Genomic DNA, 72,089 nt, shown 5'->3' on the forward strand with positions numbered 1-72,089 from the left:
TCAATGAATAGGTAAATTTTGATAGTATAAATTATGATGGCAACTGATAGTATAAAGTAAAAAAGAGGCTTCTATAAGCAATTTACCAAGCGTAATCTCGCTTCTGGAAAGGTGGTGCCTCCTGCAGTGTGAAGGGAGGTACCTCGAGTCGATTTCCTGGCAGCTGTATTTCTCGCCTGTAATTGTCTATAGACATCAGTGTCCCAACGTCTCATCAATTCACCAAGTATTTCTGGTGGGATCTAATATGGACGGACACCTTTTTTGCGAATGGCATGGAGCATACCTCGCAAGCGCTTGGCAGCCCTTAACCTCCAAGCTTAATAGATATCATCCTCTTCCGTATCAAGAATGTCAAAGCATTTCTATTTTAATAAAAAGAAATTTTATTAAAATGCTGTTCAATAGATTGCATAATATAAATGACATTATTTTGGGGGGAAAAACATGGAAGTGGAACCCAACACCCAGGTGGCTTAAACTGAATCTTCGTGCAGTCCACCTCTCTTTTTTTTGACCAATCACATCAACTATGTTAGCTAATTTTTAGGTGCAATGATTTAGTTAAGAATGATGGTGAGGGCTAAACAAAAAATTATATATAAATCTCTCATACATGTTAAATAAAGTAGCCAGTATATATATATCAGATGGTATAATATATAATATGGCATTGAAATTCTAAACAACAAGATTCGAGGTAAACATACAGTAATTAATGAGATATACTTTAGTAATTAATTAATGAGATTAGCATCACGTCTAAATTAAACAGATGATGACATATACTTTAGAAATTAATTAATGAGATTAGCATGTGCAGTGAAAACATGCAAGTCCTTATAAACTCAGCCATATAATTTTATTGAGTTAATTACTGTAATATAATAATTAAAATTTACCTTCCACTCTGTCCACCATATTTTTTGAGTATCATCATCTGTCTCATCAAAATTCAGCCAAGACTTGTTGTAGTTTTCCTTAAAAACCTGAGAAATACGCTTCAAGTCAAGTTTAAGTGGATGCCAACTACATCAAAAACCAAAAAAATGATAAAGACATTGTTCATACCCTGGGCCGAACTGTATTATCCTGGCTGGACGACGTCAAAGAAACCGTCTTCTTGTAAAGGTTGGTCGTCACTGACCTCTTCTTAAAGAAATCGGCCAAATTACCATAGAGGCCCAAAAGTAAGCCCAAACAAAAGGACGCAGCCCACTCTAAAGGCAGCTGGCCTAAAAGATAAGGTGACTTCGCTCAAAGATAAGATAAGATAACTAACTTATCTCAAGAACGGTCACCCCACGCTACTATAAATACACTAGAGCACCCAGATATAATTCATACTCTGATTATACACAAAAACCTGCCTAAAGCACGTGCTAACTTAAGCATCGGAGTCTCTTGCAGGTACCACCACCCTCCGGTGATCAAGGATCAGCAGCATCTCCAACCCTACCAGGTCGGCCGCAGCAGCACTGACCAGCACAAGAGATATCATCCGAGATCGACCTTCGGTTTCAGGTAACCCTTGGAACATTGGCGCCGTTGCTGGGGAACCTGAAAGTCATTCCATATCATCATGGCGGATAATCCTGACAATGATCATAACTCCCGTATGGAAGAAAGAATGCCCCTTAAAAACGCGAATGCCACATCAAAAGATACACTTCAACCCAACAGAGACAAGCATTCTCCGAACACAGAAATTTTAGATGTCCTCCGAGAACAGCAGGATTGTCTCAAAAAGCTCGAAAAAGAGGCCGAACATCAGCGGGAAGCCGAAAGAGACCTCCGAAGAGAAACATGATGGTGTCGAGAGCTAGAAGACAAGCTTCTAAAGCTCGAGGCCGATTACAAAACCAAAACCACTCGATCTAGTCATAAAGATAGCCTCCATAAGTACCAAGACCCATTCACTAAAGAGATCATGAAAGCTAAAGTCCCAAAGGAATTCAAAGCTCCTAACATGACCCCATACGATGATATATCTGATCCAAGCCATCACCTCAGCAATTTCAGAAGCAGGATGTATCTCACGGATGCCTCAGATGCAGTCCGTTGCAAAGCCTTCCCGACCACCTTGACCAAGACGTCAATAAAGTCATTTGACAGCTTGCCGCCAAGGTCGATTGCAAGCTTTGATGACCTTGCCAAAAAGTTTCTAGCCAGGTTCTCCATCCAAAAGGACAAATCCAAGCATGCTCCAAGCATACTAGAGATTAAGCAAGGAGATCGGGAAAACCTCCGTAGCTACATGGAAAGATTCAACAAAGCATGCCTTGACATACAAAGTCTTTCAACAGAAGCGGCCATCATGGGGCTCATCAACGGCCTAAGAGAAGGACCTTTCAGCCACTCAATATCCAAGAAGCACCCAACATCTCTGAACGAGGTTCAAGAAAGGGCAGAAAATATATCAATATGGAGGAGAACTCCCGATTAGGAGATAGCACAAAAACCGAATTCTCCTACCCACCATGAGACAATGATAAAGAATCCAGGAAGAAAGAAGACCAACCCAGTGAGAAACCTAGAAAATACCACAACTACACCCCTCTTCGGGTATCTCTTGTGGAGTCTACCGAGAAATATGCAACACTGAGAAGATCCCACCGCATCACCCGATTAAACACAAAAGAGGAGGAAGTCAGTCAGAGTATTGTGAATACCACCTAATCTACAGACATTCTACCAATGAATGCTTCAACCTAAAGAATGTCATAGAAAAATTGGCACGAGAAGGGCGACTAGATCGGCTCTTAGCCAATAAAACAGATGAACCGAGAAAGAGAAGAAGGGATGAAGAGGTCGGACGAGCTAAACGTCTACCTCACACCCCTGAGAGATACGTTCATATGATAAATAGAGGATTTGCAGGAGGAGGGATCTCTAAATCATCTCACAAAAGACACCTCAAAGAGGTATATCATGTCGGAGAAGGGGACAGGTCACCCGATGTTCATACCCTGGGTCGAGCTATCTGACCCAGGCTGATTGAAGACAAGTGACCGACCTCTTCAGGCTAGGTCTCTACCGACCTCTTCTCAAAGAGATCGGCCAAATCGCCATAAGAGGCCCAAGCAAACCCAAACAAAGGAACACAGCCCAAATCTAAAGGCAGCCAAAGCCTAGAAAGATAAAGGCGGTTTCCCTTAAAGATAAGATGACTTCACTCAAAGATAAGATAAGATAACTAACTTATCTCAAGAAAAGATCACTCCACACCATTATAAATACACTGGAGCACCCAAGTATAACTCATACTCTGATTCTATAAAAAACTTGCCTAAAGCATGTGCTAACTTAAGCATCGGAATCTCTTGCAGGTACCACCACCCTCCGGTGACGAAGGATCAGCAACACCTCCAGCTCCACTAGATCCAACAAGTCAGACACGACAGCTCTGACCACCACAGCAGATCTCATCCAAGATCGACTTTCAGTTTCAGGTAACCCTCGAAACATTGGTGCCGTTGCCGGGGACCTGGAAGTCATCCCATCATCATGGCAAAAAACCTTGTCAATGACCACAAATCTGATTTAGAAAACAGAACACCACATAAAAATGCAGACATCACATCAAAGGATACACATCAACCAAACAGAGACAAGCATTCTCCGAATACAGAAATCTTAGATGCCCTCCGAGAACAGCAGAATCGTCTCAAGCATCTCGAACAGGAGGCCAAACACCAGCGCGAAGTCGAAAGAAACCTCCGGAGAGAAACCAGACGGCACCGAGAGTTAGAGGATAAGCTCCTAAAACTTGAAGCTAACCTTAAAACGAAAACCATTCAGTCTGATCATGATGACAGCTCCCACAAGGATCAAGATCCTTTCACCAAGGAGATCATAAAAACTAAAGTTCCAAAGGATTTTAAAGCTCCCAACATGATCCCATATGACGATACCTCTGATCCAAGCCATCATCTCAGCAATTTCAGAAGCAGAATGTATCTCACTGATGCCTCAGACGCTATTCGATGCAAAGCCTTACCGACTACCCTAACAAAGACAACAATCAAGTGGTTTGACAGTTTGCCTCCTAGATACATCACAAGTTTTGACAACTTAGTCAAAAAATTTCTTGCCAGATTCTCCATCCAAAAGGACAAAGCCAAATACACCCCAAGCCTATTAGGGATCAAGCAGGGAGATCGGGAGAGTCTTCGAAACTACATGGAAAGATTCAACAAAGCATGCCTTGACATACAAAGTCTTCCAACAGAAGCGGCCATCATGGGACTCATCAATGGCCTAAGAGAAGGACCTTTCAGCCACTCAATATCCAAGAAGCACCCAACATCTCTAAACGAGGTTCAAGAAAGGGCAAAAAAATATATCAATATGGAGGAGAACTCCCGATTAGGAGACAGCTCAAAATCTGGATTCTCCTAACCCACCACGGGACGAGGATAAAGAATCCAGGAAGAAAGAAGACCAACCCACTGAGAAACCTATCTCTTGTGAATGTCTACCGAGAGACATGCAATACTGAGAAGATCCTGTCACCTCACCCGATTAAACACAAAAGAGAAGGAAGTCGGTTAGAGTATTGCGAATACCACCGAATCTACGGACATTTCACCAACGAGTGCTTCGACCTAAAGAATGTCATAGAAATATTGGCACGAGAAGGGCGACTAGATCGGTTCTTAGCCAATAAAGCGGATAAACTGAGAAAGAGAAGAAGGGATGAAGAGGTCGGACGAGTTGAACGTCCACCTCACACCCCTGAGAGACATGTCATATGATAAATAGAGGATTCACAGAAGGAGGGATCTCTAAATCATCTTGCAAAAGACACCTCAAAGAGGTTGTTCCGAGGGTTACCTGAAACTGTAGGTTGATCTCGGATGAGATCTTCTGTACTGGTCGGAGCTGTTGTGTCCGACTTGTTAATGGTGGCTGGAGCCGCCGTGTCTGACTTGTTGGACTTGGTGGTGGTGCTGATCCTTCGTCCCCGGAGGGTGGGGGGTACCTGCAAGGACTCCGATGCTTAAGTTAGCAAGGGTATTAAGCAGGTATTGAGTAGAATCAGAGTATGAGTTATACCTGGGTGCTCCAATGTATTTATAATGGTGAGATGTGGCCTCCTGTGGATAAGATAAGTTAGTTATCTTATCTTATCTTTATCTTTGAGTGAGGTCATCTTATCTTTAGGGGAACCGCCTTTATCTTTCTGGGCTTTGGCTGCCTTTAGATGGGCTGTGTTCCTTCGTTTTGGGCCTGCTTTGGGCTCCTTTGGCGATTTGGCCGAGCTCTTTGAGAAGAGGTCGGATAGTCTGACCTGAAGAGGTCGGTCAGCTTGTCGCTAAACATCCCGGGTCAGACAGCTTGACCCAGGGTATAAACAGAGGTATATTAAGGAAGGGAGAGAGGTTTGAAGGGATAATAGAGTGCGAACAAGCCTTTCGAAATTTCAAAAAATTCTTGGGGCAACCACCCATTCTTACCCGACCACGGAAAAGTGAAGAACTCATATTATACCTCGTAGTGGGAAGTCGGGCAATAGCCTCAGCACTAGTCAGAGAAGACAAAAGTGGGCAACTACACGTCAACTTCATCAGCAAGGTTCTACAAGGGGCCGAACTAAACTATCAAAAGATAGAAAAGTTTGCATACGCCCTCATACTCACTTCTCGATGACTCCACCCATACTTTCAAGCTCACACTATCAGAGTTCAGACCAACCAGCCCATAAAAGGCATTCTACAGAATACAGACTTAGCTGGAAGAATCCTACAGTGGACAATCGAGTTATCCGAATTTGATCTTCGATATGAAGCTCGGACAGCCATCAAATCACAATATCTGGCCGACTTCATCGCAGAGTACACTGACACCCCGGGAACTCCCACAAAATGGAATCTCTACGTAGACGACTCTTCAAACAAAATTGGGAGTGGCGTAGGTGTAATTATAAAAAGTGATCAGGGAACCCAAATCGAGCTCTCACTAAAGTTCGAATCCCCTGCCTCAAATAACCAAGCTGAATACGAGGCACTACTAGCTGGTTTGAGGCTGGCTAAGGAGGTAGGAGTACAAAAACTTACCATCTGTGATTTACAAGTAGTCACCTCACAAATAGAAAGGAGTTACTAAGCCAAGGATCCCACCATGAAAAAGTACCTGGACAAAACCAGAGAACAGCTTGGACAATTTGGGGAATATGAGGTCCAACATATACCTCGAGAACAGAATACTCGAGCTGATGCACTTTCAAAACTAGCCAGCACCAAACCAGGGGGCAATAATAGAAGCCTCATCCAAGAAACACTACAAAGTCCATCAATCTCGGAGGAAGAAAAGGTCCTAACCATAGCAGGTCAAGACCAGGGATGGATGGCTCCTATAATCAACTACATCCAGTCTGAAACACTACCTACAGATAAAAAGGAGGCAAAAAGGCTAGTATGAGAAGCACAGTACTACACCATAGTGCACGACGTCCTATATAGAAAAGAAATCTCTACACCTCTGCTAAAATGCGTTCCGACATCTGATACGAGGGACGTCCTAGAGGATGTCCATGGAGGCATGTGTAGCAACTACCTCGGGGTAAGAGCTCTTGCCAAAAAGGGTACTCCGAGCTGGTTTTTATTGGCCGACCTTACAAAAGGAAGCAACAGAGTTCGTCAAGACATGCCCACCATGCCAAAAACATGCCATCTTCCCTATAGCCCCACCAGAAGAGCTCCCACAAGTCCTATAGGCATATCGGATAACTCCACACTCCATCACAGGAGAATCACTCATCCAATTGGCCTACGGAATTGAGGCAATGATCCCAATAGAGATCGAAGAAGGATCCCTTAGAGTGATCCTCTACAATGAAAAGGCCAACTCCTGAATCCAAAGGGAAGAACTCGACCTACTTCCAGAAGTCCGAGAAAAAGCTCGAATCAGAGAGGAAGCATTGAAGCGTCGAGTGGCCTCAAAATATAATCAGAAAGTAGTCCAGCGAAGCCTCGCCAACGACGATCTCATCCTAATCTGAAATGACATCGAAGCAGGTCGATCAGGGAAAGGAAAGCTAGCAGCTAACTGGAAAGAACCTTACCAAATTGTAGAGCTACTGGAAAAAGGCTACTACAAGGTGTCCGACCTCGAGGGGCGAGAGCTACCAAGGTCATAGTACGCCTGCAACCTAAGAAGGTACTATAGTTAGGAGGTAATAAAGATCTTAGGTCATGGTGCACTCTTTTTCCTGAAAAAAGATTTTTTAATGAGGCGACAAGCCAGGATCTACAAAATTGCCCGATTTAGAAGGGTAAGCACCCACATGTATATATTCTTGTCTATATGCCTATTTTTCTATTTAAATAAAGTTTTTCAGATTCCCTACAAAGTTTTTCTACCAAGATGCATTAATCTGAACACAAGGATTCATTGCCCAATCACGACAAGGTCGGCAAGATGAAAACCAAATTCATTGTCCGATCACGACAAGGTCGGCAAGATGAAAACCAAATTCATCGCACGATCACGACAAGGTCGGCAAGGTGAAAAACTGAAAACCAAATTCATCACCCAATTACAATATGGTCGGCAAGATGAAAGCGATAAAAATAGATTGATGCAAGAAGTTATAAAAAGTAATCCATAGAAAGAGGCCTGACGAGGTCTGAATAAAATTGGATTACTAAAAATAACTTAAGAAGGACCAACAAGAAGAAGTCAGACCAAACTGATCAAAGCAACAAAGTTATAAAAAGTAAACCATAGAAAGAGGCCTGACGAGGTCTGAATAAAAATGGATTACTAAAAATAACTTAAGAAGGACCGACAAGAAGAAGTCGGACCGAACCGATCAAAATGACAAAGTTATAAAAAGTAAAACATAGAAAAAGGCCTGACGAGGTCTGAATAAAAATAGATTACTAAAAATAACTTAAGAATGACCGACAAGAAGAAGTCAGACCAAAACGATCAAAGCAACAAATTTATAAAAAGTAAACCATAGAAAGAGGCCTGACGAGGTCTGAATAAAAATGGATTACTAAAAATAACTTAAGAAGGATCGACAAGAGAAGTCAGACCAACAAATAATGTGCGCTAAAAGGGACATAGTTTCGCCCAAAAAACCACGGCTCTACGACAAGGCCATCAAAATTGTTCAGACTAACTAAAAAGGTTCTACGAGAACACTAAAAAGTTGTCGGACAAATTAGCCCCAAGGATCACCTCGACCAAGCAGAAAGTGGACAAAATAGGAAGCAATCAAAAAGAGGTCAGACAGCAAAGTGCCAACACTCTAAAAAGATTTGTGGAAATTGCAAAGTGCAAACAACATATCAGAAGAACAGCTACTATAATAAAGACATTAAAGACTCAGAAGGCCATCTGAAAGTCGGCCTCAAGAGTTCAAAGTGTTTGGTTTTTTCAAAATAAAGCAGCTAAAGAAAAGCAACTAAATGTCAACGGAGAACCAAAAATATAAAGGTTACAAAAACCAGAGTTCAAAAAAGCCCACAGACCAGGCTATACACATACACAAGAAAATCACAAAGGGTCTAAAGTCTCCTCAACATCGGCACCCTGAGTCGTAAAGGGAGGAATGGACTTCAAAAGGGGTCGCATCCACAGTCCCATCCTCCCGATTTAGAATCTGGACGTCAGGGTTGGACTCAGGATGGCCGACCTCAGCTGTAGGGGTTGAAGAAGTCGTGGCGGCAGAAGCCTTAACTGGCGGCACAGGGGGAGTACATTCTTCTTCATCATCATCTGGGGCAGGAATGATCTTACCGCCCTCCACAACGTTGTCCAGACTGAAAAGAGTAAGGTCGAGCTCGGGGGCAAGAACTCGGACCTGGGCTTTTAAGTTCTCATAGGCATCGGTCACACTACCCACAAGGTGGCCCTGGAGCTCATCATAATCAGCATGGGCAGACTCCAACCTCTCCCTGGTCTCCAGCAGCTCGCCATAAGTACGAATATAGCTCTCTTTATGCTTCTGCGCCGTCTCCTCGGCTAGATTCGCAGTAGCCTCAGTAGCGGTAGCCCGGGTCTTCTCATTTTCCACATCCAACTCCAATTTTGCCACCTTTGCATCAAGCTCATCCTTCAACCCTTTGATCCTATCAAATTCCGACTTGGCATCCTTCATAAAAGCCTTCGTCGCATGAATGGGAGAATCCTGGACCGTGTGAAACAAAGCCGCACCCATAATGCAGCAAAGTATCAAAGAAATTGGGTTTCATCATATATTAAAAGAACAAGTTAATCATAGTATCCCAATTCCCTTTTAATTTCGGACCAGCCACCTTGTTGGGCATCAAATATGTTTTACTGGCCCAATATAACATTCAAGCCATATATTGTATATCATATCACACAAGGCTGAATAAATTATTTTAACACAATTTGGGCTTTGTTTTGCTTTTGTGCCCAATTCCCATAACCTGTAGGTAACAAAAATTATTAATTAGCAAATATGAAATAGAATTTAAATTAATAATTTTTGTAATCAATTATATTAATAATGTTTGATCATCATCAATTCAATTAGGAGTTTTCCAAACTCATCAATCTCCCCCTTGATGACAAACATTATTTAGAAAAAAAATTGAAATGGAAAGAAATTAAAGATTAGAGTATTGAGTACTCCCTTTAAAAATTAGTATTTCTCCCCCTTTCTAATTGTCACATAGCTCCCCCTAAATGTATGCTATTTTACTAAGGGAAACTTTATACCTATAACAATTTTTATCAAGCCTAAGGCAACAATGTTATTCACCATATTATATGTAGGATGTTGAATGGCTTGATTTATGAGCAGAATTTGAATGACAAACAAAACTCCTTTGTTATCAATAATTTGACTTTCTGCTCAACCTTACATCAATTGAGTACATATCAACCAAAGATAATTTTGATGTTTCAAAAGGGGTTGTTGCTCAAAATGATTTTCAAATATTTTCCAGTCAACATATCAAAGCAAAGTAATTATGGTAAGGAAAATATTTTGAATCACACATGATTATCTCAAAGCATGGCAACTATTGGAATTTATTTACATATCACAGCTTAAAGAAACTGCCAAAAATAATTCTTAATCCAGAATACAACAAGCATATCCACAAAGTTAAAACAAATGCATCAAACAAATCACCACAACAAGTTATTAAAACAAGGGTGATCATGAATCTACAAATGATTTTATCCCCTGTTTTAATTTCAATTTTTCAGCCATTTATTCTCCCCCTTTTGTCATCAAAGGGGCACCTGCAAAAATTAGTGGAATGCAAAATATTCAAGATATAAGCAGCAGCAAAATAACCAAGTGTTCAATAGGTCTAAAGTATCGCAACAGTCTACAAAAGTTTCAAAAAGAACCAAATAAAATCCAGAATTTAGCAAGAAGAAAGTCAGTCATAAAAAATTAACCAAAGAGAAGTTTTAAAAGTAAACTGAGGTGTTAGCTCCTAGAATCAAGGGATGAGTGAAGGATAGATTTGATTTGACAATAACTTCTTCCAACAAGATTTGATTAGACAATCAAAGAGGATTATGATTAACACAAGGAAGAATTCAAAACTGGTCAAGGTGAAATCAAATAAATTTGGTGGGACCCAAAAATTTTAAAGTCAGTGCAGTCTCCCCCTTGATCATAGCCCTTTCAACACATTCTGATTTTTATCTCCTCTTTTTCTACGAGATAAAACTGAATAGAATTAGAAATTTCACAAGTTGTCAATAGAACTCAAATTCATCATTCCCAATTTTTTTTTCAAAGTGCAAAATCTGTCTTCACAGAGTGGTTTTGTAAAAATATCAGCAAGTTGATCTTCAGATTTAACAAATTGAATATCAATAGTACCCTTTTGCACATGTTCTCTAATAAAATGATATTTGATTTCAATGTGCTTGGTTCTTGAGTGCAAAACAGGATTTTTTGAAATATTTATGGCACTCATATTATCACAAAATAAGGGTATACTATTGATCTTTAATTTGTAATCTTCCAACTATGTTTTTAGCCAAATTAATTGTGAGCAACATGCAGATGCAGAAATGTATTTAGCTTCAGCTGTGGATAGAGCCACTGTGGCTTGTTTTTTGCTTGACCACATGTTGAGTGAGCTTCCAAGGAAGCAACACATGCCGGATGTGCTCCTTCTATCCACCCTATCTCCCGCATAATCTGTATCACAAAACCCTACTGCACAAAAATATTAGATTTTGGATACCACAAGCCATAATCACTAGTTCCCTTAATGTATCTAATGATGCGCTTAACTGCCAAAAGATGGGATTCCTTTGGGTGAGATTGAAATCTTGAACATACACCCACACTTTGTACAATGTCCGGTCTAGAGGACGTAAGATACATGAGTGATCCTATCATACTTCTATACCTTGTTTCATCCACATCTTTCCCATCATCATCCTTTTCAAGTTTAGTATTTGGATGCATTGGTGTACCCATTGGTTTGGAACTTTCTAGGCCAAATTTTTTGATAAGTTCTTTTGCATACTTTCCTTGGTGAATAAAGGTACCACTAGGAGTTTGTTTGATTTGGAGGCCAAGAAAGAAAGTTAGCTCTTCCATTAAACTCATCTCAACTCACTAGTCATGAGTTTTCCAAACTCTTCACACAAGGACACATTGGCCGATCCAAACACAATGTCATCTACATAAACTTGAACTAGGAGGATATCATCATTAGATGCTTTAATAAATAAAGTTGTGTCCGTGGTACCCCTTTAAAATTGATTTTCCAATAAGAAGGCACTAAGCCTTTCATACCAAGCTCTTAGAGCTTGCCTAAGACCATAAAGGGCCTTTGATAGTTTGAAAACATGATTTGGAAAATCTTTATGTTCAAAACCGGGGGGTTGTGCCACATACACTTCTCTATGGCTTAAGGAAAGCACATTTAACATCCATTTGAAACATTTTGAAACCCTTATGGGCAGCATAGGCAAGAAATAACCTAATTGCTTCCATTCTAGCTACTGGTGCAAAAGACTCATCAAAATCTATACCCTCTTCTTAATCGTAACCTTGGGCCACTAATCTAGCCTTGTTACGAACAACTTGTCCATCCTCACCAAGTTTATTTTTAAAGACCCACTTAGTACCCGTTACCTTCTTACCATCTGGATGAGGTACTAGTGTCCAAACCTCATTTTTGTCAAATTGAGCTAAATCCTCTTGCATAGTGATCGTAACTCGTGGACTATGTCGGAAGAGAGTTTCTCAATGAAGTTGCATTGCAAGTATAGCTCTACCAACAACAATCCTCGAGGATCAAATTTAGAAAGGAATTGGTTGTCACAAGTTCAACCCCAATAAAATAACTGAAGTATTCAAACCTCGGGTCATCTCACAAGGAATGGGCAAACATATGCTTCAACATTGGTTAGAAATCTGGGGTTGTAAGTCATGAGCAAGAAATTAAACTAGCAATCTTAGCAAACAAGTAATTTTAAAGTGCAAGGGACTAATTCAAATAACTAAGCAAGATGTGAGCAATTCCAACTAAGAAGACAACATTCAATATAATTCTACTCTCAACTCAACAATGACTACGACTAAGGCAAGACAATTAAGAATTTGGGTTTTCAAATATGAATAATAAAAATAACTCTTGGCTAGGTATGGGAATTGGGGTTACTATCCTTGTCCGATAACCATATTTTGACAATTATGAGGAACCAAACCCATTAAGTCTACTTCTATACTTGAAGTATGCTAAATGGTTTGGTCAACATCAACCCATTAGGTCTAACCTCACTACTAATTAACCTAGTAGTAGGCCAGTGTCAATGGCTATCAAATTGACCACTAAGGGTTCTCAAATCATCAAATCCTTTAGACCCAAGAACTCAAGTTTACCCAACTCCCTTAGCCTAAGCCAAGAGTAAAAAGAACTACTCTATAATCAAGGTAAACAATTCATCAAACACATGGTAAGCATTAACAAAAGACATGTTCAAAATGCAATTAGATTGAAATTAACAAATACCCACTAACAATTATCAACATATAATCACTCAAACAACACAATTAATCATAGAAATCATCAATGCAACATCAACAAATTAAGATCTATAACATTCATGCAATGGGTATAAAGTAACAATTGACAAGAATTCAGAAAACTAACACAAGATCTAAGCAAAATTATACTAGGAAATTCAAATTAAACAATCAAAACTAGTAATTAACAAGGGTTTCTCTCTCTAGGAGAACAAAGAACCAAAACTAGCTAAAAATTGTGTCTAGTCTCAAATGAATGATCCCCCCTTCTCTCTTGCATCCTTGGGTCTTTTTCATGCAGAGACAGCTTGAATTTGGGCCTAATGAGTCTCAGAAATCGCCAGGCACGATTTTCTTTAATGATGTCACGTTCAGCTTCCCGCGCGTGCGCGCCATATGTGCGCGCGCTAATTGCTTTTGTGATCCACGCGTGCGCGCCAAGTGCGCGAGCGCATCTGCTGAAATTCTTGATCCGCGTGGATGCGTCCATCCTAGCGCACCGCTTCCAGCTATCCTCATCCACGCATGTGCGCCAAGTGCGCAAGCGCGTCGGTGTTGAAGTTCCTAAAGTCCAAATCTTCATGTTCCTTCCTCTTGTACATGCTTCCTTCTCTCTTCTAGGCCATTCTTACCCTATTAATTTTGAAATCACTCAACAAATACATTACGGCATCGAACAGTGATAAAAGAGGATCAAAATATAGCAATTCTAAGGTAAAATAAGCATGTTTTCCACCATGGATCAATATTAGGAAGTGAACACAAAATCATGCATTTCTTTTGAATAAGTGCGAGAAATATTGACAAAAACCCCCAAATTAAGCACAAGATAAACCACAAAATTGGGGTTTATCACATAGCTTTGACCCAAGAAGGATCTTCAAGTGCTTGCTTAATATTGTTGGGCTCCAATTGTGACAAGAGAGCAAAGTTGCTTGGTTCGGATTGCTTCTTTGTTGAGGATCTTGTTGTTACGCCTTGAGAGGGATTACCAATGATAAAGTCATGAGGATAACCCCTCATGGACTTTCATTCTCTTAGTTTTCGAATTGAAGTTGAGCCTTGTTGAGCTTCATCATGCTGGACTGTTTCAGTTTCTCTTGCTGTTTCAGGAGACAAAACAAAAATGTCTCCTCCTTCCTGACGAGATAAAAATGGTCGGACAGATTCTTCATTTTGAGCAGTCTTGGGATTTTCACCACTAGTTTCCTTGATAATTTCTTCACAATCTGTATCATCATCTATCACAGTATTGGGAATTGAATTAAAATCACAAAAAGTCACATGTATGGATTCCTCTATAGTTCTATGATCTTTGAGGTAAATTCTATAAGCCTTGCTAGTGGTGGAGTATCCAACAAACATTCTCTCATAAGATTTTGGATCAAATTTACCAAGATTTTCTTTGTTGTTAAGCACAAAACATTTGCATCCAAATACATGGAAATATTGAAGATTTAGAGGGGTTCCTTTCCATAGCTCATAAGAAGTTTTTCTTTAGCTCTTTTTCTAATAATGGTCTTATTTAAAATGTAACATGTTGTATTCACAGCTTCAGCCCATAGAAATTTTGGAACCTCATTCTCACATAACATAGTCGTAGTCATCTCTTGAAGGCTTTTATTTCTTCTTTCAACAACCACATTTTGTTGAGGTGTTCTAGGGCATGAAAAATTATGAGCAATTCCAAAGTCATCACAGAAATTTTTCAAAGTCTTGGTTTTTAAATTTCTTTCCGTGATCACTTTTCAAATGAGCAACTTTTAAATCTTTTTCATTTTGAATTCTTTTGCAAAGGATTGAGAATTCATGAAAAGCATCATTTTTATGAGCAAGAAAAAGTACCCAACCAAATCTAGAGTAATCATCCACCACTAATAAACCATAGTGTTTACCTCCTAGACTTTGAGTTCTTGTTGGACCAACAAGATCAATATGCAACATCTCTAATGGCCTTTTGGTTGAGATTCCATCTTTTGGTTTAAAAGAGGATTTTACTTGTTTGCCTAATTGGCAAACATCACAAGTAAGATCCTTATCAAATTTAATATTTGGAATTTCTCTAACCAAATTTTTCTTAACTAGCTTAGAAATTTGGTACATGCTAGCATGACCCAATTTATTATGCCAAAGCCATTTTTCAGATTCAAGAGAAGTAAAACATGTCACTTTTTGATCTTTCAAATCTTCAAGAGTCAATCCATACACATTATTGCATCTTTTTGCTTCAAACAAAATATCTCCAGATTTTTCACATACAACTAAACACACAAACTTTCTAAAAATGACTTCAAAACCTAAATCACACAATTGGCTAATACTAAGTAAATTATGTTTCAAGCCATCAACAAGGAGAACATCATTTATACAAGAAGAGAAACTTTTATCCACTTTTCCAATGGCCACTGTCTTTCCTTTACCATCATCACCAAAAGTGACAAACCCTCCATTATACTCATCAATTTTTATGAAGAAGGTTGTCTTTTCGGTCATATGCCTAGAGCATCCGCTGTCCATATACCACATATTGTCCTTCCGCTTGGATGCTAGGCATACCTACAAAATAAGCTCAAGTGACCTTAGGTATCCAAATCTTCTTGGATCCTTTCACGTTAAACCATCTCCTATGTCCCAAACCATTGTAGTAAAAAACAAGTTTGTAAACCTTGTCACCAATCATTCTTTCACCAAAAAAATATTGAATGGGAAAGTGTCCATTTTGGTTACATAGTCTACAAAACCTTGGAGTTGCTGATTTGTTAAAGTAGGTGGGGTTTTGAAACCTTGTATTATTAGAAGATGAAGCTTTATTTTCAAAAGAAGGTTTCTCATCAGTTTTGAAATTTTTGTGAAACCCCAAGCCGGTTTATCAAAAAGAGATTTTTGACTAGCCAATATTTGATTTAAATTTTTGGAACTCTGAGTAAACTTGGCTAAGTCATTTTCAAGACTTTTAATCTTTTTCAGCAATTCCTCATTTTCCTTGAAACAGTTTACATATGCAACAACAGAATGATCACTTTCACAGCTTCTAAGTTGGGCTTTTAACTACTTATTTTCTTTAACAAGTTCACAAGCAGTTTCGGCCTCCTTTATCTTTTCTTTGAGAAAACCATTTTCAGCTTTAAGAATGGTGATTTGTTGTTCAAGATCTTGGTTATCAAGCAAGAAGCATCTAATTTTTTCAGAAAGGTGGTCAATCATAAGATGAAGATTTTCAGTTTCAGGGTTGTGAAAGACTACCTGTTCAATATGATCTGCCATGAGACATGGTTGGGACTTGGTTTCGAATTCTTCATCACTTTCTGAGTCATTTTCCAAGTCTTCCCAAGAAGCCATCAGACCTTTCTTCTTTCCCTTTTTTGGCTTCTCTTCTTTCTTCAACTTAGGGCAATCAGATTTGAAGTGCCCAGTTTCTTTGCAGTTGTAACATGTCACCTTGCTGAAATCTTTCTTTTGTCTTCTTGAGCTGCTTCCTTTGCCTCTTTCCTTGAGCTTCATCATTTTTCTGAATTTTTTGGCAAACAACACAAATTTATTTTCAGAGGAATTATCACTGGATTCATCATCCAGGGGGTTAGTCACAGATGTAAGAGCAATTCCTTTCTTTTTTGAATCTTTTTTCAAAAAAGTATTTTCAAAAGCAAGTAAATTTCCTCTCAAGTCATTATATGTCATGGAATCTAAACTACTGCTCTCAGAAATGATTAATGCTTTTGTTTCCCACTCTTTTGTGAGACATCTCAATACTCTTCTCACAAGCACAGATTCAGGATACTTGATTCCCATAGCATCCAAGCCAACAATGATGATGTTGAAACATTCGAACAGTTCATCAATAGATTATCCTTCCTTCATTGCAAACATTTCATACTCTTTGCTCAACATATCTATCCTGGTCTTCTTCACTATGGTGGTTCCTTCATGGGTGATTTGAAGTTTGTCCCAGATTTCCTTTGCCGTTGTGCATCTTGATACCCGTCAGTACTCCTCAAAGCTGATAGCACAGTTGAGCAGATTGATAGCCTTTGCATTGAGCTCCACTTTTTTTCTGTCTTCATCGGTCCAGGTAGCTTCAGGTTTGAGAGAGATTACTCCTTCTGCACTTGTGGTGGTTGGATATTGAGGACCCTCAAGAATAATCTTCCATAGTCTGTAGTTCACTGCTTGCACAAAGATCTTCATTCTCTCCTTCCAATAGATGTAGTTTTTCCCATTGAAAAGAGGAGGTCTATTGCTTGACTGTCCTTTGGTCAGATTGTAGGACACCAGATTTGAGCCACTATTTTTTGCTATCTGGATTTTTTCTCCAAGCTGCAAAGCTTGATCTCTTTGAGACCAAGCTCTGATACCAATTGATGGTTTTCAGTGGCTAAGAGAAGGGGGGTTGAATCTTAGCCCCTTTTTCACTTCTGAACACTTGCTGGTCTTTGAAATAACTTCTGGAGACTTTTTGATTTTTGTCTCGTCCCTAGCCATGAGACTTTTCCTTTTTGTCTCATCACTTGGCACGAGATATTTTTTGGTTTTATCTCTTGTCCAACAGAAACAGAAAAGGAGTAGAAGAGAGAAAAAATTATATCCAGATATATTCTGGTTCAGCTGCTAAGTGCAGTGCAGCCTACATCCAGTCTCCATCACAAAGATGATGAAATTTCACTATAATCATTCTTGATTACAAGCACCAATTCTCCCTAGGAACTACCCTTTCTATCTGGGACAAGTCCAGAATTCTAAACCCAATCCTGAACTTGACTTGGTCACTGTCAAGCTTTCAACTGTCAAGTGCTAACCCAACTTACAAGGGGATTCCCACAGAATCATGAAACACAACACAGATGTACAAAGGAACTTTAAAGACATCTATGGCTTTTTCTTTTAATTTTGCACTCTCTGTCTTTTTCCACTCTATGGCTTTTTCATACAAACCTCACTATTTACCTTTTTCTATGAGACTCAAGACATGAAAAAATTAAACAGAAAAATTACAGAACAGAATACATTGAAGGAGAAGAACTTCTATTAGCTTAGGTAGCTATAAGAACTCTGTGCCTTGCACTCTCACTCCTTGCTCCTTGCTTCAAGCCATGATTGTTCTCCCTTTTTATAGAAGGGGAAGCCTCCACAGTTAAACCAAAAATCAAGCCAACTTCTTCTTCTTCGAGAAACCGGTTCGGCCAGAGAGAAAGAAGAGATAACCCATGCAAAACCCAACATGCAATTACCTCTAGTTCTTCTTTGGTCATCAATCTTCATCAATCCGAGCCCTTCATCCTTGTCTTGCTCTCCGAGATGAATTCTTGGCCCTTGATGCTTCATGATGATGATAGCTTCATCTGCTCCAATCTCTGCCTCCTCCATCACTTAGCCACTGTAGCTACCTCCTGTGGTGGTTGAGCAGAATCAAAGACAAGCCATCTCTCTAAGGATCTTCTCCTTGCTGGCCGAATCTTCTTCAACCATTTTTGGTATGGAGAAGCCAAGATCTCATCACCAAATCTTACCATAAGTGATGAAAATCTCAGCCACAGCGTACTTTATGTTTCTTTTTCTTGCCATCATTGAGATGGTCTTTAGCTTGCTCCTAACTTCATCTTGATAGCTTGCAAAAGCTTCCATGATTGCTGTTATGGAAGTGACCGAAAGTGAGAAATAAGTAGAAAGAGAAGAGAGAAAATATTCAATGGATTTGAACAATAATCAATGAACAAAGAGAGAGAATAAAAGTGAATTCAAGTTTCTCACTTTCCTTTGTTGAGTAGCATGTAGTGTCATTAAAGCAATCAAATCGATTTCTCTCTTCTTTTTTTTTTATGTTTCCAATGCTAGCAAATTAAATTTTGAAATCCATTGAGAGAAAGGGCGGTGTCCGTGGAAGCATGCAGCAAAGTATCAAAGAAATTAGGTTTCATCATATATTAAAAGAGCAACTTAATCATAGTATCCCAATTCCCTTTTAATTTCGGACCAGCCACCTTGTTGGGCATCAAATCTGTTTTACTGGCCCAATATAACATTCAAGCCATATATTGTATATCATATCACACAAGGCTGAATAAATTATTTTGACACAATTTGGGCTTTGTTTTGCTTTTGTGCCCAATTCCCATAACATGTAGGTAACAAAAATTATTAATTAGCAAATATGAAATAGAATTCAAATTAATATTTTTTGTAATCAATTATATTAATAATGTTTGATCATCATCAATTCAATTAAGAGTTTTCTAAACTCATCAATGGGAAAGAAGGCGGTTGTGCTCGTTTATTTAGCCCCAAAATTACGTTAGATTTTCAATCGGAAAATTCAAATAGTAACTTAAATTTCATTTATTAATAAAATACTATGTTTAGATTACCGTGAGATCCAATTCAATACTAATAGTCATACCAAAAAAAGTGTTTGATTTTCAGTTTTCTTCTACCAATTCCGACAGTAATACCTACTGTAATACTCATGCCAAAACAAATGCTATTCTTGCGAAAAATTTTCATTTGATTTTACGGAAGATTTTAGAATGCGACAAAAAAATCTCACATTTCATTATTGGTGTTTCTCCCATGGAAATTCTTATGAAAAATCTAATAGAAATACCAACGAAAAAGTTCGACAACAAATCTGACTGAGAATTCTCGTGCTTTTCATTTTGTTTATATAAATATTTTGGGTTTAGCTTCACAAAATTGTGTGTTTTCTATTATTGAAATTTCTCTTTGTGTGTGTGTGTTTGTTTGGACATCAAGAGGAGTACAACCATTTAGAGAAGGAATTATTCTTTAACTTCGTTGATAATCCAGTCGAAGCTAGGTATGAATGACTACAACAACAACTACTATAAATGCATTGATAAATAAACCACTAAAATCCCTAAAAATCCATCTATCTTGACAACTTTATTGTGGTTTTTCTTTTTCAACAGTTTGTCCAACTGTTTCATTCATTCCATCTTTCATTCTCTTACTCATAACAGCACCAAATTATTTACTAACATGCATATCAGGAGCAACTGTGTTAACCTCTTCATCCATACATGCAAAAAAAATAGCACTCTTTTCAACTACACTATCTTCCATACCAAAAATCTCATCAAACCAAACAAAGAAATCATATTATGGTAACTTTATCTGCAAATGCAACAATATATATACACCAATATCAACTTAATACCATTGTCACAATCTAACTACATCAAAAAAAATATATCATTGCCTTACCTTGAAGGAAAGACAGCAAAAAATAAACTATTGAGATTTTTCAAAATGCAAGACTTGAAGATTATAATAGGTTTTGCACTTGCAATTAGGGTATTTTCTTTTCTTTTTTTATTTCACCTCTATTAAAACTAGCAGTATTGTCAACCTTTAAATTATCACCAATACATCTCACACCTTTTGATGGCTAGGAATTAAACATGTTGTCCTACTTGTTATTAGCAATGTTTATAAATAGCTCTCTCAAACACAAAAGCTTGGAGATTGAAGAAGATAATTTATTTTTGTAATACTCACATAGAAGAAATCACACCATTTCAATAATTTGGGAGGTATTTTCGGGATAATTATGTCTTGAAAAATATGTTATTTTGAGCTACGTGAAAAGAACGTCATTTTTACTGTATTGTAAAATGATCATTTGTCTTTTGAGCGACACGTGTTATCGTTATAACCAGATCACTTAGTCAACGACCACATAGAATTTCTCCATTAATTGTTAACAGGTCAAAACAATGAAGGGATCTATTTGTTTTAGAGAATGTCCAATGTGATAAAATGAAGCCCCAATCACTACTCCTCTCACAAAAAGTGGAGATTGAGTGTGGAAAGAAAATAAAGTTGAGTTTCTTTATATTTTTTGAGGCAAATGAAGCCCTTATCAGATAAACTAAGCTTCTTAAAAAAGAAGCCAACCAAAATTAAACATATGTGGCTAACAATTTATTAATAATTATATTTTTATTTAATAATTTATTAATATAAATAATTATATTCAATCAATATTGACTAATTATTTATACTATTATATTAAATTATAATTAATTAAATTTATTTATATAAAAAATGAATTTAATTTTTACACATTACAAAATAAATTTTTGTTGAATTATTTATTTTTATTTATAAATTTTAAAATGCTAATCACATTAAAAAATTAACTGTTGCAAAATTAGCTATTGCAAAGTTAGTCGTTGAAAACTAGCTGTTATTGTGTATTATTGTTATATATATATTTTTGAATATTAATATTTTTTAACAGTGAATTATTTTTAAATTTATAAATTTAAATAATATTATTATAAAAAAATAATTACATTAATTTTAATTACCTTAATTAATTAATTAAGTGAGACCACAATAGGGATTAAAGTTAGTTCTTCCTAATGGAGAAGAGAGAGATGCTTTAAGTTCTTGTTTATTGTTTATGACACAAAACTGATGTGGAGTTATTTTTATGACAGGTGGGTCATAAATAAAGATTGGGATGGATTTTCTATTGAAAATGGTCTTATGACAGAATCAGTTTAGGAATTGAGACCTAATTAAATTTTTAGGGATGTCTATGTCCAATATTAAATTTCTTGAGAATATCTTTAGAGTATTATTTTATTAAGAAATGCTATTTGTACACTAAAATTAGTCACTGAAATCAGTTATCAATGTATTTGTGTATGAATATATGTGTAGTTTAATTTATTTTTAATGTGTATTTGTATTTTAACATGTATTTTATACTTGTGGCTGACTTTAGAAGTTAATTTTGGTATACAAGTAGCATAACCTATATTATTTCTTATGTTGATCCTAAATTGTAGTGCTTCCTCTTTTATATTCTTATCTGTGACAAGTGTATTTTAATATTCACATGGAATTCAATATTAAAATTAGTGTTATCAAATCTGTCAGTCTAACAAAAAAATTTGGTCACGAGTGGCAAAACGGGTCGAACCAACTAAAAAAAAGCGGATTAGTCTAGATTTTGAAACCTGCCAAATTAAAAAAAAATCTGCCAAATTCACACTGCCAAATTTGCGGATTTTGACAGAGCGGGGCGGGTCGGCCTGTCTTGCCAAAGATTTTTTTTATTAAATAAAAGAGTGATTACTACTACAAAATTAATAATTATATAATTTTCAAACATTTTTTTTATTTTTTTATTTTTCTTTTAGTTATTAACTTTATTTATTTTGTAATACAATTTCGTATATATGCTTAAATTTTGTGACTTATTTTTTTTAGAAAAAAGATGATTCTATTGACAAATATTATTTTGAACAATTTGATTGAAGTTAAAAATTAAAAAAATAGTAAAAAAATTTATATTATAATTTGACTATTTTTTATTAGTATTAAATTTTTTAATTATTGTTTTTGATTAATTTTAATGAATTTTATTTTTCAAAAAAAAAAAGTCAAGCGGGCTAGCCCGCCAACGCGCCAATCCGCCATAAAGTGGGACGGAAAAGCATTTTGAACCCATTTTAATTGGCAGGGCGGGGTTTCCCGCCCCGTTTATGGTGCGGGCCTAGGCGGGTGGGGGGGAAGGGGGACGGGCCGGCCCGCTTTGCCACCCCTATTGATTATGTTGCTGAGTTGAGCTATCAATATTTTTTTGGATTGTGCCAGGCCCACAAAGGGCCCAAAGCACAACAAGCGAATGACCACCCAAGACCCACCCGACCCGGAAATCAATCCCCATCAGTTCCGTTGCGCGCCGTTCTTCCTAAGCTGGCCAATGAAGCCCGAACCCTTGCTACTGTCACCTACTGCCTACAGACGCCTAAATTCCGTTCCAGTTCGGCGCAACTTCGCCGTAGGGTCTGAGAATCTTGTGCGCCATTAGCTTCAACTCAGATTCCAGAGATTCCAACTCCAAATCATCAGTTTGAGAGCTCCAAGTGGCTTCATGCATATCCATCAGTTTGAGGTCTTGTTCACTGGACCAGAGCTATAGAAGGAGTGAAGCGTCGGAGAGGATGACAGGGCTGGGTTACAGGGACTTCAAATGCATATTGGACTCCACCGTAGGTTGATCAGTGTTCGAGAATCTTGTGCAGCTTTTGCTTCAACTAAGATTGCAGTGATACCAACTCCAGATCATCAATTTGAGAATATTGTCCTCCTTGAGCGGTAGAGTGAAAGAGAGAGCTTACGTCAAGCGAAGCATGAGAGGAGCGCAGTTCCTGTTGGCGATGAGTGCGCGTAGATCCCGGCGGGCCTTGTCAACCTCCTTGAGGTACTCTGCGTCTACCACCACCGGCAACGCCATTTCGATAGCTGGCAGAACAGAATTAACTGCTTTTCTTGAAGGATTTTGGAGAAACAACTTTAGCGCAAACTTGAGATTTTCTCTTGTCAGTATACTCGAGAGAAGGTGAGTAGAGAAATATTCTTATTCTTCATGCCTGAAAACTGTAGATCAACGTGAAGAAGCCCAGCTTAGCTAACTCCTTCGGCAATGCAGCAACCGTCGTGATCCTCTCTGCTTCAACTCCAATCTCTGCCTCTGCTGTCCGCACTGACACCTGGAGCGTCGAGATGTCCGCCAGAGTAGTCTCATTAAACCTCCTGACCTCCCAAAAAAACTCCTGCCTTCGGTGAAAATGGTGGAATCCATTTCAACTTATCCAATTTTCATAAAATTAGTGATTTGTCTAATTTTCAAAACTACAGTCTAGACTAGATCAGGTTATTTTTGTTCTAAAATTCCAAAACCAAAATGACTTTATTTAGTTAGAAAAATGCTAATCATACGTTAAGTTTTATTTTATTTTTTATTTTTAGAATTTTGTAAAAAAATAAAATAAAATAAAAGATAAAATAAAAATTGAATTATATTGCTTTTATTATTTTTCTTTTTTATTTACAAAATTCTAAAATAAAAACACTAAAAACGAAAACATAAAACCAAACCCATGCTAAGAATGTATTTGATTTACGTTATAATTTTCTGATTTCATTTTAATATTTTTTATTTTTAAAATTTTACTAAAAAATAGCATATTTTCTATTTTCACCTTTTATTTTTTATTAAGAACATAATACAATTTTGTAATAGAAACTCTTGATCAATGTTCTGAAACTGGATTGGACCAGCTAGTCGGATTGGTTTAACTGCAAACCGGCAACATTAGCGATCCGTTCAGATATATAAAGCTGTTGTGTAAAAAACCGGTGAAAACCGTTGAACCGGACAAGAACCGGTCGGTTGGACCGAACCGAAACCCGCCCGGTTTACACAAAAACGGATCTTATTTTGTTCTCTTCTCTATTACATTGATATTAAGCTTTGAATTCTCTTATTTTGTTTTAATTTTACCGCACTCAACATGTTTGATGAAATGCTTTAACCATTTTTCTGGTTGGTTTTATAATTTCTAGCTTTTAGAAACTTAGTAAGTTGATTGCATGTGAAATTAGAATAATTGGATATTAATAATTAGGAAATTTTAGCTACGTAGAAAACATATTAGCATGATGATTCCACTTGCATTAGAGTTCTTCTGGTAAATTTTAACTGTCATTGTGAATTTGTTAATTTGCTAATTGTTCTTGTGTTGTTGTTCTGTTGTTCCTCTGTTACTTCTAATTTTTTGTTTTTGTTGTGATTTTCTGTTCTTGATTTAAGCTGTGATTGAAGGTTCTTTGGTTTTGGTATTCTTCACTTTCCTGTAAGCTTAGCTTTTAATTCTTTGAGCATACACGGATCAAATCATTGTTTTCAACAATGGTGATTTTTAGATTTTTTTTTTGGTTGCTTTGTTTTAAATGTTTCTATTGTTGTTGTGTTTTTGCTGTGATTTAAATGTTCTTTTGATTCTTTTTTTTTCTGAATGTCCAGTCAGTACTTGGTTGATTGGTTTTGCTCACTGAATGTATTTGATGATAAATTTTAAATTGATAACTCTATTACTGCTTTACTGTCTGTTTCTGTAGTCAAATTTTATTAAAGTTTCTTGAATTTGCACTGCCTGTGTTATTGATTCACTGTTCCTTCATTGATTTTTTTTGTTGTTAATCATTGTGATGAGCTTTGTTAAAATTAGGTTGAAACTACTAATCTTTCTTCATTTTTCACTGTTCTAACTTCTGTTCTTATTAAAAGATTTGCAGTTGGTGATCTTTTGATTTATTATATGCTTTATGTTTTCATTGTTCTGTTCTTATGAAGAAAAAAATTGCAATTAGTGATTCTATGATTCATGTTTTGGTTGTTTTGTTATATAAACAAAATTCTGTTTTCATTGTTTGGTTGCACTGTCCTTGTTCTTGATCTTCGCCGACTTGCTACCCCTCCTCCGTGTTGGATTCTTTTTGTTTCAGGCTTTGTTGTGTTTTTGTTTCAGCCTCTGTTGTGTTGTGTGTTTGTTTCGGGCTCTGTTGTGTGTTTATGTGCAACATTATCATTTTTTGTTTTACTTTTTGACTTAGCTACATTAAGACAATATTCTCTATCTTTAACTTGTGCATTGTAATTCAATCCAGCTATTTTTAATGGAAGTATAATTATGTTAATTGTCAACAAATTTGCAGTAAGTTATTGCATATTTTGATGATTAATTACATTTAGTTGGTGATATTTTACGTAGGGTTTTAAATTTGAAAGATATTTAGGATGTTTATTTATAATTTGTTTATTATTTTATTATGGAACGATTTTTCCGGTTAAATCTCGATTAGACCGATTAGACTAATAAACCAATAAATCAATGATAAACGGTTTGATAACTGGTCCGGTTTTCAGAACCTTGTTCTTGACACAACCAACGGTGGAGCCACGATTAAGAGAAGGGGTATATCCAAACCAAAAACCAAAACCATAATCCTCTTTAAGTTCCAAAGTTAATGTCATCCATAAACATGAACATACCGCTGTTGCACCCCAAAACCAGCACACCTCATCATTCACAGTTGCTCCTCACACAAATCAGGACATGCCAAAGCATGCAAGAATTGAAGCAAGTGCATGCCTTTCTCATCAAAACAGCACAAAACCATGAACCTGTTGTGGCAACAGAGCTTCTCAGGCACTCTGCAACCTCTGATTTTCGTGATATTGACTATGCCCTCTCGTTGTTTGATGAAATGCCTGAACCAGATTGCTTTGCCTGGAACACGTTGATAAGAGCACTTGCTGAAACCCATGATAGGCTACTGCATGCCTTGCTGTTTTTCTGCAATATGGTGTCTGATGGGATGGTGGAACCCAACAGGTTCACCTTCCCTTCTGTGTTGAAGGCTTGTTCAGTGTTGACCAGGTTGGAGGAAGGGAAGCAGGTTCATGGTTTGGTTGTGAAGTTTGGATTTTCTGGTGATGAGTTTGTGGTTAGCAATCTGCTAAGGATGTATGTGATGTGCGGGAATATGGAGGATTCCCATGTTTTGTTTCGCAGGAGTGTTGATGGTGTTGATTATATGAACAAAGTGATGAGGGATAAGAGGAGGGAGGAGGGTATTGTGGTTCTGTGTAATGTGATGGTTGATGGGTATGTGAGAGTTGGGAACCTTACGGTTGCTAGGGAGTTGTTTGACAGGATGCATAAAAGGAGTGTGGTTTCTTGGAATGCAATGATTTCCGGCTATGCACAAAATGGGTATTTTTTGGAGGCCATAGAATTGTTTCATAGGATGCAGATGGAGGATTTGCTCCCGAACCGGGTGACTTTGGTCAGCGTGTTGCCTGCAATTTCACGGCTCGGGGCCATTGAACTGGGGAAATGGGTGCATTTGTATGCAGAGAGGAACAAGATTAAGATTGATGACGCTCTTGGCTCTGCATTAGTTGATATGTATGCAAAGTGTGGGAGCATTGGGAAGGCTGTTCAGGTCTTTGAGAGGCTGCCTAAGAGTAATGTGATAACATGGAATGCTATACTCAGTGGTCTAGCCATGCATGGTAAAGCCAAGGACGTGTTTGATTTTTTTGCGAGGATGGAAAGAAGTGGCATATCCCCTAGTGATGTAACATACATAGCCATCTTGAGTGCTTGTAGCCATGCAGGGTTAGTAGACAAGGGTAGATCATATTTCAATCATATGGTTAATGTGGGGTTTGTGCCTCGGATAGAGCACTATGGATGCATGGTTGATCTCTTGGGACGTGCTGGATATCTAGAAGAAGCCAAAGAACTTATATTGAACATGCCAATAAAATCAGATGATGTCATATGGAAGGCTTTACTTGGTGCTTGTAAGGTACATAAGAATGTTGAAATTGGAAGGCGTGCAGCAGAGGTTTTAATGCAAGTGGCTCCACACGATAGTGGGGCATATGTGGCTATCTCGAACATATATGCCTCATCTGGTGATTGGGATGCAGTTGCAGAGGTGAGGTTGATGATGAAAGACTTGGACATAAGGAAAGACCCTGGATGCAGTTGGATCGAGATTGATGGTGTTATTCATGAGTTTCTTGTTGAAGATGTTTCCCATCCTAGTGCCAAAGAAATACACTCAATGTTGGAGGAAATTTCGAACAAATTCAATTTTGAAGGTTATAGGCCAGATACCACACAAGTCTTGCTTAAGATGGACGAGACACATAAAGAAAGTGTGCTGCATTACCACAGTGAGAAGATTGCAGTTGCCTTTGGCTTAATTAGTACAAAACCAAAGACCCCACTTCAGATTGTGAAAAACTTGCGAATTTGTGAAGATTGTCATTCCTCCATGAAATTAATATCAAAGATTTACAATCGCAAGATAACTATCAGGGACAGGAAGCGGTTTCACCATTTTGAGCATGGTTCATGTTCTTGTATGGACTACTGGTAGTTGGTCATTCTATGGTGACTGCAACTATAGGTTTTCGATTGTTCTAACTGTTACTAACCTCCTTTGAGTGTCTTTGAAAAGCAAAGCCTTTGTATTGGTGAGTATAGTTGCTAGAATTTGTACATCAAAAGATCCTTTTTATTGTCCATAAAGTAGATGCCTTTTGCACATAACTTGCTCAGACTGATGTAATCTCAAATATATAAACCTCCCAAGTACTATAGTTACTTTTTGTTTTTCAAAATTTAGTTGGCATTTACTGTATAAAATTCTTCTTAAGTTACATGTAAACAAATGATCATTACGGTCATGTGAATGTGCCTTAAAAGTGACTTTGAGAGAACTTTTGTCATAACTGAGCTGTTTTCAAGTACATTCTTGTGCAGAGATTAATAATTTTGGAGGAGAGGTTTTCCAATCACCATCGAAGGTAATTTCCTTAGAACCACTTTTGAGAGGGGAACACACCTCAAGGTTCCCATCCAAGCTGCAGCTCTACCATTTTTGTCACACCGGTAGTCTGTAGCTCCAATCACTGCTCATGCATAATGTTCCTTATTCATAGAACACTGAAACAAACACCTTCCCTTGATGAAATGCCAAACCATCTTACTCACTCCATTACTTAAACTATTCCATCCATAAGATAAATCCTAATACCTTAGTATTATGGGTAAGAGCAAGTATAGTCTTTATTCTTATTAGTTTCCAAGATAAATCCTAGTTCAAAATTCAATCTAAAAAACCATGACTCCAATGCATTTGATTTACAGCTGCTTGCACAACCCTTATCATGGCTCACTTCAACCAAGTTCCATTGGTAAGTTTTAATTGCTTTTAGCTATGGTTACTTCTTGGGTTTCTGTGATTATTCTACTTGTTTTAATTTCATTGTTGATGTTTAGGCTGCTGGAGATTCCATTGCCATTTTCTCTTCATTGAATATAAGAGCCGCTATTTTGTGAGTCCCTCTTTATCTTTCGTTCCTTTCTCCCCTCCCCTTTCTTTTGATTTTATGGAGCTCATGATTAACTTTTGTTGTCATATAACAACATGCTGTTTCAAATGTTGGATTAGTTCTGCAATTGTCTTCATAAGAAAATTGATATGCTAAAGCTACTCCTAAAAACTACACTAACTAAAGCTAAATATTTTTCTTTTCCATTTTATTCAACATAAAAGATTACATTCTATAGGAACCTAAAAGACTCTAAAACATTCTACTACTAAGACACATCACCTATTCTAGAACATATGCCTATGGCACCTACTACCTTCTTAGAATATTCCTATAATTATCTTTCCCATCATGTTTTTTTGCTATAAATCCTTCAGGTTCCTAGTTATACATCTTTCTGAACAGGACTTTGTTGACAGAAGCAGGAACAGCAGCAAGAAACTTCCTATCACATATAAGTCCCCATTCAGCTACCGTGGAGCTTCTATCTCCACCAACCCATTCCCAGCTCCCAGGCACCAAACCACAAACAGAACTGCCACGGCCGTCAGCGCAGTACACCCCATTCTTGCACCTCCGATGTGGCTGTGCATCACTGAAGATTGTCACTAATGTGCTCTGTGCATCAAATATCCATGCAAATGAAACCACAAGCACATGCAAGATTTGGGATAATCCAAGTGAGCCTACATAACCTTCCACAACTTCATCCACAGTTAGCTCAAGTTTTGTGCCTTCTTCACTTCCCACCAGGGTTGTGCCTCTTCTTCCATGACTCTCTTTTGATTGATCCTCTTCCATGATGCTTCCTACAATAATCAAAACACAATGGAAAAATTTTTATTATTATTAGTGCCTATTGTTTTGCTCCCTTCCTAGAATGCACATACACTCTTATTTATAGTGTTATTGTGCTCTCATTCTATATTTCTAGAACATTAATATTATCTAATTATTCTAAATTTTAATAACAATTAATGAATGCAAAATAAATAAACTTTTAAATCTTTTGGATTAGTTTTAATTTTCTCACAAACATTTTTTATTTAATAGTTTTAGTGGCAGCTTCACCCTTTTCTCCTTTTTTTTTCATTGTTAGGTTTGTGTTGTCTAGCTATTCTGTGTGGGTGTATTTTATTTTATTTTGCTATATATATAGATATTTCGTTATTTTGGTCACTAATGGCTAATTTATCAAATAAAAAAAAAAGGATGCATATGAAATGGAGGCCTAATGATTATACAAATTTCAATCTTATTTGTGTTGGTCTCTAACGATTTGTTTGGCTTAAAGAAAATTGAGTGAAAAAAAAAATGTAAGGATGAAAAATGGATGGAAAATTAACTTTTCCGCTGTTTAGATCAGGATAGAAAATTGGGAGAAAAATAAAAAAAGTGGTACGGAGGCCATCAAATTTTTTCTTCTCGGCTGAGATGAAAACTGATAGAAAAGTATAAACAATGGTAAAGTTACAAATTTACCCGTCGTATAAACAATAGTAAAATTACATTGATATATTATTATTTATATAATATAGGAAAGGGTATTAATGTAATTTTATTTAGTTATGATTTTTTTTCTTCCTACCTTTTCTTAAATGTGGATTCCTTATCCCACTTTGAGGTCCTGAACTCCTGATGCCTCTCGTAGCTTGGCTTTGTGAGGGAATAGTGGTTTTAGTTGTGTGACGGTGTTAACTATGACATGGATTTAGCTAATGGAATTGGGCCGGCACGATTTTAGGTATGTTTGGAAACTTCAAAAAGTTACTTTTTGACTTATGAAAAAAATAATAGTATTAATGTAAAGTGCAATTTTTAAAACTAAATTAAGAAGTTATTTAAATGTTTATAAAAAAGTTAAAAAAATGACTTATCTCATAATAATTTTTTTATCATTTTTTTTTAAAATAATCATTTTTAGAACTAAAAAATCAAATACAAAATAATTTATTTATAAACTACTTTTAATATAAATATTTATTATTTAAGTTATTTTTTCAAAAAGACTTAATTAAGCAATTTATCCAAATTGGGTCTTATAGGCATGTATGCTATGCCTCTTTCTTCTGGGTTATAGACTTATTTGTTGTTATTAAGACATTTATAGACAACTAGTACTTTAGTTGAGTGGCTAAATATATTGCCTTTTAAATATGTTGTCCAAATTCAAATTTTGGTGATGATAAAGTAATAAATAAAATCCTTAAGTGTGTCTGTCTTTGTAGAGGGTTATCTTTTTTGGTGTTAAAAATTTTTCGAAAAATATTAGAAAACTATCAGAATTTATTAATTTTTGTCATAGTTAGTCATCAATATTTAAAAGTGTAAATTAAAATATATTGTTAAATTATTAAATTAAAAGAATTAATAATTATGTTATTTTTGGTCAACAATTTTAGCTATCCATCTAATTCCTTTACTAATCCTATACAACAAGTGCAGTTGCAATATATATATATACCTTCTTCACGGCCAACTGGGTAAGGTTTAACACAAAGATCACAAAGATCGTCAAATAGGTAACATATTCATTCCATTCGGATCGATGGCTGCTAAGTATGTGTGCCCTCGCCACTTCATATATGATAAGTTTTAGATCCAAATGTGTTTCAAGATCCCTTGTGTGTTTTTGACTTTTTTCCTTTTTACTTATCATCAAGTATTTTATTCCTATCTCACATGGTTCATGTTTTCTGTACAACTTCGTATATGTCTATTTTTACTTTAGGATTTAACTTCTTAATTGTTATTTAAATGATGAGAACTATATTACTTGTATTCGCACTACCAATGCAAGCCTCCTTTAGTGTAACTGAAAGGGGTCAAAATAACCTTTAACAAGAAAGGGTTAAAGGAAGGGTTAGTTACGTTAGAATGATACTAAGATGGGTAAATTATTAAATCTCATGAGGCTTCTGGAACCTAAGGGAGATACAAATTGAGGAGGGATATGCTAAATTTCAAATTTTATAATATTTGTACTCTTTACTCATTCCAAATTTGTCACATGTAATATTTTCTTACCTAAATATGAGTATGTAAATGAAAGTAATCCACATCTATATTTAACTAATGCTAAACAGAATAATCAGTTCAATGATTTCAATTCCGCTTGTCAACAGAAAAAATAAACAGTATATTTTTTTTCATAGTATTTTTTAATCTGATAAATTAAGAATTAATCTGTCACTTACTTAAGTGAACGAGTGAGCTAACCACTGGATTAACTCAAGTTGATTAATAAACAATATAGGGAACCACTCACACATAATCGATTAAATTGTGTTATTTTTGTTAAAATTAGCCCAAACAAATTAATTTGATAAAAAATGGTGAATCAAATCTTAAACTTGCCTAAGTTAATATTATTTTTTATAAAAATAACTACAATACCCTTATTATAAAAATAACTAAAATACTCCTATTATATATATTAATTTTGTGAATCCTAAATTCTAGTATTTTTCTTCACTGCTATCATAGAATCTGGATTTAAAGTTTTTAATATATATATAATAGGGATATTTTTTAGTTATTTTTATAATAAGAATATTGTAATTATTTTTTATTAAAAAAATATTAATTTAGATCGATTCAAAATGTAACTTAATAATTTTTTGGCTAAACTTAAAAATAATACAGTTTAATCGATTAAATTTTAATTATTAAAATACATCTTAAAAAAATGCACAATTTTTTTTATCTTGGACAGGCCAGACAAATCCGACCCGACAGAAAAACAACCCAGCCTAATTCCAGATTCAAACAGTTCCCCTCTCACTTAATATTTTTTCCTCTCGTAACTTTCTTCACCTACCCCTATTGAAGATACAAAGCGCTCCACCTTCTCGAACGCATTCTGGTGACTCTTCTTTTATATCGGTCACGATTGTTCCTTTCATAGCTTTATCTTCTTCCAAGCTTCTTCTTCCTTCTCGGCCTCAGCTGTCCAATCTGTCAAGTGCTCCCTACTTTGACTCCCACACTGGCGCTGCAACCATACGGTGGCGACGAGCAGAGAAGATTCGACAAGGAGGACATACGAAGCTTCCTAACTAAGACAAAGACAAAGACCGAAACTCCCACTCCCAAGAACACTTCAGAATTAGATACTACTCTAACGTGTGGAAAAGACTCGCAGACAATTGACAGCAGCTCTGACAGAGCTAGAGAAATTTTAGGTGACGCCGATACTGGGTTAGGCTCGAAGGAGGAATTGGCTTGAACCTTGGCTTCGGAACACATTTTGAACTGATTTCAATGACTACCTGAGCCTTTATTGGTTGGTAGTTATGGTAGTTGTCCTATTCGGTGAAGGGTTTCCATCCTTCTGCACTGATTTTGCAATATTAGACTGGCTTTTCCACTTTCAAAATGTTTTATAGATGAAGAGGCAAGTTGTAGCTTCAACCCTGGGAAAGTCGATCTTGTGCTTTAGTCTCTGCCATTAGATGAGCTAGTCTGTTACCTTCTCTTGGGATCCAAGTGAAACCTCACTGATTAATGTCAGACTTTATTTTCGTTATGTCTCTCATGATTGGATCAATCTCTCAAAGATTTCCTCTAGACTTAAGAGCTTCCATTATGATTAGGTTGTCTGATTCGAAAATTACATTATTTATTTCCAGATTTTTTGCTAAACTTGATCCTGCTTTGAATTTTGATGTAGTTCTACCCTGATTTGATGAGACTGTCTCTAATGACCGTTGCATCCCTAAATTATAATTGGCAGAGAAGGAAGCATCCACGTTTATCTTGATCCAGTTTTGTGGAGGAGGTCTTCACTTTACAGGTAATTTCTTCACTTCACTATAATTTAATGTTCCTGTGACCTGAACATAATTTTAGATCCAATTTAAATGAATCTGAAAATCAATTGTATTTTTCATCAAAACAGTAACTAAAAATACAAATAACACAAATATAAGATCTAAATTATTGTAAACCACACACATAACAATGTCAACTATTCTAAAGCATACAGATAAAACTAACAATGTTAGTTATTCAAAATAAACATCCTATGGGTCAACATAGTCGTCGACGTCATTTTCCTGCTAATCTTGATCATCATGCTGCTGCGGCTGTGGTAGCGGCACTACTGCTGATAACGACCCCACCTCTGAGCTTGGTCTGGCTCGCATAATCTCGTAGTAGGCGGCTATCTCCTACCTCATCTTGCGAATCTCCTCTCGTCCGTTAGAATCTTTGAATGGGCCGCCTCCATGGTCTCTTCTTTCTCATGCCAGACTGACTCGCGTTGATTGAGGTGAGCAAGCAACTCACGAATATGGTCCTCATCCTTGTTGATCTGTCATCCTCTCTCGTCCAAGCTCTGGGTGAGATCGCATACATGCGAACACAACTCGACATGATCTCTAGAGATGCTAGAGGAGCACTCGAAGCCGAGGAGGATGAAGCTAAAATACTGGATTAAAGAGTGCAGACAAAGTAGGATCAGACTCCGTAAATATATTCTTGTATGACTCCCAAACAACGTTATGCCATACCGCATTCGGATCTACCACAATAGCACTATTTGACTCGTTGCCTTCCTCGACACTCTGCTGGGATGCCAGGGTCCAAACCTGCAATTCTGTCTTATATTGGTCTTGTGCAAAATAAAAAAAAATATTTTAACAAAATTTCAACAGAATTTTCCCTTAAATAAGAGACCTTCACCAAATAATGTTATCAATTTTTCTAATCTAAACAGGGTAAGGTTCAACAACACAATAATAACATTAGAACTTTAAATTTATTCCATAATAATTCAATAGAGTATCCCCTTAAATTAGAGATCTCCACCGAACAACATTTGCATTTTTCACAAAAAAATAATCCAAACAATCAATCGGTCCTAATTATTCTATTGTGCAACTCCTTTTTACTCTGCAATTTCTAGCAAACAAAGAATCGAGAAGTAGGTGCCACTAGACCTTCTCCAACTTCCATTCTACAAATCTATTCGTCTTATAAAATTAGAGATTACCAACTTCAAATTCAAGCTATAATACCAAAACCGCACGAACAACCCACAATTTGTAATATTGGCGTTCCAAAAATGCTCAATCTGGCCCAAAAATGCTCTAACCTAATTTCATAGTAAATTAAGATAATTTCAATACATTAATTTCATTAAGAAAAATAACCAAACTTAAACATAATTTGACCTAATTAACATAATCACCCTAACCAACTAACTAATTAATTAATTATCCCATACAGAACTAACAAGTCCTAAACCTTAGTTAAATCAAATTAACATAAACTAAATAATCACAATGACTATTGTTATAACTTTTTCATAACTAATAAAATTTTTTTGATAGAACTAAAAAAACTTAAACTAACTTAAATAAAATATACTCAAATTACAAATAAAAAATAAAAATGTAAAAAAAATTATTAACTTGACGAGGTAGGAAAGACGACCAAAAACATTGAATGAAAAATTAAAATTATAGAAAATAATAAAAATTTATAAAAATAACTAACATTTTAGAAAAAAATAAATCTTGAAAAAAAAAACCCTAACTAACCTATCTTAATTCGAGTTGAAGAGGCAGAGGAGAGGCTCACGGAGGTGCAAATGGTAGAGGAGCTGTAATAGCGGCAATGCAGAACATAGAGGATGAGTTTATTTTTGGAGAGGAGGGGAAGAAGAACATAGCAAGTACTAAGAGAACCCTTTTGTGGTGGTAGATGAAGGCAAATTTGCTCCGAACAACACGGTAATGACAGTCACATCAGAGTGCTTGTGGATTGTAACACTAAGTAGGGATGGTGGAGGTGGCACCGGGATAATTGAGGAAGACGGTTCTAAAATGGGAGTGTTTTTGGAGTGTTTGAGGTTGAAGAGAATATTCTAAAATGGGAAAGAAGGCGGTTATGCTCGTTTATTTAGCCCCAAAATTACGTTGGATTTTCAGTCGGAAAATTCAAATAGTAACTTAAATTTCATTTATTAATAAAATACTACGTTTAGATTACCGTGAGATCCAATCCAACACTAATAGTCATACCAAAAAAAGTGTTTGGTCTTCAGTTTTCTTCTACCAATTCCGACAGTAATACCTACTCTAATACTTACGCCAAAGATGAATGCTATTCTTGCGAAAATTTTCATTTGATTTTACGGAAGATTTTAGAATCCGACAAAAAAATCTCACATTTCATTATTGGTGTTTCTCCCATGGAAATTCTTATGAAAAATTCGATAGAAATACCAATGAAAAAATTCGACAATAAATCTGACTGAGAATTCTCGTGTTCATTTTGTTTATATAAATATTTTGGGTTTAGCTTCATAAAATTGTGTTTTCTATTATTGAAATTTCTTTGTGTGTGTGTGTGTTTTTTTGACATCAAGAGGAGTACAACCGTTTAGAGAATGAATTATTCTTTAACTTCGTGGACAATCCCGTTGAAGCTAGGTACGAATGACTACAACAACAACTACTATAAATGCACTGATAAATAAACCACTAAAATCCCTAAAAATTCATCTATCTTGACAACTTTATTGTGATTTTTCTTTTCCAGCAGTTTGTCCAACTGTTTCATTCATTCCATCTTTCATTCCCTTACTTATAACAGCACCAAATTCTTCACTAACATGCATATCAGGAGCAACCGTGTTAACCTCTTCATCCATACATGTAAAAAAAAAACAACAACACTCTTTTCAACTACACTATCTTCCATACCAAAAATCTCATCAAACCAAACAAAAAAATCACATTATGGTAATTTTATCTGCAAGTGCAACAACATATATACACCAATATCAACTTAATACCATTGTCACAATCTAACTACATAAAAAATTATGTCTTAAAAAATATGTTATTTTGAGCTACGTGAAAAGAACATCATTTTTACTGTATTGTAAAATGATCATTTGTCTTTTAAGTGACACGTGTTATCGTTATAACCAGATCACTTAGTCATCGACCACGTAGAATTCCTCCATTAATTGTTAACAGGTCAAAGTAATGAAGGAATCTATTTGTTTTAGAGAATGTCCAATGTGATAAAATGAAGGCCCAAATCACTACTTCTCTGACAAAAAGTGGAGATTGAGCGTGGGAAGAAAATGAAGTTGAGTTTCTTTACATTTTTTGAGGCAAATGAAGCCCTGATCAGAGAAACTAAGCTTCTTAAAAAAGAAGCCAACCAAAGTTAAACATATGTGACTAACAATTTATTAATAATTATATTTTTATTTAATTAATAATTATATTTATTCAATATTGAATAATTATTTATACTGTTATATTAAAACAATGGTCTTTAACTTGCAAGTAATTTGTTCAAGTTACTAGAACTTTGAGCAAATTTTGCTAAATCACCATTCAGCTTTTTAATAATTTCATTTAGTCTTTCATTTTCAGCAATAAGCTCTTGAGAAGGATCCACAATATGCTTTCCTTTTAGTTTTTCAAGTTCAGATTTTAGAAATATATTTTTTTCAATAATGTCCAAAGCACATTCAGTTTCCTTCACCTTTTCTCTCAAAAAATCATTTTTAGCTTTCAACATTTCTTTTTCATATTTGCATTTAGTGTATTTTTCCAACAGTTTTGAGGAATTTAGTGTAAGATCATCTATTATAGCATGTAAATTATCTATAGACAAGTCATAGTAATTTACCTCATCAAGATGATCATTACCAGCCATGAAGCAGATTTTATCTTCACCTTCAGAATCTTCTTCCTCATTCGAGTCATTCTCAAGATCCTCCCAAGATGCCATGAGCACTCTCTTCTTTTCTTTCTTCCCTTTGTCCTTCTTCTTGAGCTTTGGACAGTTGAACTTAAAATATCCAGCCTCCTTGCAATGATGACAAGTCACCTTGCTCAAGTCTTTCTTGTAATCATTTGAGCTTGAACCCTTGTATTTGCCTTTGTTCTTCATTATCCTTCTAAGTTTCCTAACAAAAAACACAAGTTCATCATCTGAAATACCATCACTAGACTCACTCTCTTTTGATTCTATTTTTGACTTGAGGGCTATTTCCTTTTTCTTTGAGTTTGGGTTTGTGTGTGTGGCTTCATAGGCAATGAGTTTTCCTCTCAACTCATCATAGGTTATAGGGCTTAGGTTATTGCTCTCGGCTAGGACAGTGGCAGTAGTTTCCCATTCCTTTGTGAGGCTTCTAAGAAGTTTTCTCACTAGGGTTTGTTCTGAGTAGGTTGTACCCATAGCATCAAGGTTGTTGATTATGATTGAGAATCTCTCAAACACTTCATCAATGCTTTCTCAATCTTTTATATTAAATATCTCGTACTCATTTCGCAGCATATCAATCCTCGTTTCTTTGACTTGTTTAGTGCCTTCATGTGTAACCTGGAGTTTCTCCCAGATTTCTTTGGCTGTCTTGCATTTAGACACCGTTCGGTACTCTTCAAAGCTGATAGTACAGTGAAGAAGGTTGATGACTTTAGCATTCAACTCCATTTTTTTCTTGTCGTTATCATTCCATTCAGCTTCTTCTTTTGGAGTCACCACTCCATCATCACTTGTTTTTGTTGGAATCTTGGGATCGCTGACGACAATCTTTCAGATGTTGTAATCAATGGATTGAATGAAGATTCTCTCCTTTCTTTCCAGTAGGCATAGTTCTTCCCGTTGAAGAAGGGAGGCCTGTTATTTGACTGGCCTTCAGTTAGAGTATAGGCAACTGTGGTTGTGTCCAAGTTTTCCATTGGACCTTTGCTCCAAGTGGTGAAGCTTGATTCTTGAGACCTTGGCTCTCGATACCAGTTGAAGGTTGTAAAAGGCTTAGAGAAGAGGGAGGGGGTTGAATCTATGAGCTTCTTTTAACTTTAATATATTAACCCTTTAAAACAAACTTTAAGTCTGAATCTGTTTGAACTCAGCAGTAAAAAATTTATGAGACAATTTTATTTTGTCTCATGAACATCAGAAAACAGAACAGAGCAGGAAAGAGAAAAGCTGACACCATCATGTATCCTGGTTCGGTTGCCTTGTACAATGCAATCTACATCTAGTCTCCACCACAACAGTGGTGGAATTTCCACTATAATTAAAGTATTACATACACCAATTCTACAGGATTGACACAATCCTTTCACACTCAAGTTCTAACCTAACTTGACTTGGTTATGCTAATACCTAACTCTTCACTCTTAGTGCTAACCCAAGTAAGAAAGGGATACCTCACTGGTACAAGATACAAGACACAGAATCAACCTAAAAAAAATATGAAATCACTCTAGGCTTTTCACTCAAGTGTTTCTCTCTGCCTCTTTTCACTCTTAGGCTCTTTCAATGACTCTTTCATTCAACCTTTTACCTCAAGAAATTACAGAAAGATAAACGTTGAAAAGAAATTACAATCTGTAAAATATGAAGGAGATTAATATTTCAACAGCCTCTTTGCTATGTGATGAACCAGATTTGCTTGCCTCTGATTTAGTTCTTCATTCTGGCAGAATGCTCCTTTAACTAGAAAGCACTGTCCAAGTTGATGAACTTCTTCAGAGAACTCTTCTCACAACACAAACCTCAAAACACTGGTTCTCTCTCCTTGACTTCAGAATGATGAAAAATCTTCTTTTGTATCTCCTTGTATGTTGCTGAGTTGCTCTCTTCTAGGTCAACTCCTTGAGCTGTGTGCTACCAACTTACCATCTCACTTTTTCCGAATTAATCCTCAATTTAGGAACTTTGGTTCTGACCTTCTTTCTTGACCGAAAGCCTTAGGATAGCAAAGAAAAGTATTTTCAATGGTAAACTAGATCTGAGCCCTTGAGATACTACTTGGTCCCCAAAAAATAATCTTGGCCTTTAATTCACAGCAGTGTTTATCAGAGATCATCTTTCTCATGTATCCCAAATTGGATTGGTAGAAAGTTGAAGATGAAGAGAAGAAAATAAGATGCATGTATAAGGAAATGAATCACCTTTAGCTTCTGACTTATCTAGATATGCTTTGATGTGGGTAATTAGACCTCAACCTTTTTGCTTAAACCTTTTCTTTCTTGCTTCTTTGGTGAACAGCTTAGAAACTAACCTTTCTCTCTCTTTTCTGAGTTCTAACCTATAATAAAAAAGTAAACGTTGCTTTGGAGGTAACATTTTGGAGAGAACAATTTGAGTGACATCAAATCGGGCTTAGGTTGGCTATTTCTATTTGGCTCATCTGATTTTCATTGCTATTTGTAATTGGGCTTTGTTTGACATTGTTGTCCATTAAGATAGATTCAGCTTGTTTCATATTGGGCTGCTTCAACAATGAATTTTGGCCTGCAACATTTAATCAGAAATAATCAACACTAATTGATTAATTAGCGCAATAAAATAATATTTGTCATTATTAATTAATTTAGTTAATTTCTTAACTCAACAATACTTTTTTTTAATTAATCTAATTATTTGATGAATTTCTTTGCTACGTACTTTTTTTAGTATTTGCACCAATAAAAAATATTTTTTCAATAGAAATACTTCGGAGATAAATAAAATTGTAAACATTTTTCGTGCGTCGTACAGATACATACCCTAATAAGACCTAAAAATATAAAAAATATCATAAAAAAAAACGAAAACTTCCAAAAAAAATACAACTAAAATGACACAACAAAAGGATAACTACACCCATAAGAGAAGGATGATAAAACCCAATAATTAAGAACAATACTACTTAAAAAAAATAAAAAATAATGGTTGGACGGTAGTCCTCAAAATGAAAATTGATCATCATATTTTCAACAATACTCACATACTCATTCTTAATCTTCTAAATGTGATTTAAGGTGATTATAACTACTTTTAAAAATACATTTCAAATATAAGCACTTATGTCCTACTTAATTTTTATTTATAACGTTACATAGGGTGTCCAAGTGTGATAGGACAGTGGCATGACATAAACCAAAGTGTCCAATCTTTGAAAGCCATGTTATCATTTATCAATGTCAAAAAAATTTACTTTCCTAAGCAAAATTCAGTTTAAATATTCTATATTCTATTAGTTAATTGGTACCGCAAAGTTAGGGCCAAATTAGAGGGTTTGTGAGATCATACTAACAAAGATCCAATTATTGAATTTTGTCTTATATATATGCTATTTTGATTTTCCTTGTTACTTCACAGTAACACTGGCTCGCACACCTAGCTAGCAACACTTTTTCTTCTGCTTGTCGGCTTCATCCACATGTTTTCTGTAGTTTTTGTCATACAGATCTTGTTCTGCATAGTTCGTTCATGTCAAACATAAGTTTTGAAAGATTGAAATGAAAATAAATAGGATAAAAGACAATATTATTGAAAACGTTTCAATAAATGTATCATAGTTACAAGTGGTATAATATTTTTAGTTATTAATTTTAATCATGTATATATTTTATAATTAAGATTAATAGTTAAAACTAATTTTATAATTGAGACTAATCTTTAAAAGTACTAGAGCATTTAAAACTATAATCCACTTGAAATATTTCCAATATTATTAATTATGGAGTAGCATCGTGTAGGTGTTTTTATTTTGTCCATTGAAATTTAGCTTAATCATTATGAATAATAACTAGGTAGAGCTATCAAAATAAGCGAGCTAGTAGATTCGAATTAATTCGTCATCACGATTGTTAAAAAGGTAATTGAGAGTAATAGAAAAAAGATTTGTATATATTCAAGTTGTATAGAAAAATATAATATAAAAGAATATTTATAAGTGCTAAAAGAATCAAAATAATAAAGAAATAATATCCTATAATAAATATTTAGATATGTTAAATAATTCTAATGAAAGCTAATTGATCCTAATATTTTCTAACATCCCCTTCAAACTCAAGTAACAACTTGAGTTTGAAACTTATTTAAAAACAAAATAAAGAAAAAAATTGCATAAACTGATGAAACGGGTGCAGACGGAACTGCCGTAAAGAAGTGCAAATGAAATTGTCGAAAGGAAGTGCAGATAGAACTGCCGAAAGCAAGCGCAGACAAAACTGCCACAAAGAAGCGCAGACGGAACTGCCGCAAGAAAAGCGCAAACAAAACTGCCGTAAGAAAGCGCAGACGAAACTGCCACAAAAAAAGCGCAAACAAAACTACCACAAAGAAAGCGCAGACGAAACTGCTGAAAAGATGACGAACTACTCAAAAATTGTCGAAAAAGTGGCAAACTGTAAAGAGATGGTAAAATGCTTGTTGAGTTTGGAAAACTAATATGATGATCAAACATTAAAATGTTAATTAGATGCTTATTAAAATTATTACAAATTGTTTATTTGATGTTTTTGGTCAAGTGTGCAAGAAATAAAATAAATCTAGTGGCTCAGGGAACAAATGTTAAAAGCCCATCCAGCCTTGTACAAAATTGATTCAAAAATAGTGGCTGAACCTTGAGATTAAGGAAGAAAAGATAAGCCCAAATCACAAGCCCATGAACCAAGTTTGATGAATTAAAGTAAAGAACCCAAGAGTCCACAAGCTTCTTACGTTACTCAGTCTCTTGGTAAGTGGAACCCAAGAGTCCACAAAAGTCTACTTCCTCATTTGTGCTTCACCGAAGATCCAAAAAGAAAGCTTCAAGGTCTCATGCATGGAAGAAGTAACAATAGAAAACGTGAAGCTTTCATGGGTTAGAACCACATCAACGCTCAGAATAAAAACTTGGGCCCAAAGTCAAGCTCAATGGTCAAGATTGAAGAAGTTTGGAGAAAAAGAATAAGAGAAAAGAGGTAAGCACGCATGCAACAGACTCGGTTCTCTCTCCTCTCTCTGATGAAGCCGCTGCTACTCTGATGTTGGAGAAGAAGACAGTGTTAGGGTTGAATGAGATTCAACCTTGGAAGCTTCACTCTTCTATATTAAGGGTGAACGGCCAAGGGTTGAGGACAAGTAGAGTAAGTGAAGAGCACAGAGTTCATTCTCATAGCTACCTGAGCTGTTAGAGTTCTTCTCCTTCATGTTGTTCATTTAGTATTTTCTTTTTCTCTATTTTGATCTATCTGAGTCTCATTGTAAAAGGCAAACATGGTGAGATTTGTAAGAAAAAGCCAATGAGAGGTAAAGAAAATGGATCCTCTCAATTTTTTTAACAATTGAGAGAGTAAAGTGTGATCTCTCACCATTAATTTTATAAGTGGGACCAAGAATAAATATGAGAGAGAGAACAATGAAGGGTTAGAGATCACACTTTACACTCTCAATTTTTTTTAACAATTGAGAGGATCCATTCCCAGAGATAAAAGACAGTGAGTTAAAATGTGAGAAAAAGTCATAAGATATCTCAGAATTTCTTTGTACATCTTTCTGTTTTGTGTCATGATCTTATGGGGATTACCTTGCAAGTTGAGTTAGCACTTTGCTGGTGAAAACTAAGGTTGAGTCCTAGTCAAATTCAGATTGGGTTTAGAGTCTGGATTTGTCCCAGATAGGATTGGATAGATCCTAGAGAAGAATTAGTGTTTGTAATCAGTTACAAATAGTAAAATTCCGTCACTGTTCTGATGGAGACTGGATGTAGGCTACATTGCACCTAGTAGCTGAACCAGGATACATCATGGTGTGATTCTCTCTTCTCTACTATTTTTTTTTACTCAAGAGACAAAAATGAAAATGTCTCTTAGTTGACCACGAGACAAAAGTAAAAATATCTCCTAAGTTCCGTTGAGAAAGCAAAAGCAATATTCAACAGAAAAGGTAGCTAAGATTCAACCCTGATTCTATTAGCCACTGATAACCATCAATGCCGAAGGATGATGATAAATATTTGGTTTCTCCATAAGAATAGATAAGTAGCGGATAACAGGGTGTTTGATTTATTAGACTTGAAAAGACACAAGACAGAGATAATAGGCTAATCGGTGAGGTGAAAAAGCATCAAAGGAGTGACAAAAAAGTAAAGAAAAATGACATGGAGAAAAAAATGTGAAACTTATGATGATTTTACCAGAAGAAAAATAACGTATCTTCTTCAAAGAGAATACATAGCTCTGATACCATGTTAGAAATGTAAGAGAAAGCAATAGAGAAAGGATTTGTGTCTATTTAAGTTGTATAGAAAAATATAATATAAAAGGATATTTATAGGTGCTAAGAGAATCGAAATAATAAAGACGTAATATCCTATAGGGTTAACCACCAAAAAGGTCCCCGAATTATTTAAACGCTGACAAAAATACACTCGAATTTTACTATCGAAATAAATGCCTTCAAATAATTTAAAAACACAACAATAATACCCAACAGTAAATATATATTTTCAAAAAATGCCTTAGAGATTGAATTTTGATACATTTTTTTTGCAAGCATGATTATAGAAATAAGATATTATTATATATAAAAATTGGTGATTTTTCGTTAAGTATATATTTTTTTATAATTTTTTTGTTAACAACTAATAATACTTTTTAAAAATCACAAAACAATATATACTTAACAAAAAATCATCAAATTTTAAGAATAATAATATCTCATTTTTCTAATCATGCTTGTAAAAAATTGCATCAAAATTTAATTTCTTATGTATTTTTTGAGAAACAAATATTTAATGTATTTCTCAAAAAATATATTAGAGATTGAAATTTGATACAATTTAGTACAAGCATGATTAAAAAAATGAGATATTATTATCCTTAAAATTTGATGATTTTTCGTTGAGTATATTTTTTTGTAATTTTTTTGTTAATAACTAATAATACTTTTAAAAAATTACAAAAAAATATATACTTAGAAAAAATTACCAATTCTCTAAGGCATTTTTTGAAAATATATATTTACTGTTAGGTATTGTTGTTGTGTTTTTAAATTATTTAAAGGCATTTTTATCGATAGTAAAATCTAGGTACATTTTTGTCACCGTTTGAATAATTCGAGGACATTTTTGGTGATTAACTCTAAATCTAAATATAATATTGTACATCACAAACATTATAAACAAGAGTCATACATAAGTCAAGTTAGTGTACCAACTTATACCGCCTATTACTATATATATATATAACGCTTCGGGCCCTGGCCCATAAAGGAAGCACAAAACCTGGAACCCGAACTAACCTAGCCAGTCTGTACAACTCCTAATCTCTTAGTGGATTTATTCAAAAGTGAGAGATTAAATCAAAATTTCTATGCTAAGCTGAAGGCGCCACCCAAAATATGCTACCAACTCTTATTGTCCCTGATCAATCATTGCAGCCAAAAGACAAGATTTTGTTCACCTTTATATCCTGCTGTGGGTCCTGTTTCCATCTGAAAGGGAAAAAAGAAGGGTAAGAACTGGGGAGTTCTTTGTAGAGTCGGGGTGCATAATTAGGTTCATTTTATTTTAATCCTTAGCCAACAGTCACACACCACAGAACACAGACAGTCTTCAACAAAGCATGACGAGTAATTCATTCAGAAGTCAATTAACTAAAAGCACACAGACACATTCACAGAATTTCATAACATAGAGATATGCACAAACAAGTATGATGTATGCCTAGTCCTATTCAGGCCATGAGCTGATGTGTCAGTTTGTTGCCCAATTCCTGACACTGGTCCTGAGATAAGCATTTCGTATCACCATCTCTATCTCAGCCAACGTCCCCTCCATGAGCGTTACACATTGGTGCGGAATTTATAACCTACAAACTAACCAGCAAGTGTACCAGATCGTACCAAGTGGTACCTCAAGTGAATGAGGGTCGATCTCATGAGCATTGATAGATTAAGCAACAACGATTGAGTGATTTACTTAGTCCGACAAACAGAAAATGGTGTTGAGAGTTCAATAATATTAAACAGTAAATCCAGAAAATCAGAAAGCAAGCAGTAAATGGATTGTGAAATATATATGAGAAACAGTTAAGGTTTCAGAGATATTTAATTTCCGGATTAACTTTTCTTACCAACTATATGTGACTAACTCTAATTTCTTAGATTTTTTTAGTCTCCTCTAACCTTCACCAACTACCAATTCCCTAGTCACTTGATTCCAATCAGAAGGTTAAGTTCAATTCTGTAACACCCTACCATACAGAGTCTTATGCTTAAGTCATAATTCAAAGATGGCAAGGTATTACGACCTCTAAAATAAAAGTTTAGTACATATAGTAGTATGAATGATTGATTATAACTAGGAGCCTTTGTAGAAAAAGGGGTAAACAAAAACCGCAACTCGAAAGCGCAACACTCCGATCGATAACGTAACGAACAAGGATAACCAACGCGTGATTATATATATACAAAGGAGTGTCAAAAACAGGAATATCAAGACTCAAGATCCGGCTGCGAAGATAACCGGTCCGAGCATAACAATATATACATATGATAAAAATAAGGAAAACCCCAAGGAAACCCAAAGGGACACCAATACATAAAACCTATTCTCCAAAATTCTCCCATAAGAGGAGTCATCACAGTTTGTATTATTTAATGGAGATAAAAGTATCTAAGCAAAACATATAAACCAAAACATAGCCCCGAGAACAAAGGATCTTCGCAAATCTAGAAGTCTCCAGCATGCCTCAGCGAGAAACCTCACGTCCTGCATCTGAAAACCACAAAATCCGCATGGGTGAGAACCAGAGGTCCCCAGCATGGTAACAGCTTCCACATATATAATACATAATAATGGAGGAAAGCCAAAGGCAATCCTAGAACTTCCTCCAGATAATATCAAAGCTTATAAACAAGCTAAACCATAAGGGCATCTGACTAAGGATTCTTCAGTCTAACTAACACTTCCCTTTCCAATTCCTTCAGACCTCCCAACCACCAGCAGGAGTATAAAGTAGCAAACACAGTTATATCAAACGAAGAATATGCAAATAGGAACAGTTAAGGCATTTAGACAATTAGCAAGTATTATGCAGTCAAATAGGCAATCTCAAACAATTCATATAGTATGCATATGATGAATGCCTATCCCTAGTGGCTGATGATATCATCTTGTCGGTTATAGAGCCAACCCGACAAGTCCTGGTCGCTAACCATTGGACTGTCCCTCTGTCATGCATCCCCAACTCGAGTTATACTCGTTATAAACTTGATCATAATCATGATCTATATCCATCACCCTCACTGGTGAATATTTACGGGGGCGAGCTCATCCGGGTCTTTCACAGTGCCTGGCCACACTTACGACATAGGGTCAACAGAGTATCAAGTCTCAACCTGGAGCACGTGGTGGCTAGCCACTGCTACTACCCAGGGAAACTCGTATCTCAGATAGTGGAAGTGCAAATCACAATTATCAATAATTCAGCATAAACATGCATGAATTCTCATCCATGGATCAACATCCATATCAGCCATCCGGCTCACGGTTAAATCCATAACCAGCCAATATTCATAGCATACACAGCTATTCCGGCTCACGGTTCAATCCAGAACCAGCCAATTCATAAACAATTACGGCCCTTCGGCCAATGGCATAACAAGCACTTCCACCACCATCCTCCACATCTCACATAATCATCAATGATCCTCATTGATTATTCATTTTCCCCTTGCTTCACTCGCAAGTTACCTCATTCACTAGCCCTTTTCTAATAGCTAGGCATATCATAATGATTTAAGATATAAGTGGTGAGATCAGAGGCTTAGAAGTATGAGATTTGGCTTTTAAAACTCAAAAATCAACTTTGGGATGAAAACAGGGCCACGCGTACGCGCACTCCACGCGCACGCGCGGATGGCCTCAAAAACTTCATCGACGCGCAAGCGTCAAGCACGCTAACGCGTTGATTAAAAATTTGCCAATCGACGCGTACGCGTCAACCACGCGTACGCGTGGGTGTTCTCGTGCCCCAAGCACAACACTGGCACAGTTCTGGCATGACTCTCTGGAAAATGGCTGGGCATTGGGTGCAGCACCATCGGTGCGCCCGCGCACATCACGCGCACGCGTGGATGACGCTTTCTGGAAGATCGGCGCATACGCGCCAGGTGCGCCCACGCGCAAGGGGTCATTCTGCTAAAAATTTTCTAAGTTAAAATCTGCAGAACTCACAGATTTAGACCCCAATCTTCCGACGGACATAACTTCCTCATTTTAAATCATTTTTCACCCGTTCTTCGAACGGCATGGACATCCCAGATCTAATTTCATTTCTAAATAGATTTGGCACAAAACAGGGATCCGTAGTCCAAGTTATGTCCCACCAAAGTATGCCCAAAAACCATATTTTTCATAAAAACCACAAAGTGCCATTTTTAAAACAAGCCATTTCCAACTCTTTTCAAAATCAATCAAAACATGCCATTTTCATCCCTTTCCTTTGAAATCAATCAAAATACATTAATTTCAACATCAAGCCTCCTCAACTCACACATTGACACTTTACCACAATATACAAAATCACTATCCCATCATTTTAACCCACTTCACCCAAGTGGCTCAAACTCAAACATGTTAACATATCATATACTTTTCCTCATGCCAATTCTAACAACACCAATCCCAATAACTCATTTTTGTACACAATCAACATCATACTCACCATAAACATGGTTCAACCCACAATTCAACCATAACCAATCATCAAGCATATATCACAACATGCATATTTCTCATACATCATATCTTCAAGGCATCATTAATCATCATCACATATATGACCACATCATATATCTCAATCATTTAACAACATCAACCATTCAATGCCTATCTTAGGGCCTCTAGCCTAAGTATTTCCTACCACATTACATATTAGATACGGGAAACCGAAACCATACCTTAGCCGATTTTCCCAAGCTCCACCGGAGCACTTCCAAATCACTTATCCACAAGCTCTCAAGGCCTCAACACCTCCAAGAACAGATTTTTCACCATCAAATCCCTTATTCAAGCTTTTCAAAATCACCACTCAAGCTCCAATATTCACATATACACAACTTAAGCCACAATCATCATACCCATACACAACATCTCAAAACCCAAACATCATAAAACAACAAAATACACTAGGATTGAGAATCTTACCACACCCAAGGTCCAAAGAGACAAGATTAACCTTCTCCTTCAAGAGAGTTGGGTCCTATAACATCAAAGAACCCAAAATCTCAACATTTCACCCATGAAACTCGAAAATAAGGGCTGAAATTTCGAACAGCAACACGTAGCTTACCTCAAGATTGATTGTATGGGTTTTGTAGAGCTCTCCGCGGTGAACGCGTGGCCGCAAACGGGGCGGCAATCGGAGCTCTAGATCAAAAGTTATGATGGTTTGAAGATCAACCAAGGGAGAGAACTTGAGAGAGTGTTCTTCCTCCCTTTCTCTCTAATTTCAGCTTGTGTGTGTAACAAATGAGGAGAGAGAGTGCTGAAAACTAGGGTTTTGGTTAAGTTATGTTGGGCCAAGGGCCCACTTTGGGTCCAATTGGCCCGATTTGGCCCGTTCGGTCCAATCTTGGTCCGAATTCTATAAAATTGGTACCAAAATTCTCGTCTCAATCTCCTCTATCACATTTAGCCATAAAAATCACATTTTAGGCTTTCCAGAATAAATTCTCATTTATGGGTTAATTAGCCGTTAATTAACCGGGTTTTACAAATTCTAGTTTATATGCCACAGAAATCCTAATTACCCAAATATAAGAGGATTATATGTCACGTGTCCTGTTAAGTCTAGATAATTAGTGATTTAGGAGAATATGCTTTCAAGCTGTTGTTCACGTAAAGAGCTTTTTCAAATTTTACAAGAACTCAAATAGAATATGGTTCATACTTCCATTCCACCCAGATTCATAAGATAAAGAACGAAAACAATTCTTGAAATTGAAATCAACACATGAATTAAAATAGAAAAGTAATAGTATTAATCCATAGAATAAACAGAGCTCCTAACCTTAACAGTGGATGTTTAGTTGCTTATGGTTCAGAGAGAAAATAAGGATTCTGTAAAACTGTAAAGTGCAAAATGAGGTCAGAGAGAAGAGAAGAGGTCGAAGGGCTTATTCTTTTCCCTTTTATATCTAATCCTAATTAATGTAAAATATGTTTTCTAAAACTAAATAATATCTTTTTTAATTATAATTAAAATAAACGTTTTAATCAATAATTAAATAAAAGTCTCATGCATTGCTTCAATTGGCATGGGACCATGCCTTGATGATGAATTGGCGCCTAACTTGGGAAATTCCAAGTTAGGCGCCACCCTTGCAGTGCCTCCAGGGAGTGTTGTGTGTTGAACTGGTGCCTACCTTCAAGGTTAGGCACCACCCAGGCAGTTTTGAAGATGAGTTGTTGAGGTTGAATTTGAAGTTAGGCGCCACTATGACAGCTTGTATAACTTGCTTTTCTTCCGATGCCTAACTTGAGATTCTCCAAGTTAGGTGCCACTATGCTAGTGTACTTTTGAAGAAAGGGTAGACTATTATATATTGTTGGAAAGCTCTGGAAGTTAGCTTTCCAATGTCACTAGAACCACATCAATTGAACCTTTGTAGCTCAAGTTATTTCTATTTGTGAGCAAGAAGGTCGGGGTTGACAGCATCATTCACTTTCTTATCTTTTTCCACAAAAACTCTGTCAACTGCATCCGAATGCTACCTGAAATAAACAGAATTACACACAACTCAAAGTAGCATTATTCATAGTGGCAAAAAAATATTTAAATCTTGATTAAACTTAACATTCAGAAGCAAATTCACTAGGAAAAGATAGAAAAGATGTTCACGCATCACACATCACCGTCCTCATGGGGGAACCTTCCTTTCGGTTTCCAGTGAGCGTTACGTATCACCGTCCCCACTGGGTCGTCCCTATAGTATTAAGTGAGCATTACGTATCACCGTCTCCACTAGACACTTGGCACTAAGGCCTAAACAAAACTCAATTTCTTTTCAATCTTTGCTCTTTACTATACTACGGTAGAGATCCCTTTAGTTAATATCTTCTTTTCTATCTACTCTACTGTGTCAGACATTCATTAAAATCTTTTCAGTCATTGCCCTCTGCTCTTCTGTGGTAGAGATCCTTTTACTTAATATATCTTTCTCTTTTTGTTCTTTTTCTTTTTTTTTTTCTTTCTCATCTTTCTCTTTTATTTTTCTTTCTTCTTTTCTTTCTCTCTTCTTTTTTTCAATCTTTTAGTTCTTTATCATAACTTAACTTCACATTCTTCCTTTGCCTTTTCCTAATGTCTTATGAAAAACAGTCATAAGATTCTTAAATTAATTATGTCCTCTAAAGCTTTTAAGAGTTCTTCTGATTGCTTTTCTATGTCTTAAATATTCTTAATAAAATGATAATAATAATATAAATAAGATAATTTTCAATGGTAAAAAATAATATTTATATCTTTTCTTAAAAAAAAACTTAGTTTCGTAAAACTTTTGTTCTTAAACTCTTATTATCTACATTGTAAACTTCAAACTTTTAAATATTTTATTTTTTACCCAACGGTTTTATAAAATTATATTTTAAACCTCACTTATCTCAATATTTATAAAAGTAACCCTGAACTTTTATAAAATATCCATTTTACCTCTGTATTTTATTTATTATCCAAAATCTTACATAAGTACAAATTTTACCTTGATTTTTATATACAAATACAATGTTATCCTTCAAAAATAAAATTTAATTACTAATCTTCCTCTCATATCAAAACCTAAACCCTTACCCTATTTCTTTTGAAATATTTCTTCTATTTTAATCCGTTTTAGAGTTTTTTTATTATCGATACTTCGTAACTTTTAATTTAATCTCTCGGCCATCAAATCTCACCCAATTGCTTACTTAAGCCTCAACGATATTCCAACCCTAAAAATTTTCAAAACAGTTTGGTCCCTGCTGGTTTTATCACAACCAAGGCCTAAACTTCACAAATATAATTACAAAAATTCGATATAAACTCAATCAATAATAAATCACAGCATCAAATCACTTATCCAATACAGATTTAATCATTGAGAATTTACTGAAATTCTATTTTTGTATGAAATCAAAATACTCGAAACTCTGGAGAAGCCTTCTGATCGAAAAACTTAAGAAGAAAATATGAGAAATTGATTCTTCTGCGTGGAATATCAAAAGGCCGAATTTTAAGGGGAATGAAAGTTACGTTATCATCAATTTTTACTGAACAAAAATAATGTCAATACATAAAGAAAAAGAATACGAACACTTTTATCAAATTAAATTTTTTATTAGAATTATGAATTGTAAGAAATCGTTGAAGAAAGCTTCACGGTTCCAAGGCTTCACGTCTCACTCACTCTCGACTTTTCTTTCTCTTGTTTTCTTTATCATTAGTTCGGTGAATGAAGAATGGATATGTGATTAAGATGATGCAATTAATGAAAGGAGGCGTGTGTTATGATTTAAGGGCCATGTGTGATAAATGGATGATTTGGTGTCACAAATCTTTCTTTTCTTCCTAAGTGCAGGTTCGGTTATGATGATGAGTAATTAGAGAAGCTTTTTATTTGGTGGAAGGATGATTTGTCAAAGCAAGGGTTAAATGTCATGATATATATATATATATATATATATATATATATATATATATATATATATATATATATATATATATATATATATATATATATATATATATATATATATATATATATATATATTTCATTGCTCCATATAGTTCGGCTGTGGATGGTTTATAATTATAGAAAGATATTTGCTTAATGAATAAATTAGGTGTAATGGCTTGGTTAATCATGAGTTGGGTGTCGTGTTTTAGAGTTGCTAATTCAGCGGTTCAAATTATAAATATTTTAAACGAATAATTATGAAAATTGAATATATTAAAATATAAGTAATAATATATATAAAGTTTAATATATATGAGTTATTAATATAAATGACGTTAATAATTTGAGGATAAAAAATATCTGACAAAGCATTAGTAACTCTAAATTTATCAAAAAATACCGATAATTACTTATATCGGCAAAAGGCAGACTTGATAATAATAATATTATTATTATCTACGTTTCATTATAATTAGAGTAAGTAAAATAAATAAATAACATAATAATAAAATTATGTTACCATTTATTTTACTTTGGAATTTAAAGTCGACTCGTCAAAATAAAATTAATTGTTTTAAAATTTTGTTAAAAAAAACTCACGTTAGTGCAAAAATTAGAGTTGTTACAGTTCACATGCCATCCATTCTTCATGTGAACACCATACAAGAATAGAATTAGACTGCTCATGTACTCAACTTCCTAATCAAATGAATTAGAAGGCACATATTGAAAAATAAATATGTAGTTGATGGTTATCTATTTGTGCTCATAATTATATATTTTCATGAATTCACATACATGAATAGGCCGGTGGATAGAACTCTCTGACCACCATGAATGTAACATTGAACAAGGGAGAAGCTCGTTAAAAGGATAGAACGCGAGGCGAAAGATAAAATGGTAACTTAAAAAAATCACATCTTTTAATTTCGGTACAATTATTTAAAATATATTGTTCTAATTAAATCATTTTTGGTTTTAAGGCCTCGTAAGAAGAGCACAGTTGAAGGAAGAAGAAAAACAAGAAAAGACGGGAAAGAAGAAGGAAAAAAGAAAAAAGCAACAAAAGAAGAAACCAGTTATATTGGATTCTTTTTCGGAAAGTGAAACTGACTTTGAGTATCATTTTGATTCTGAGTCTGACTTTAAGGAGACACCAAAGAGACAAAAATAACCACAGAGAATGATGAAGAAGTAAATGTTACTTTTCAATGTCATTTCTAAGTATTTACTGTGTTTATTTACATCGTGCGTTTACATGCTTTTAGATGGAATCCAAAAAAAGGAAACATGTTATTGTGAATTCATCTTCACAAATAGAGACTAACTCTAAAGATGAGTAAGATTCAGAAGCTATACTATTTTAAAACTATGATTTGTTTCTCATCAAAAATTTTTTGCATAAAAATTTTTTTATATCTATTGTCAGAAGCAAAGAAATCCAAAAAAAAAGAAAGAAGAATAAAGAAGAAAAGTGATAAGCCTGCAGAAGAGTATTTGTTAATTTTGGTGTTATTTGTAAATATTGAATGTGTTTATTTGCCTGATGATTCTTTATTTTTTCAAGATGCAAGCCAAAAAGGTGATGCCACAAAAAAAAAAAGAAAAAGAAAGCTTGTTCAGTCTGAACAATCAAAAAGTGGTCACGATTCAACAGAAGCTCACTATACTTCTTCAAAAACGTAAGATTCAATATCTTATACGGTTTCTTTTCAAAAATTTAGTAAAAGCTGATGTAATTAGTCTTGTTTTACTGAATAATATTTATTTTGTCCTTAGAATGTCACCTGTAAATTTGTCAAGTGAGAATGATCCTGTGTTTCAAACACAGTCAAGCTTTCAAGGGTCTGTAACCATTTGATCCCACATAATTTCTCTTACTATGTCTTTATTTTTTGTCCTATGATAATGTGCTTTTTAATTTGATATATTTTTTTAGAAAAAAAGCCACTAAGATTTTTTTCAAGAAAAAAAGGCATAAAAAAAAGAGAAAAAAAGAGTTGTATCCTGCAACTACGTAAATTCTCATAAAACAAAAGTGTTGTTATTATTCAATGCTTGAGGTGTTATATTGATATAATTTCAGTGCATTTCAGATTCAAAATATGAGAAGAAAAATTGGATGAAGCCAACCCTGTCGAGAAAGTTGTACCAGTTAAACAAGTAAGAATGGAAAAAGAACTCCAACTACAAAAAAAATGGAAGATTCATCAACATATGACAGGTGAGTAAAGTATTCAGTTTAGTTAATGATAATAAGTTTTTATATTTTATTTAATTTTATTGACATCTTTGACACCGAATTTTATTTAGTATAAGTAGCCCATGTAATATCCTAATTATCCTAAGCCTTACCTCATGCCATAAAGCAAAGGTTAATCAAAGGTTACGACAATTCTAAGGCTTATACAATATTATATATAGAAAGAAATAGTAATTCTAGAAGCCCAATGAAAAAATAAGCTCAAAAACAGAGTTACAAAAGTGCGAAACGTTCACACAAAGCTATAAACTTAAGGCTCAAGGTATAGATACAAGATATAAAAACATATATAGATGTATCAGTAGAATAGTCATAAGGAACTAACCTCAGTCCGCGGAGTTTAGGCTGACTAGTTATATACAAATAGAGTTCTAAGAGCTAAAACAGCATATACAAAATCTCTCTCAAAGTTGACCTCTAAGGCAAATAAAATACAAAAGTGAGAGTAATGAATAAAAGTAATCAAAAGACTCCAAAAGATAATCGAGATCCTCCGCTCTGTCACCATCTCGCAACTCACCGATATGGGTTATGACCTGCATATGAAAAACAACAGAATATGGTATGAGAATTGGAGGTTCTCAGTATGGTAATAGTGCCCAATAATGTAAGATATAAGATTTCTAGATGCTAGAGGCAATCCTAGAACTTCATATCGATCATAATATTCAAGCTTAAAACATAAGCAATTTCAAAACCATCACTTAAAACCATAATGAAATGGGGTATTCTATCTTAAGGAATTTCTAAACTAACAGATACACCGTTGTCCCACAGCTTTCACCAACCTAACCGCCATACGATCCCATCGCCACCGCCTTCCGATCCTCCTCAATCCCAGTAGAAAACACAAGTAATACCAATGCAAGTAAACCACAAGTATAATCACGTATATCAAGTAATTCAAGAAACAACTAAGTATGTTATACAATTAGGCAAATAATGCAAGTCGGCAAAGCAAGCAAACATATAGAATATGCACATGATGAATGCCAGTCTTATTTGGCTGTGATATCACATCGTCTGTTCAACTGCCAACCTGACACATCCCATGGAGATGTCGTCTTTCGGTCACGAATAAAATGAGAACCCCCTGGGATATCGTGCTCGGCATACAGTCCAGGATATAGTGCCTGCACACTCTTGTGGTTCCGAAAGGATGCGAGCGGGATACCCTGCCACAAACCTCACATCTCAACGTAAGCGGGATTAACCACCGTCCTTATGCCGCTGCAACCTTGACAAGTGAGATTAACCACCGTCTTTGCTAGGCGCATAGCGTCTCAAAAATCTCATTATAAAACAACATATCAGTGGTTTTCAAAAATTATTTTTAGTACTCAGTAAAGTCATCATTTTAATCTTGAGTCCTAGACTTGTCTTAACCATTAGCAGTACGTAATTCCACAATCCATCACACAATCATTATTATAGTACTCCAGCATCTCACCCAATTAATCCATCCTCAGTACTTCAGAAACCTAAGTCTCTGTCTTCTAGATTCATACAGAAATTCACCAAATTAAGTTACTAACTCATCCTTAGGAATATTAGGACCTTAGTATTAGATAGTATTCCAAAACAGTACTTAAAGATTGTTTGGAAAGCTAGAGAACCTTGAAAACAAGGAAAAATGATTTTTCAGCAAAACAGGGCATCCACGTACGCATGCATGGTGCTGCGTACGTGCGGTTGTTGAAATTCCCCATGTCGCTTACGCACGCTTGTGCCGCATACACGAGGAGGCAAGGCAGAAATGATCACCCGCGTACCAGGTCATGGGGTCACGTACGCATCCTTGTGTTTTGGCCCATCCCGTGTACGTATGCGTATGCGTAGATCGCATACGTATAAGGGCCTAGCAGAGACGCACGCCCGCGTATGTATACCCCTCCAGATTTGCAAAATTCTGTATAGTTGCTGAAATCAGTTTTAAACACCAAACTTTAAACGTTCGTAACTTCCTCCACAAAAATCTATTTTCGTCAAACTTTATATCAATTTAAAGCTCTTTGAATCATCTTTAATTTAAAATAATTTTCAGCCAATTTCAAAAATAGAGGCTCATGTTATGATCTACCAAAATTCACCAAAAATAGTTTTTACAAAAAATTAGTTAGGCTCTCAAACTTCCAAAATTCACAATCAAGACTAATTATCCTACAACCAAAACAGTTTCCAATATACCTAAATTATGTTCATATAACTTCCAATTCATTCCACAACTTACCAATACGCATTTTTACCATTTTCATCCAAAAATTCTTAATTTCACACCTCCACATTTTTAATAAATCACAACTCAACCTAAATTCACAATCCTCAACATTTATCAACATCAACAAGCATTATAACCCATTATCACAACTCAAAATTGTCATTATTCAACTTAAATCTCAATAATCAACAGCAACATCAAAATCCAACATCACAATTCACGAAAATCATCACAAGCATCAATAATCATAATCTACTATCAACAATTCAAACCTATCCTATGGTCCACTAGCCTAAGTGTCCAGAAATATTGCATATTACATAGAGAAAATCGAAACCATACCTTGGCCGATTTTCAATATACTCTATACACCAAATTTGTGTCCAAACCAAGCCTCCAATCACAAGAGTTAGCTCCCAAGATTCCAATTCCACAAGTACAACCTCCAATTTGATTTTACACCAACAATATTTAATCTAAACCACATATATCACTACAATTAACTCCTAAACTCAAAATCTCAAAACTCCACAAGAGGGTTAGGGTTCTTATCTTTTTCCAAATATCATAGGATCACAACCCAATAATCTCCTCAAGTTAGATTGATCCTAAACACATCAAAATATCAAAATCTCAAAATCTTAAGCACTAAATTTTTGAATTTTTTAAAGGAAAGGATGAGAACAAAATCGAGATTTTCTCACCAGTTTCTTAGATGGGTTTTGTAGAGCTCTTTGTAGTGATCGCGTGGCCATAAATGATACGACGATTGGAGTTCCGTAACTCAAGTTATGAGCTTGGGAAGTTAGAGATGAATAGTAACAATGGAGACTTTCTCTCCTTCTTCCCAACTCAGCTGCATGTGTTGTGTTTGTGGCTGAGTATGGTTCATTAATGTGCATTATATATGTTGGGTTTGGGCCCAACTTGGGTTCGGTCCAACCCGTTAGTATTTTTGGCCCGTTTGGTCCAATTTTGGGCCAAACCTTTAAAATTAGCGCTCGATTTTCAACTTTAATTATTTTTCTAAGTTTTTCTACAGTTTTTACTGCTCCCACACAGTTTCAGACAGATTTAAACCGGTACTGCTAGCTAATTTACTGGTACGTATTTTTACGTAATTTTCTATAGAAAATTACATTTTTCAACTCAAAAAATCTATTGAGTCCAAAAATCATATTTAAATGTTCTAATTAACATTCTAAATTTTTGGATCCTATTTTGGATAATTAAATTATTTACTTAAGTGGTTAATTAATTGCGATTCTTACACCCCAACTATTAAACTTAGGACTGATTCCGAAGATCAAATGCTTGTGCTACAAAAACAAACTCAGTCACAATCTAAACTACTAAATATGTGAGTTTTCTAATCATTGAGTTAATGATTTGCACTAAAATTTGCTAAGCATCACTCCTAAATTTTTATTATTTGCCTTCATTAGAGTGCCACTTTGAGCAATTACGCCTTCTATCTTCGGCCCTTCGCATACTCAACAACAAACTCCTACACAATTTCCTACAAATGAAAATATGTATAGTTAGTTTTAATCAGATATAAATAATTATTGCACGCCAACTATAATATATGTTTTGATGATATGTTTTTTTCCTAAGTTAAAGAAGAATAAATGCAGGTTTTAGCCTAGTTATAATAATTTATGTCTAATGTGACTTTGCTTTGCATGTTAATGAAGTAGGTACTGAGATTTCATATGATAAAGTGGTTGAAACAAAATTTCTCGAGCATAAAGAAGAAAGAATGGAAATACTAGAAACAATATTTTCTTGCAGAGTATGAATTGTATTGCTCTTACGCTGTGGAACAATTCTGTTAATAGTGTCTACTTAATTTTAGTATATATATCACTATTTAGAATTGAGATCGAGACAGGTGTATTCACTCAAGTATATTGATATGTTAGTATGTTTCTTTAATCACAATTTATCTTAATTGTTGAAAAGTTTTTTCTTCTAAATTTTTGTTGCCGATGAGATGAGTATTGTTTCTGATTACTAGTTTAGAACTTAGAAGTTAATTAGAAATTTTTTACTTTGTGAATTTTTAATGATAAAAATGAAAAAATTATTATATAAAATTTTTAAAATTTTGAATTTTATTAGTTTAGAAAAGATTGAATTTGATTATTTAAAATTGTATATTGAATTTAGCTTATCAATTTAAAGCTAGTAAATTTGTTGATTTAGTGTTGGAAATTGAGGTAGTACTTTGTTGATGTATTTCAATGTTGATCTTGCTTATTTAGCCAATCTTCTTGTTAAAATTATCTTGTTGCTGTTGTTTTATTGGAAGTTTAAAATAGAAATTATGTTGATGTTTATTATTAATTTAGGATCAATATTTGTTAATTAATTATTTTTTTCTACTCTTGAATGTTCTTTACCTTTTCTTGAATTTTGTTTTGTTTCATTTTGTATACAGGATAATTTTTTTGTACTGGTAAAGATAAAAGGAGTTGACTAGTTGCTGTGGCACCGTTTATAACAACTTCATATGGCATCTCAAAATGAAGGAACTAAGCAGTAAGTTTATATCATACTTGTCATATAAAATAATTTTATCTTCCATTTACTTAGGTAGTAAGCGGATATATAGTAGCTTAATAGTCATTATAATTGACCTATTAGATCATGTTTAGTAAGTTCAGATATTTACATTCTTAGATTTTACCAAATTATGTCAAAAGATTGGATGGATTCACCAAGATTTGAAAACAAGTATATAGACGGTGTTAATAATTTTTTTAGAGTTTGCCTTCTTAATTGAATAACTGGTTGGAAAAGAAATCCAGTGTTCGTGTGCAAAGTGTGAAAACACTTATTGGCGTGAATGAGATGACGTATATAAGTATCTTATTTGCTACGAGTTTGTCGAAGGTAATAAAAGATAGATTAATCATGGGAACCAATAATCTCAGCAGTTGTAGATAGTGACATGAATGATCGAGTGAGAGGGCATTAATGATATTGACGGGTTGCTGCGACATGCATTCGGAAATATGCCAAATCTTGAAAAGGGGAATAGCGGGTTGAATGAAGATGAGAAGAGATTTTATAAGTTGGTAGACGAAGCAGGTCTAGAATTATATTTGAATTGTACTACTGGATTTTTCAGATTATCGTTTATCATTCGTCTCTACCACTTGAAGTGTCTAGATGGCTGGAATAACACATATTTTACCTCCCTCTTGGAGTTATTGGAAGAAGCTATACCTAATTTAAACATTTTCACTTCTTTTAATAAAACCAAGAATATAGTTAAAGACTTGGATCTTGACTATGAAAGGATCGATAGATTAGGCTATGGTCACGGTTTTAATAAAAGGGTGACCATAGAGCAAGCTATGGTCACAGTTTTTACGCGTGATCACGGTAAAAAAATGTGGCCTAAAATGCCAGAATTTGAACACTACAACTGTGTCCATAGATTAAAAAAACCATAACCATAGGTCTATGGCCATGGCAGAATAGGCCATGGTGAAAAAACTGTTTCCATAGGTCAAAAACTGTGACCATAGACCTATGGTCACCCTTTTCACTAGCTTTTCACCGTGACCATAGACCTTTTTTGTAGTGTTATATTATAGTGCATTTTAATTATGATGTTTTTAACTATTTTCATAATTTGTTTAAGCTAGACATGTTTAGAGAGGTAATGGCAAGGGTCAGAGTAGAGGGTGGGTGACTCACCCCCAAGAACTACTTAGTCACCCTCTATATTCGCTACGCTTGTGACATCAAAAGCACAAGCTCCTCAGGAATAACCTTTCATCATGATCCCAAACTCCACTTTTGTGAGTCTTACAGTTGTTGCTCTTTCTCATCCTGAGGCAGAGTGGACTCCTCCATTGACTCCACCTCCTTAGCAGACCCTAACATCCATGCCACCTCCTGTGGTTGACTCCGCAGCAATGCCAACTTCCACCCATGGATCCCAACCAGATCCCGCAGCACAATTAGTGATGAGTGCTAAGAATCGGTTTAAAAATTCACAAGTTAAAAAGCTCAAGTTTGTTGTAGATATAATTCTAATCTAGAATTCATTACCATCAAAGTTTAGTTAAAAAGATGTTACAAAATCAAATCAATAACTGAAAGTTTAGGCCTGTATCATTCTTCCTTGGACTTATAATAAGGTGGACAATTATTGGCTATGAAAATCGGGAAATTTTTTATCGCAATTATGGAAAACTAAATTGAGAAATTAAAAGAACAATTAATAACTAGATTGCAAGAAAATAGAATCAATGAGCAAGTAAGGAATTAACTAAGTAAGCATGAGATGGGTGCACCTTTCTTCGCTTCTCTTCGGCGTCATCATCGATAGAGACATTGCACCCAATCTCTTCCTTCATTGATTCTGTTTCTCTCTTCCATTGTTATTGCTCTACCACCACCACCACCCAGGATTTATTTTGGACACTGAGATGAACGACAAAAACACGATATGATATGACATGTTCAATAAAATGCCTAAGTCATCTTATAAAATGAAGATAAATCTTTATGTTTATTCCATTGAATCTCTATATTAATGCATGTTATGTTTTAGTATTAGGATTTATGTAATAATCAAATACTTATTTATTTGTTTTTGAAATTAATATTTGTCTTGAAATGTTCTTAATTAATGTTAAAAGCCTCAGATTTTAAGTTGAATATATTCATCACTACCTTATCACTACCTTATGCTCCTATGTGAACTCATTTTCTAATATTTATTTTAATTAAAGCAACATATTAACGCTATTCAACTGCTAGTATATGCACCTACATAATGTATGATATATATTTAAATAAATATCATACTGTTGTGAAATAAATAAATAAGGAAAAGAAAAAAAATATAAAATAGAAAAATATAAATATGCTCTTATCTTACTATAATATAAGTAGTTTATCAATTTACTAATATTATAAATATTGTTGCTTAAAATCACAGAGAAATAAAAGAGAGAGGATTTATTAGCAGTGTATAAAGAGAAGAATATTATAGTAAACAGAGAGAAGAAAATATTTTATTGCTGTTATTATATTCCTTTTGTATCACGTCATGCCTATTTATAGGCATACAAAAGCATTGCTATTTGGTTTCATTAATTTCATTCTGTTTTGAAAAGCTATTCCTTCAGTATAAGAAAGGTTAGCCGCCCAAACTCATAAATGAGCATTCAATTTGTTTTTATCACAACACTCTCCCTTGGATGCCCATTTAGGATTATGCCTTGTTAAAACCTTACTAAAGGAAAACACAGTAGGAAAAAAACTTTAGTAAAGGAAAAAGAGTACAATATTCTTTGTAATGGGGACTGCCTCATTAAAAACCTTATTAAGAAAAACCCAATGGGAAAAAAACCTGACCAAGAAAGAAAGAGTACAGTCTCCCCCTCTTGTCGACATCATTTAATGTCTCGAAATCGGCGTATCCCAATCTCATGTACCAATCTTTCAAAGGAAGATTTTGGGAGTGACTTTGTGAATAAATCTGTTAGATTGTCACTTGAGCGGATCTGTTGGATATCAATTGTCCCTTGATTTTGAAGATCATGAGTGAAAAGAATTTGAGAGAAATATGCTTTGTTCTATCACCTTTGATGTATCCACCTTTAAGTTGAGCAATGCATGCTATATTATCTTCAAATAGGACAGTTTGAGCTATCTTATGATCAATCAGTCTACATGATGACAGAATATATTGGATCAAACTCCTGAGCCAAAAACACTCGCAATTTGCTTCATGAATTGCTAGTATTTCGGCATGATTAAAGGATGTTGTAGCAATCGTCTGTTTCGTCGACGTCCATGATATAGCTGTTCCACCATATGTAAACAGGTATCCTATTTGAGATCTCTCTTTATGTGGATCAGACAAGTATCCAGCATCTGCATAGCCAACTAGTTGTGACTTGGATCCATAGGGATAAAACAATCCCATATCAACATTTTCATGAAGATATCGAAAGATTTGCTTGATTTCACTCCAATGTCTTCTGATTGGAGAGGAACTATACCTTGCTAGTAAATTCACCGCAAATGATATGTCAGGTCGCGTATTATTAGCAAGATACGTTAGCGCTCCAATGGCACTAAGATATGGTACTTCAGGACCAAGGATATCTTCATTCTCTTCTTTAGGACGGAATTGATCTTTTTCCACATCTAAAGATCTTACAATCATTGGAGTACTTAATGGATGCGACTTATCCATATAAAATCTCTTCAAGATATTTTCTGTGTATGTTGTTTTTGATGAATAAAGATCCCATTTTTTGTATGCTCGATCTGCAGGCCGAGACAAAATTTAGTCTTTCCAATATATTTCATTTCAAACTCTTCTTTTAGAGTTTTTATAATTGTTAGAATCTCTTCAAGAGTCCCAATGATATTTAAGTCATCAACGTACACAGTAATTATAATGAAACCAGATGCAGATTTCTTTATGAAAACACATGGACAGATATCATCATTCTTGAATCCATTTTTGGCCAGATACTCAGTAAGACTATTATACCACATTTGTTTAGATTGCTTTAGACCATATAAAGATCTTTGCAATTTGACTGAGTATAACCCTTGCGAATATTCATTGGATGGTTTAGATATCTTTAGTCCTTCAGAGACTTTCATATAGATATCCCGATCTAATGAGCCGTATAAATAGGTTGTTACTACATCCATTAAATACATATGCAATTTATGATATGCAGATAAACTGACCAAATAACACAATGTTATCGCATCCATTACAGGGGAATACGTTTCTTCATAATCTATACCGGGCCTTTGTGAAAAACCTTGTGCCACAAGTCGGGCTTTGTAGTGCACAACTTCATTTTTCTCATTTCATTTTCTCACAAATACCCACGTGTATCCAACAGGTTTTACATCTTCTGGTGTATGGACTACAGGTCCAAAGACTTCACGTTTTGCAAGTGAGTCTAATTCAGCCTTCATGGCTTCTTCCTATTTTGGCCAATCATTCCTTTGTCGACATTCTTCGACTTATCTTGGCTCAAGATCCTTTCTTTCATGCATGATATTTAATGTCACATTCTATGCAAATATTTCATTGACAATTGTCTTATTTCGATCCCATTTCTCTCCTGTAAAGACATAATTTATCGAGATCTCGTCATTTTCACAATTTTCAGGTACTTGAACGTCTTCTGGCGTTAAAACTTTATCAGAATTTTGGACAACTGCAGGTGTCTTTACTATGTCTTTTTCAATAGGAATAGTATTTACCTATTTTCTCTTTCGAGGATTTTTGTCTTTGGAACCGACAGGCTTACCACGCTTCTGGCGTGTATTTGCTTCGGTGGCAATTTGTCCAACTGGGACATCAATTCGAATTGGGGCATTTTCCACTGGTATATACGACTTGGTTATCCTCTTTATATCGGAAAATGCATCAGGCAATTCATTTGCTATTCTTTGCAAATGTATAATCTTTTGAATTTCTAGTTCACATTGCCATGATCGAGGATCTAAATGCATCAAGGATGATGCATTCCAATTTAGTTCCTTTTCAGGAAGCTTATTCTCTCCCCCTAATATTGGAAATTTTGATTCATCAAAATGACAATCCGCAAACCGATCTTTAAATACATCTCCAGTTTGTATCTCAAGATACCTCACTATAGAGGGAGAATCATATCCAACATATATTTCCAATTTTCTTTGGGGTCCCATTTTGGTGCGGTTAGGTAGTGCAGTGGGAACATATATCGCACACCCAAATATTCTTAAATAGGAAACATTTGGCTGCTGGCCAAAAGCTAATTGCATAGGAGAGAACTGATGGTAACTCGTTGGCCTCAAACGAATAAGTGCTGCGGCATGTAAAATAGCATGCTCCTAAACCGAGGTTGGGAGATTTGTTCTCATAAGCAAGGGTCTAGCAATTAATTTGAGGCATTTAATAAGGGATATTCTGCTAACCCATTTTGTGTGTGAACATGAGCTACTGGATGTTCAACACTTATTCTATTAGCCATACAATAAGCATCAAAAGCTTGGGAAGTAAATTCACCAGCATTATCAAGACGAATTGCTTTGATTGGATTTTCTGGAAATTGTGCTTTTAATCGAATAATTTGATCCAGTAATCTTGCAAACGCCAGGTTGCGAGAAGATAATAAGCACATATGTGACCATCTCGAAGATGCATCTATTAGAACCATAAAATATCTAAAAGATCCACATGGTGGATGAATAGGTCTACATATATCACCTTGATTCCTTTCTAGGAATTCAGGGGACTCAAATCCAATCTTTACTGGTGATGGCCTTAAAATTAACTTTCTCTGAGAACATGCAGCACAACAAAATTTACTAGATTTAAGAATCTTCTAGTTCTTTAGTAAATGTCCCTGGGAGTTTTCAATAATTCTCTGCATCATGGTTGTTCCCGGATGACCCAATTGGTCGTGCCAAGTTATGAATTCATTTGGGCTAGTAAACTTCTAGTTTACAGTGGCATGTGATTCGATTGCAGTAATCTTGGTATAATATAACCCAAATAAAAGTGAGTGCAACTTTTCTAATATAACCTTTTTATTTGAATCATGAGTTGTGATACATAAGTACTCATGACTTTTCTCATTCATAGTCTCAATATGATATCCCTTTCGGTGAATATCTTTAAAGCTCAACAAGTTTCTTCGAGACTTGGTAGACAACAGTGCATTATTTATTATGAATTTTTTTCCTCTGGGAAACAAAATTATAGCTCTTCCGGAGCCTTCAATCACATTGCCTGAGCCAATAATAGTATTAACATATTCTTCTTTTGGCACAAGATGGGTAAAATATATATCAGTTTTGAGAATAGTGCGCGAACTTGCACTATCTGCAAGGCATACATCTTCATCACATATCCTTGCCATTCTCTTCAAAGACAAATAATAATAAAATGAGTAGTATGCACATTTAAATTGAATACTTGATCGGAATTATTTTTCTAAGAAATACTGTACATAATGTCATATACTAAAATTTTATTTTAAAACATGACACATTTAATGATTTCAAAATTTATAAACATTAATATTTCATTATTTATATACATCATATTTGAAACTTAAATACATATAAAATAAATACATCATATTTACATGGATACTCAACAATTTCACATATTAACGATTCCATCATTGATCAAATGACCAATATTTCCTTCAGGGTCCTCAAAGAAATCAGATACATTATAATGAGTGGTGGAATTTTCAGAAACATCACTTGAAACAAAATTTGTCTCCTTTCCTTTGTCGTCTTTTTCTAAAGATGCTTGATAAAGATCGACTAGGTGTCTTGGTGTACGACAGGTACGCAACCAATGGCCATTTCCACCACAACGAAAACACTTATCCTCTGTTGATTTATTTTGCCCAATATTTCTTTCTTTATCCCACTTCTGGTGAGATCTTCTCTTTTGAACATAATTCCTTTTCCTTCCATAATTTTTCTTATTATTAAAACCTTGCCATTTACCTCTTCTGAGGTAATTTGCTGCATTTACTTCAGGAAATGGGGCGGCGCCAGCTGGGCGTGCTTCATGATTTATTTAAAGCAACTCATTGTTGCGTTCAGCAACAAGAAGGCAAGAAATTAACTCAGAATATTTTTTTAAATCCTTTTTCTCGATACTGCCGCTGCAGGAGCACATTCGAGGCATGGAAGGTCGAGAAAGTTTTCTCCAACATATCATGATCAGTTATCTTTTCTCCACATAATTTCATTCGTGAGGTGATTCGAAACATTGCAGAATTATTATATTCATTTATGGATTTAAAATCCTGCAGACGCAAGTGCGTCCATTCATATCAGGCTTGAGGAAGTGTCACCGTTTTTTTATGATTATACCTTTCTTCAAGATCTTTCCACAGATACGCAGGATCTTTTAATGTGAGAAATATATATATATATATATATATATATATATATATATATATATATATATATATATATATATATATATTCATTTTTCAATCCTTCGTCAAGATGACAACGAAGAAAAATCATGGCTTTGTCTTTATCCTTCTGGGATGCATTATTTTCAGCCTTAATGGTATCTCTAAGATCCAAATCAAGATGGATTTCAGCATCTAATATCCATGATAAATAATTATTTTCAGATATATCAAGAGCATTGAATTCAAGATGAGAGAGCTTCAACATAATGAAAATTTGTTACCTGAGTCTTCCTAAAAATTTGATCAGTGTCTCGTGTTGATAACATGTTGTGAAATAAATAAATAAATAAGGAAGAGAAATAAATATAAAATAGAGAAATATAAATATGCTCTTATCTTACTATAATATAAGTAGTTTATCTATTTACCAATATTATAAATATTATAAGCGTACAAAAGCATTGCTATTTGGTTTCATTAATTTCATTTTATTTTAAAAAGTTATTCCTTTAGTATAGGAAAGGTTAGCCGCCCAAACTCATAAATAGCATTCAATTTATTTTTATCACAACACACACACACACATATACATATATATATATATATATATATATATATATATATATATATATATATATATATATATATATATATATATATATATATATATATATATATATATATAATAGTAGCGCACATTAATTTAATAAATCTGTCCCTAAATTAACAATATCAAATAAGTAAATTACCAAAAGTTATCTCTAAATAAACATTCTATCCCTATACCCTAACAAGCATGAACATTGAACCAAAATCAAAATTCAAAGCACATATATCGTAACATGTCAATTTTTTGAATTATATTTATTATTCAATATTAATTAGTTAAATTCATAATAATTTGAAGTTTAACTTCATAATAAAATATTAGAAGATCATGCATTTGAAAATTAATATGTCTAATTTAAAATTTAAAAATATAAAAAATATTAGTTTTAGTGAATTCCTAACTAACAATAAATAATCTTTTAAGATATAATCATAACTAATTCTATACTTGTTGGATTTGAATGACCTTTGCCTACATAAAAACATGAGAAAACTAGCTTCATTCTTTAATTTTAGTAAAAAATTAAATTCAAATTCAATTAGATAGATAAATCTGTTATAAATTTATAGTAGAAAATTACATTGTAACCAACCAGCAGCCTGACATATTAACAGTAATTTGTAAATATCTCAATCTATAGTTATCTGATTGGCTTCGTTCGAAGTTAGTTTTAAAGCTAGCATAATTATCTATAAATTTGTATCTAATAGCTATTTCTAAATTCCAAACATAAAAGACTTTATAAGACTTGCAAAATAACGATTTAGATTGAAAATTTCAGCTAAATACGAGTTAGATTCTTCTAACACAATCTATATATACCTAAAAGCCATTTGAGTAATTTCTTTCTCATTCTATTCCCTTTTTCTATATAAAAATTCTAGATAACCTATCTTCTCTATCTTCTATTATCTCTACGAATTTTCATTCATATACTTTTCTACTTCATTATAAGAAAAACCCTTTATCTTTTATCACTTTCTTACTCTCATTCTAAACTATTCACCAAACTAGTCATAAATTCCATTCATATATTATTTGAGAAGGTATCCTCTCTGAACTATGTTAACTACAAAGATCAGGAATAGGGAGATTTTATTTCTACAAGAAAGCTAACATAGACTTAGAGATTTGCATAAGATTCATATCTTTCGCAATCTCAATATTTATATTGAGTTCATCGAGTAAGACATGTTAGTCATCATAACTCGGCGTTTATTTTTTTCTCCTATTATTTTTATTAATAGTCTATTATCTATCAATTTTTAACCAAATCCTAATCACTCCGAATCTTAATTTCATGCATATATGATGCGTGAGCATCTTTTTCATATTTTCTTAGTAATTTAGATATAGATTTATTAAGTTTTTAGGAGATATTTAGTGTTTGAGGTCTATTTAGATGCTACTTTGATGCACATTGTAATTTTATTAATTTCAAGAAAGATTTGAACGATTTTGATAGAATTCATATAGAAGAAAAAAGAGGAAATTGAAAGCTGTCAAGCTGGTGCTAAACGCCGCTACGTGACATTTAGCGCCAAACACCTCGTACTTTGTGCAAGCCTTCTGTTAAGCTAGTGCTAAACGCCACGACTCGGTGTTTGGTGCAAGCTACCACGTAAATAATGCCCAGAACCACACGCTAGTGGCGCTAAATGCCAACCTTGGCATTTAGCACCAGGAAGACAACAACTCACACAATTCTCTCTACCTCAGCGGCGTTGAATGCCGAGTCTGGCGTTTAGCGCCAATAGTTAGAAGGGATTGTTGGTTTTAGTTTTGTTTATTATTTTATTTTCTTTTTCATTACTATTAAAACAAAACACGATCTTTTAGGTTTTAGTAATTTTTATTTTATTTTATTTTATTTTTAAATCAATTAGGTTAGATTTAAAAGAAGAAAAGATTCAGCCTTTTGGGCTCTCTTCTCTTCTCGACCCTCATTATGCACTTTACACAATTTTAGAACCCTTGTTTTCTTTGAGCCATGAGCAACTAAACTTTTTCAGTTAAGGTTAGAAACTCTGTTTATTTTGATGGATTAATACTTTTGTCATTCTACTTTTAATTAATGTATTGTTTTAAATTCAATGATTGCTTTCGTTCTTTAATGTACTGAAATCTTAGTTAATCTTGGAAAATTTAACTCACTTGAATAACAGCTTGAAAATAACTCTTCATAATCCTCTAATTACTTAGACTTAACGTGATGTGTGATATATAATTATCTTATCTTTGGGTATTTATGGTTTGTGTGGCTAATGAACTAGAAATGGACTTAAACCTTTAATCTGAATTAAGTGACTAAGGAATTGGCGGTTGATTAGGTTAGAGAAGATTAAATCATTAAGGAATTAGGGTTTAATCAATTAAAGTTTGCTATGAATTGAATCTTGCATGGTTAAAGTAGTTGGTAAGAATCGTTAATCCGAAAAAGTAAATATCTCTAAAGCCTTAACTATTTTCTCATATTATTCTCACAATCCGATTAATATTTGCCTTCTTAAATATTTTGAATTACTGTTTAATGCAATTGAACTCAAAACATTGTTGATTGCTTGTCTGACAAAGTTAATCACTTAATTATTGTTGCTTGATCTTTCAATCTTCGTGGGATCGACCCTCACTCACCTGAGATATTACTTGGTATGACCCGGTGCACTTGCCGGTTAGTTTGTGGTTTTAGAAATCCGCACCAAATTTTTGGTGCCGTTGCCGGGGATTGACTGTGATTGACAACTGTTTGATTACTTAGATTAGATGTTCTTTGCTTTGCTTTTGTTAAATTTTTATCCTTTATTTTTTTTTAAATTTGCTTGGTATTTTTCCTATTTTAATTAAATTGTTTTCCAATTTTTTTCCTTTGATTTTCGAAATTATGTTTGGTATGAGTAGGAACAGAGACAAAGAATCTCTTCTTGAATTTGATCCTGAGATTGAAAAGACTCTAAGAATATGCCTACAATAGGCTAGGGCTTACAGAGATGCTGAGAATCTCAAGGATAATTTTGAGAAAAAAGCTGAAGAAATCACTTTGGAGCCAAACAATAATAATAATATTGCTATCCCTAATGCTCCTATGCAACCTAGGAGAACACTTGGTTTTTACACTGCTCCTAATTCCACCTTCTATGGCAGTAGCATTGTTGTGCCATCTGTGAATGCCAGCAATTTTGAGTTGAAGCCTCAGTTCAATACTTTGGTGCAACAAAACTATCAATTTCATGGACTCCCGCAGGAAGATCCAAACTTATTCATCTCTAATTTCCTACAAATCTATGATACAGCGAAGACCAATAGAGTTCATCCAGATGTCTATAGGTTGTTGTTATTTCTGTTTGTTGTATAGTATAGAGCCAAGCAGTGGCTTGACATATAGCCTAAGAAGAGCCTGAATACATGGGATAATATGGTCAGCAAGTTCCTAACTAAATTCTTTCTACCTCAGAGGCTGACCAAGCTGAGGACTGATATTCAGACTTTCAGGTAGAGAGAGGGTAAGTCTCTTTGTGAAGCTTGGGAGAAGTACAAGGTGATGCTCAGAAAGTGTCCTCCTGACATATTTTCAGACTAGATACAGTTGCAGATATTCTATGATAGAGTTACTGAGTGTAACACCCTAACTTTTAGCACCTCATGATCGTACTAAAAGTCTAGGCGTCATGTACCTCTAAACCTTTTTATTCTATATTATCTTTATTTAATATTGAGTCTTCGTGAATACGACCGATACTTTAATTAAGAAATCGAAAGGAGTCTTCATTTTAAATCACTTAACCACAAAAGTATATATTCACATAGCTTTATATACATAAACTTATTTCAAGATTCTCAAACATAAATCATACCTGGCCCCTCTAAAAAACTAAAAACAATAAATGATGAGGGGAAAATAAATTCTAACAACTCAAGTCATGAATATAATCTTTTATGCTCCTGTAACTCCACACTAAAACTTCACACCTGTAGCTGAAAGGGGTGGAAATAGGGGGTAAGAATTGGGGAGTTCTTAGTAGGATCGGGGTTAGAAGTTTATTTCATTTTATATATACTTAGTCAGCAATAACAGTCAACAAGCGACAATCCAATTCAATAATTACAGAACACCGAATTCAATCAGCCATTTAGCACACCCACAATCACAGGAAACACACTCAAAAATAAATATGCGCAAATAGACATGATCCATGTCTATTCTTATCGCAGGCCATGAGCTCATGTGTCGGGTGCCTACCGGCTCCCGACATTACCCGCGCACAAGTCCCAGATATGGCTCTCCAGATGCATACAGTGTGCATATAAGTCTTATGGCCAGGCCGCATACAGTGTGACTTTTAAGTGTATTTCAATATGCTTACATCTGAAAAACAATTCTCAGTGTGTGGGCGTCCCCACTATACATTTGGCACTAAGGCCCAAACAAGGTCGTATCTACTCTCCTGTGACAAATAGTCTTTTAAAGCTTTCTCTTTATCTTTGTCCTTTGCTCTCTTGTGGCAAAAATTCCTTTAGTTAATACATTCTTTTTTTTTCTGTACTCTGCTCTCCTGTGGCAGAGATTCGTTAGTTTCTTTTATTTTTTAATTTTTTTATTCTTTATTATTTATTGAATTATGTTCCGACTTAACTCAGCAACCTTGGTTTGAGTTTGGCTTCCAGTGCCATAACCTCTGTAAGCAACCTCTGTCTTACAGGTGCGACTCTCTTGAGCCGATGTATGCAAACATAACCTTTGTAAGCAACCTTGGTCTTACAAGTGAGGCTCTCTCTAGCCAATGTATGTATTGATAACCTCTATAAGCAATCTCTATCTTACAGGTGCGACCATCCCTTGGATTGGCTGGTGTATCTCTGAAAAACAAATCTCAGTGGACTCACCACCATATCT

The 72,089-nt window shown here is 35.0% G+C and overlaps 1 protein-coding gene across 2 annotated transcripts; it reads left to right on the forward strand.

Annotated features, from left to right (window-relative positions):
- Positions 1-25,714: 25,714 nt before the first annotated feature.
- LOC112703337 (pentatricopeptide repeat-containing protein At5g48910-like) lies at positions 25,715-29,735 on the forward strand. Of its 2 annotated transcripts, XM_072199546.1 has the most exons (4): positions 25,715-27,857; positions 28,534-28,580; positions 28,666-28,721; positions 29,138-29,735. In XM_072199546.1, exon 1 carries the CDS (start codon positions 25,832-25,834, stop codon positions 27,758-27,760), a length of 1,929 nt encoding a protein of 642 aa, XP_072055647.1. In that variant the 5' UTR covers positions 25,715-25,831; the 3' UTR covers positions 27,761-27,857; positions 28,534-28,580; positions 28,666-28,721; positions 29,138-29,735. The 2 variants fall into 2 exon arrangements, with proteins under 2 accessions (XP_072055647.1, XP_072055646.1); XM_072199545.1 differs by having other exon boundaries at positions 28,666-29,735.
- The last annotated feature ends 42,354 nt before the right edge of the window (positions 29,736-72,089 follow it).

This window comes from Arachis hypogaea, chromosome 7 (genome assembly GCF_003086295.3).
Source record: "Arachis hypogaea cultivar Tifrunner chromosome 7, arahy.Tifrunner.gnm2.J5K5, whole genome shotgun sequence".
In the NCBI taxonomy this organism is placed as follows: Eukaryota; Viridiplantae; Streptophyta; class Magnoliopsida; order Fabales; family Fabaceae; genus Arachis; species Arachis hypogaea.

Excerpts from the sequence above, each read along its gene's own strand:
- LOC112703337 (XM_072199545.1), top strand. The coding sequence starts at position 25,832 with ATGTCATCCATAAACATGAACATACCGCTGTTGCACCCCAAAACCAGC.